The 72,089-nt window shown below is 28.6% G+C and overlaps 1 long non-coding RNA gene and 1 other non-coding gene across 3 annotated transcripts; both read left to right on the top strand.

The window, feature by feature from the left end:
* Positions 1 to 14,636: 14,636 nt before the first annotated feature.
* LOC136087244 (uncharacterized) lies at positions 14,637 to 26,572 on the top strand. 2 transcript variants are annotated; one of them, XR_010641662.1, is made up of 10 exons: positions 14,637 to 14,726; positions 14,866 to 14,918; positions 15,295 to 15,315; positions 24,770 to 24,790; positions 25,472 to 25,492; positions 25,713 to 25,736; positions 25,989 to 26,009; positions 26,152 to 26,171; positions 26,245 to 26,268; positions 26,382 to 26,572. It is a non-coding gene; the product is annotated as an uncharacterized LOC136087244 (long non-coding RNA). The 2 variants fall into 2 exon arrangements; XR_010641663.1 differs by lacking the exon at positions 15,295 to 15,315.
* A 20,305-nt stretch (positions 26,573 to 46,877) lies between these two features.
* Positions 46,878 to 46,950, top strand: trnaa-agc (transfer RNA alanine (anticodon AGC)). Its single transcript has one exon. It is a non-coding gene; the product is annotated as a tRNA-Ala (tRNA).
* The last annotated feature ends 25,139 nt before the right edge of the window (positions 46,951 to 72,089 follow it).

The raw sequence follows: 72,089 nt of genomic DNA, 5'->3' as shown, positions 1-72,089 counted from the left end.
AAAAAAACAGAAGGGCTCAAAAAATAAATAACTATTTTCTATCAAAGATGCCGGTCCAAGTAACTCTAAAATAAGCAAGATTTTTGTCAGTCAACCTGTAAAAGAAAAGCGCAACAAGAAAAACAAAGATGATAATAAAAAAGATGTCTTGCGTCTTGGTTGCTTCAAACCGTTCTCAAACAGCCTTCCAGGTGCTGTGTGGATATAGTGGTCAAGCTGTCAGTGTTGGGCCCATGTGAGTTGTGTAAAAAAAGATGCAAAGGGGTTATATTATAAATGTTTATACTGTTGTTAAATAAAATGTTATTGTTGTATTTTGTTTTTACTTCATTTTTTGCAGTTTATTGTTTTAAAGTTGTTTCAATTTTTTTTATCAAAATATAAGGTTGTTTGTTTCATCAAATTGTAAAGTTGTTTTTGCAAAATGAGCGTTTTCCCACCTCAAAGTCTGCCATAAGTTGTATATGGGCCAACCTGCCCCAATCCTTGGGTCAGCCTACCCCAATAAGGGGGTAGGTTGGCCCACCCAATATGACCTAACAAAAACAGTTTTAAATGTGTTGAAAAGCTATTATGAACATTTATTAATGTTTTTTCCGGATAGTTTAGGGACTAGTCAACCTTTTTCCAAAAAAAATAAATTAAAAAAAGCTAAAAAGTTACACATCAAGGAAAAAAAAGCGGGCCAGCGTACCCCGGTCTCCCCTACTGTCGCGAGCAATGAATTGTACGCAGCAGTACATTTTTATGTTTTTATTTCTTTGTACCTGAATTTAAATAAGTTTTAATAATTTGTATTATTTTTTGAAATATATTTTAGTATTTATGTTATGATCATGACTTATAACTATATAGATAAAAAATACAGAATACTTTACCATTGAATTACGAGACGAAAAGTTAAAAAGTAACCAAAATTACTGCTGTGTACAATTCAGTTATTACAAGAAAAATTTTAGATTTATTTAGTATAAATTATTATTTAGCCAAATTGTTTATCCATTATGAAAATTATCATTACCTTTGTTTTCTGCCCTTTTCTAATAATTATTACGTTTTTTTAGTAATAAAAATTCCAATAAAGACATAAAAAAAACTTGTTTATTTAGTGTTTTAATAAAAGCTAATACTGATTTTTCTTTGGATTTTATGAATTGTGTAATCATGGCATGGATACTTTACGAAAGTTTTTTATTCCTATGGTTTTCTGTCTTAAACATTTAATTGAAAAGGACAGAAAAATCATTTAAAGCTCTTTAATAACTTAAGAAATAATACTCTTCAAAAACAAAGGTGATGATAATTCTCATAATGGAGAAACAATTAGCTAAATAATAATTTATACTAAATAAATCTAAAATCTGGATATAGATATTCTAATTTTTTGCCTCAAATGCTTGATTATCCAAGAAAACCAAGGCTAGTTTTTATCCAATAAAACCTAAAAAAGTTTACTTGTAACACTTATTCGAAGAAGCAAAAAGAACCACTTTTCAAACTACTTTACTACCAATTGCAATAGTTTGAGAGCTACGTGGAAGGGTATTAAAACTCTTTTGAATATACGGATAAATGATATCTCATATCCATCTTGTATATCTTCAAACAATACCATTATAAATGATCCAGTTAAAATCTCGGAAATTTTTAACTCCTTTTTTATTTCAATCCCTGAAGAACTGCAAAAAAATATTCATTCATCCAATACTGACTTCCATAAGTATTTAAAAACATTAAACCCTAACTCTTTTTTCATTAAACCTACTGAAAAAAATGAAACAATATCAGTTATTCTTTCTCTAAATGACGGCAAGGCTTCTGGTCCAAACAGCGTTCTAACCTTTATTCTAAAACTTCTTGCTAGTGATATTTCTTTAGTACTTTCTACACTATTTAATCTCTCATTCGCTACTGGTATATTCTCTAATGTTTTAAAAACTGCATCTGTTAAACCAATCCATAAAAATAAGTCACAACTTGACTGCAATAACTATAGACCAATATCATTATTATCAAACATTAGCAAAGTTCTTGAAAAATTAATGTATTCTCGTATCTACCACTTTTTAATAATTCCAAGTGTCTCGACGGCCGCCAGTTCGGATTTCGTTTAAAACACTCTACTTTCCATGGACTTATTAGCATTACTGAAACAATTCGTGGTGCAATTGATAGTGGTTCTTTTTTTAATGTGGCGTCTTTATTGATCCCCAAAATGCATTTGATACAGTTGACCATAAAATTTTAATTGAAGAATTATACCGCTATGGCATACGGGGTATTGCTAATAACTGGTTTTCATTCTAACTTAAAAATTAATGGGTTTCAATCCACAAGTAAATTTATTGAGTATGGTGTCCCACAGGGTTCTGATCTAGGGCTTTTACTGTTTTTATTATATATTAACGATTTGCCTCACTCTATAAACAACTCGATTGTTCATCATTTTGCTGACGAAACTAATCTTCAATGCATAAATAAATCACTCGCGCAGCTTTGTAAAAAAGTTAATTCAGTTCTCCATCATTTGCGTCATTGGCTAAATAGTAACCGTCTTTCTCTAAATATCAATAAAAATGAATTTACTATTTTTCACTCTCCAAAAAAAAAAGATTGATAGGGTAATGTGAAAACTAGAATTGACGGTAAAAGACTTTTTCTAAATATATAAAATACTTCAGGCTATTTCTTGACAAAAACCTATCATGGTACTATCAACTAATTCAATTAAATTAAAAACTCTTACGTGCCAATAGTATGTTGTCATAAATACGACGTTATGCTCCCCAACATATTCTAATATCACTGTTCCTTGCTCTCCTCACATCTAAGTCATTGTTGCACTGTTTGGGGTCAAACAAGGAGTTTTCTATTACATCGTAATAACAGTTTACATCACACTTCTATAAGAATTATGACATTTTCTCCTTTACGATCTAATATCGAAAACAGGTTTTCTGAATTAAAAATCCTAAAATTTTAAGATCTTGTAAAGCTTTGTAATTGTCTCTTTGTGTTTGATTTTCTTCAACATAAACTATCAAATTCGTTCAATAATTTTTTTATTAAAACAAGCGATAAACACAAAGATTACACTCGAAATACTGAAAGTTTTAACTTGCGCACTTCCTTTTTCAACACTATCAAATATGGCAAGCTCTCAATAAAACATCAATGTATATCTCACTGGAACCAAATAATACCATTTATAAAAAAAAGATTTTAACTAAATACCCTTTTATTACCAACATTCTTCTTCTCAATCGAAACCAAATTAAGAAATTTTTATTTGAGTATATATTTAATGAATATTAATTTTATTTTTTATTATTATTGCCTTTTTTACTGTATTTATAAAACTATTATTACTTTTATTTTGTACTGTCTTTTTTAACTCTACTACTAATATTACCATAATTTACCCTTATTTTATAAATTTTATTAATATTATTTACAATGATAGTGATTCAATTGTAATCATAGTTCTGTAGCTATTGTCCTAATTTTTGCTAATGTTATGTTTATTATAATAATTTCTGTCATAGCTACAAACTTCACTATAATTATTTTTACCATAGTTTTTATCATTAGTTATAATTTTTAGTAAAGTTATCATGTTATAATTACTATTTATAATGTTTTTTATTCACATTATTATCTATATCATTATTATTTTTATTAAAGTATTATTGCAATAATTATTATTACCTTTCTTTCCTTTTTTTTTTTTTTTAGTTTTTTTCCTCTTTAACTTATTTCAAATTCTTTCTAAGTTTTATTTATAGTCTTTTTTTTTTTTTTTGTATTTTTTTTTTAGGTGTCACTCCATTGACTAGTTTTTAACCATATGAGTGACACCTAACCTTATTTATGTGACTATAAAATATTATTGTAAATTTTCATTTTTAATGATTAAATAAATAGATTTAAAAAAAAATTATGCAACCTCTGCTACTGCTTCTTCTACTGAAGTAAATAACAAATTTTGATTTTTTTGTTGCATTGTGTATAAAAAACATGTTTTTAATATAAATTTTTTAATTAGACGCAATTCTTCAAGCAAGTTATGATGATATTTTTTATAGTTTAAATCTTATTCAGGCTCATTAAAAGATTTTGTCTCAATACTTAGAAACATTGTTAATCAACACCTTCAAATATGCTTTGGACAAGCCTAAAATTGCATTTCAATATATAATAATTTTTAAGTTTTTTGTAATATTTTTATTTATAATAATTTTAAAGTGTCAAATGTAATTTCCATTTGTCTTTTAGTTTCTTTGTTCTAATCTTTTCTTCAAAAAACAGTTGCATAAATTCAGTATTCTTATTATACTAGTTGGAAAGACTACACCATATATTCAAGTGCCTATTATTTAACCAAAGGCTTTATTAAGTTTGCTTATTATTGCCGAACCAAAGGCTTTATTACATGAGTTTGACCTGAGAGAAATTTATTTGAATTTCACTTAACTGGCTGAATTTCAGAAATTAACTACAATCTAATAACACTTAAATATTACAAGCTACAAACCTTTTCTTTACTGAGCTTAAAAGGTTATAAGAGAATGGTAAAAAGAAGTTTTCAAAGCAAAAAAAGAAAGTCTAAATGATTTAGCTTTTCACGCAAAATTTGTCTATAGATAGTAAACAAGTTTTTAACAAGTTTTTATAAATACTTATGAGATGTGTTTTAAATAAAGTTCAAATATAGTAAAATATAATTTCAAAAAATGTCTTAGCTACCTTTTGTTAAATAGCTGTTTTCATAGCCAGACATCTTTGTAAAAACGTTATTTAGCATTATACAGTTATTACAATAAGTTTTTTTGACTCTTGGTTAGTATTTATAAACTTTATTTATAATTAAAAGTTATTTATAAAACGATATAAAAAATTTACAATGCAAAATCTTGTTTTTAAAAATATAGCCTGTATATAGATACATTACGTCAACTAAGTATTTCCAAAAAAAGAATTTAATTTGCTAAGATCATATTTTCAACTTTAGTCAGTGAGGATCCAGGATGGGGGGAAGGGTGAGGGGAAGTATAGGGTATGCATCCCCCGCCCTCCCCCACCACCACTTTCAGAATCTGAAAGTTTTAAAGTATCTGAGAAATGAAGGACCTTCTTTTTTTTAGCAGATGCAAATGTGATGTGTTTGTACAAAATACAAAAATATTTCAATATTCCACCACCACCACCAAAAACATTTCTGGATCTGTCACTGGCTTTAACAACCATTTTAGCGATGTTTTAAGACATTTAAAAAATTATTATAGCATTTTTATAAAACACACTCAATCCGGTCAAAAAATAGTGAGGGGCAGGAGTTATAGTTTTTTAAGACTTACCCCAAAAATTTCCTGTAAACGCCCCTGGGTCTAGCTTCGTAAGGCATACAAATGTTGTTTCTTATTTTAGTATTTAAAAAGTTTATGTGGGCTTTCCATGAAATATTCCCATTGATAAGTATCGCTAAAAATTTCGTTGCTTTTCGATAATTTTATTTTCTATTTTTAGAAATGGTAATATATTTGGTATAGATTTTTTTCTTTGATTGGAATGGAATAGAATGTAGTTGGCTTTTTCTGTATTCAATGATAATTTATTAGATTTAAACCAAATTAGGTTTTTCAAGTTCAATACTTGCAGTTTCAAAGAGTTCTATAATAGAAGTAGATGAATAAACTAAATTAGTATCATCCGCAAACATTATGGCATCAAGTGTGTTTGAGACTTTTAGAAGATCATTGATGTATAGCCTGAAGAGTAAGGGAGCTAGAATGGAACCTTGGTGAAATCTGTATATAATTTTAAGCAATTTTGAATGGATATTTTTATCCGTAATAAAATATTGCTGTCTGTTTATAAAAAAGCTCTCAAATCATTGTAAAACAACATTTTTAATGCCATATTTTTCCATTTTTTTGTGTAATATAGTAGGATCAACAGTATTGAATGCTTTGGATAAGTCAATAAAAATTCCTAGAAAAAAATTTGTTATTATCAAAAAAGTCATTTATTTTATTTACAAGATCTAATAATGCATGTTCGGTTGATTGTTGCTTTTGAAATCCGATTTTTTTTTATTCAAGATATTGTTATTAGTATTTATATAGTTTTATGTAAACTATTCGTTCTAGAAGTTTAGAAAAGACTGGAAGGATTGAGGTACAACTTTTGTAATTTTTTATTTGTTTGGAACAGTTTCTGTTGTAATTGATGATTTAAAAATTTCGAATATGAGTTTACGTATCACCGGGAAGCATATTTACATACTCCACAAGGCGATAGCACACATGCGCCCGCGCACGATTTTTCGTACTTTTTTATAAAGAAACATATTTTTAAATTACGTACTATATACTATACTTTATTTACCTTTGTGTTTACATTTGAAGTGTCGCTTTATAAATGTATAGTAATCAAAGAACACGTAAGTATATTAGAATAACATTTTTTTAATTAAAGTACACAACTATACAAAGATCGTGAGGGTTTATTTTAAAAGAAAAGTTGAATGTAATTAATGCCCTTCTCCATGACTTTTGGCGTTTGCTCTATCTTGGGATATATTTAAAGCCAAATTTCGTGGACGTTTTTGTGGTTTGTTCTTTTTTATACACTTAAGTGGACGACCACAGCGTTTCAAATTTTTTTTTTGTTTTAGTAATATAGTCAGAAAGAAAACAATATATAGGTACAGTAAGTACTTCTTCAAAAATTTAAAAATATGTTTCTTTATAAAAAAGTACGAAAAATCGTGCGCGGGCGCATGTGTGCTATCGCCTTGTGGAGTATGTAAATATGCCACCGGGAAGACGCTTACTATGTTGCTACAAATCTCATCGATCCCCGGTGCTTTGTTAATTTTTTGAGAGTTTTTTGAATTCATCATAACTTATACCATTGAATTTTAGTTTGCTATATAGATCTGTAAGGTACGTTTCAAAATAGGTATTTGGGTTTTGAATTATGGATGCCATGTTAGGGCCGATGTTTGCAAAGAAACTGTTGAAATGATCGGCAATAGAACTTTTATCGTTGCATTCTGTTTTATCCACAACAATTCTATCAGGTAAGGTATAATTTTTTGTATTTTTTGTCCCGGTTATTTCTTTCATGATGTTCCATGATTTTTTGATACCACCATTAGTATCTTGAAGTAGTTTTAAATAGTATATTTTTTTAGAGCTGATGATCTGAATTAATGAACTGCAGCAAAAAAGTGCAGCCATTAGATAAAATTGCTTTCGAATTGTTAAAAAGGTTCTATAACATTGAATTTGAAAATAGGATGGTTACAAATCCGAAACCTGTTACTATTAGTAATATATAACTTCAATCCAAAACAAAAGAAGTTTTACGTCTTGATTTTGTCATACATGAAAGTAATATTTGTAAAATCATGTAAGCAATATAGTTTTAACAAAATTTTATATACAATTCTTAAAGTAAAAACTTTCTATATAGAACTCGATATCTACCAGATATTAAGTATATTTGGTTATAATATAGTCAATATCTGGTTAACAAACATCATCTCTTAATATTTATTTAATGTTAATAAATAAATAACGCATAACATTTCAAACTCACTATTCAAAAGAAATTAGCATAATTTTCAGAGGTATTAAAACTGCACCTATATTCAGCCCAAAAGTTATTTTGTGGCAACTAAGTATTCAATTTGTATTAGATGACCAAAACATTCGATCACCAAAAGGTTCGAATAAAATTCTAAATCTTAAACTTAAAATGGTTTAGGAAACACTTAGAAAACAAAAATTGTTACTATTGATTTGAGAAGTGTTGCGTTACTTTTTTTGCGGTCATCCGGGTAATACTAATAGCTTTTTCTAAAACTTTTTAAAGTTTATTATTGTCAACCTAGCTTTGGTTAGGTCATGCAATTTTTCTGTGATCTTTGGTTGAAGCATCAATATCAATACTATATATAAATTTATTGCACTATTTTTTACTGATACTACTATAATTTTTATATGGAAAGGTTTAAATGAACAACGAATTTACTTTTAACAAAGTTTTTAATTTTTAATCTACATTAATTACTTATCTCTTTATTCTTGTCAGTATTTTAAAAGATTTAAAAATTTTTTTTAATGTATTTTAAAAATGATTAGTAATTAAAAAGATTTTCATCAACAGTTTCTTTAATGTATTCCGAAAATGGATGCGATTTTTTTTAGGTACTGGCACTGTGGTTTATCCTTCTCCGGCTAGTTGCCAATACAGAAACCACATTACCAAGGCCCACAAAGACGAGTTCAGCTCACTAAAGAGCATCATAACCCGCTTCGCAGATCAAGAGTAAGCGAGTTTAAGAAGAACGAAGGATAAATAGAGTGAAAGTCAGAAGAAGTCGAGTTAGAAAGATAGTACAGAGAAAGCGGACAGATATTGCTCTGATGTAAGAGTGTGCAACTAATTAATACCTTATATTATAAGGAATTAATTTTTTACAAATCTAACATTGTAATTTTATTTATATTTTACGAAATCTCAGGGTTTAGCAATAAAACAAAATGTGTCTTCTTGCAGCGATCTTTTCTATTCATTGTGGAATATCTTTTGCATTTATATTGCATCTATTATTTTGTATTATTATGTATAGCATCTATTATTTGTATCATATTGTATTTAATCTAAAAATGTAAAATCTTGTTATTTATTTGGTTGTTTTTAAAAAAATGATATTCATATCAAATCAATTTTTGCCGAACTTCATATCTAAAAAACATTGCACCAGAAGAATACTCAACAGTTTGAATACTCAGGTAAGCAATGTAACGTTAAATGAAGAAAACAGATCATTCATTAAGATAGCCAATCAAATTTAAAATCTATTAACTGCAATATTTTTTCACGCTTATGTCGTTATAGTCAGCCGTCATGATTTTCACGAATGCTATTATTTTTAAAGTCAATAAGTATATTAAATTAACAATTTTTATTATATAAATATTTATTTATCCAATAGCGATAAAAAAATAATACTGATTGCGTATTATTACTTTATTTGAAGATCTTTTTTATTGATCAAATTCCTTTCGGTGTCTGAAGAAATTACTAATACAACATCATCTATTTTTATTTGGCATTTTTTTTGATTCCATATATACCGTTTTACTGAGGAGGAAAGCTATTCTTGCATCCACCTTTCCCAGAAATGACTTATTTATACTTTTACTCGATGCTAACGTTTTTAAGGATGATATTCTATAGAGTTAACTGTTTCAGGCGTGAATTGTCCTTCAACTTTTCCAGTCAAAAAATGATTAAAAGTCAGTGGAATGTCGTCTTTTACATCCGCATTCTTATCAATTAATGGTCGAGAATTCAATAAATTCTCAGCACCTGTAAATGCAGTATAGAACCTTTCATCAGTAAGTAGAGGCGGATCTAGTGATTGAAGAGCTGATGAAAAACTCTATACGGCATTTACAATATTCTTCTTTGAAACTTTCCTGTTCAGTCTTTGCAAAAAATTCATTTTCGCTTTCTTGATATTCATCAGCTGTAATATTACCATTTTTACGCAAATCACGTGCACATTTACAAATACTTATAAATTTATGTATCCATTTTTTATATCAAGCCATTGGTTTACTTGAGTAAATAATGTGAAATTCATCAATACAAAATTTTTCTTTACTTCAACTGAAGTTTTATGAATGCAACATAATTTAGTGGCCATTTTTCTTCTGAAAAAATTCAGGAAACGGTTAGATTAGGGGCCGTCCATAAAGGACGTCACCACTTGTTAGAAATTTTTTGACAACTGCGTCAGATTTTCCAAGCCCATCTGGTTTGATTGCGATACCTGCGTAGACAGACAGGATAAGTTTGTGCTTTGCAGCAATAACCCAACCATGATCAGAAAGAGAAACTCTATATTCTATATGCATCAATATAGGAACTTGTTTGTTGGCAGTGGTGATTCCAATAGGGATCCGAGCTTTATCGTCTTGACTTATAAAGCACACATCCTTGGGGCCCAAAAAAGGGCAAACTTCTTTCACATTTTTTATAGTCACAAAAGGACCATCTTTTATAGTCACACAAAATCTTAATTAGTCACACAAAAAACTTTTTTAGTCATCACAAAAGGACCATCATTTTTATAGTCACAAAAGGACCATTTTTATAGTACAAAAAAGGACCATCCACGTGACTTGAATGGAGGTCATTTTGAGCCCGCATCAACTTGACTGGAACCGTGTGGACGTGTCTCTTTCCTATTCACTTCAGATTGTCTTTTCTCGTTGGCAGCAAGTCCATGTTCATGAATGATGACACGCAACATCTCAGACTGTTCTACCTCAATAGTAGGGCGACCGATTCCGTCACTTTAAGCGCTTTTTTACAACTATAATTACTTATATATTTATATATACTTATATATATATATATATACTTTATATATTTATATATACTTATATATTTATATATACTTATATATATATATATATATATATATATATATATATATATATATATATATATATATATATATATATATATATATATATATATATATATATATACTTTAAGCGCTTTTTTACAACTATACAAATTAGTTAATGTTCATTTTCTACAAAATTATTATTGTAAATTATTATAATATGATGCGATAAATATTACCTGATTCATGACAGTTTTCGTTTCAGGCCTTAATTTTTGTTTTGACTTTATATTGCTAATCAACTTGTTTACTCGTGAGCTCCTGGACATTGGCTTTCTTCTTTTTAATGGTTTTTTCTTCAGCATCGGTCCATAGGCCACTTCTTTTTCTGCAACTATTTCTTGATTCAAAACTAGCAACTATTTCTTGATTCAAAACAACGATCTCTGCTTTGATTGTGTCTTGAGCATGAGTCTTGGCCTTCTTTGTCTTTATTTGAACTGTGCTCAGAATATCGTGTTGAGAGGCATCTGACGTGGTATCAACGACAGATGCCTCTCGGCTCAATAAATTGGTCTGAAAAAAGCTGGAACTCTAAAGAGGAAGAACTGGCATGGGAAGAAATAGATGGCTTGGTTGTTTGATGGGCTTAAAATGACATTAAAGAACCTTTTTGTTTCATGACAATTGAGGAATTCTTTTGGATCAAAGTCTTTACTTGAACCTCCAAATCTTGCTTTTCCTTGATCTCATTCCATAGTTTATGGACTTTTTTTTGAATATCGGTTTTTTTCTCGAACGGATGAGCATTCTTGTAAAATTTTATAATCAAATTTAGAAGACTATTTTTATCCATCTTTTAATATACAGACAACAATGATCTTTGACACTTTTACCACACATTGAAAAAATAATAAAAAAATATGCTTTATGTAATGATTGCTGCACAACCAATTCCCTTTGGACAATCATTTGTAATATTCGCTTTAGACAATCATTAATAATTACTACACAAGCAATTCCTTTTGGACAAATATTTGTAAAACTCTATTTAAAAATCATAAATGATATCAACACTAAGTCCTTGGAATTGGACGAATTTTTGCAAAAAGAAAATCCCCCCCTCCTATTACAATTTCTTTGAACGATTTATAACTTGCTCAAAAATACCTTTATAGTTTTTTATAATTGAGTTTATTATCAAATTTTCTTTTTTTAAGAAATTTTTTATACAAACGTTGTTTCTTTTTCGATGATTTTAAAATTCCAGTAATTATTCATGGGTTTAAATAAATTTTAGATTTAATGCCTTTTTGTATCTTTAGAAATGCATATCAACGTCATTCACAAAATAAGTTATGTTTATTAAATATATAACACTTAAAATATTAGTAATGAATTGTATCATATTTCTTCAACGAAATAGTTCATTACATGTTTTTTTTACAAAATATGGAGGTAAAACAAAACAAGATTTTTAAACTGTCGTAGAAAGTAAAAAAAATAAATAAAAATTTTGTTTACATCTTTTTATATTAAGTGGTCTCCAGGTCTATTTTATACTTTAAATTTGATTTTCTAAGTTTGGAAAAATGTGGAGTCGAACTAAATAGTTTTAACTCCACTAATAGAACTAAATAGTTCTAACCTTGCGATCTGCTAGTTGCTTTTCATAAAAATGTCGTTAGTCGGTTGTTAGTTTAAACAATCGTAAAATACGTGGTCTGCAAGATAAACGATTAGAATGCTAAAAAAGAAATCTTTTATAATTTTTTTAAAATGTAATATGCTTATCAAGGCTTTATGTTAGATATTTTAATATAGTACAATTGAGTTATATTATGGAATCCTAACTTTAGCTTTTATTTGTTTGTTTTTTTAACTTTTGTTTTAGGTGCCCCAAGAAGACCTAACGGTCAAGTTTCACCTTGACGAAGTCAACGCCTTGTCTAAATATGCTAAACGCGACAAATGAAGAATAACGCGACAAATGAAGAATAACGCGACCAATGAAGGATAACACAATAAAACTGATTGTAAAAACGCGCGTAAATGTACGAAAGCAATCAATATTATTTTAAAAATTATTTTTCTTTTTCTTATATAAAAAAAAAATTAGTTAAAATTAACTGAATTAATTGATTTATTACGAAACTAATTATTGTCATCAAGCACAAGTGACTTGTGCTTGATGACAATACAATCAAGCGCAAGTCACTTGTGACAATACAATCAAGCACAAAATTGATTGCAAGATTTGATGCTCACAGACAAAAAAACAGACAGAGACGACGAGTTATAAAAGCATTGGTAAAAAACAACATATTTTCCGGGAAATTTATGGATTTAAACACTTTGTAAAAGTTCAAAAGAGACTTTTAAAAGCCCAATGTATATGTCAAACTCCACTCGGTATAAACATGTAATTATATTCTTTATAAAAAAGGTTCTTTAGCTGTGGGTGCAATAGTTAAAATTTGTAATGCGGTTGTGGAAGATGCAACATGGCTGCGAAAAGAAACGTTCATATAAACATGGCAGTTATGTCATGAGTTCGTCGCAGTGCTACAAGAAACAAATATGGCTTTGACGTGGAAACTGGAAAAAATGATAGTTTTTACAGACTCTGCAACAGTATTTTATTGGATTTTTGACGCCCTTACTAGAAAATTAAGGTTTTCAAAAGCAACGAGTGAAATGTTAATTCGAAGAAGAATAAGAAAATTGGGAAAGATTGGCCATGGATATTACGCATTATGGAACAGAAAAAGTTATGAGTCTAACCGAGGACTTTCGAGATACGCTTTTTGGCGACAACTGCTAGTTCACAGGGAAGTGTTGCCATATTTCGAAATCTCCGTCTCATCTTTTGCGAACGAGGAACACCATCTGAAATATTAACAGATAATGAGGCAACGTTTAAGACTGAAGAAATGAGGAGTTTCCTTGAAAGTTGGGGAGTGCGTATCACGTTTCGGGCCACTTATTATCCTGAGGGGAACGGGATTGTGGAAAGAAATCATTGTACAATAAAAAGAATAGCAGAGAGATCTAAGATATTAATACCGGAAGCAGTATATTAGTACAACGTTGCTGTTGACAAAAATGACGTACTACTAATAGAGAAAATATATAGCTATCAAATTGGTATCAAGGGATTGAGAAAAAGAAATCTTCTAGCAAAAAATGACACAAACAAAATATTTGGAACACGTGATAAAGTTTGGTTGAAACCACTCAATACAAAGTGCTATACCAAGTGGAAGCCAGCGACAGTAACCAAAGACGGGTCGGAACAAGTTGTTAAAGTGAATGGGATTCCGCGCCACGTGAAGCATATTAGATCTCGATGTGAAATTCAGCCCTTATGCTTCATTCCGGACGTGGAAAAAGATATGGGCAATAATTGCAAAGAAGTTGTTGAAAACAATGAGGACCAAGAAAGAATTGCTAACGTGAACGAAGTGGACATCGAGGTCGAGGATAGTCCCCAGGAAATAGACATGCCTTTGCTCGAGAACGATGCATGCTGAAAAAGTTTATTGATGACTGTTTATATCATCCTTACGGTTCAAGGAGGAGTGTAATTATATTAAGTTAAATGCTACAGTGTTCCGTGACGTCAAGTGGTTTGTAATTAAAGTGAGTTTATATTTGATATTTGTTGTTAATATGTTTGTACGGTTTTGTATGTAATTACTAATGTGTTTATATGGTTGATGTGAAATTGTAAATATGTTTATGTAGGTTGTAATGGTAATAAATTGTGATTATAATTTTGTAAGCGACACATTCTCATTGAGTAAAGAAAAGAAAACATCTTGACTTAATGTTACATTTCTGCGAGAAAACTACAAAACAAAAAACTTTAAAAAATTTTTAAAACACAAGCAGAAGTAGTTGTTTAAAAAAAACTTTATTTCATTTAAAACCTAAGGTAAAAGATTGTCAAAGAATTTTTTTAAAAATTTAAGTCGAGCATCACGATGTCAATTTAGAATTTATTCAATGTAAACAATGTTTTTAAAATGCAAAGAATTAAATTTTTAAGATCTAACCTACTATGTAAAAATATATACTCATTCGTCGTTGGTCAAAAATATATTGTATATTTAATTGTAATTGCATTTTTAGAAAATGTTTTTACTCAGCAAGTTTTACGTACCCGCAATGACGCATTTACCAAATTTTATATTAAGTGTCTTGGAGCCGAATCTAAGTCTCAACTTTATTTATTATTAAACTTTCTTATCTCATTTTAACTGTAAACGTCGATTACAAACTTCAAAATGAAGTAATAGTGTTTATACTTTTTAATTTATATTTAAAATAATATAATAAAGTAGAAATAATTTATAAAAGAATTTATAAAAATAATTGAACAAAACAAAAACTAAATACCTTATACTTTATATTTTTTTTCATTTGTTTAGTGTTAGGATGAGTTTACTAATTGTGGCTTTTTGGTTTGTAGCAACTTTGAAAGGTAAAGAAAAAACATTTTATTTATATATTTAAAACCGGGTTAAAATCTGAGAGAAGTTTGCGAGAACGTATGCAAATGCAAGAATGTTTTAAAATTTAAACAAGCGGCGGAAGCGCTTTAACATTTAAGTTAAAGCGCTTCCGCCGCTTGTTTAAATTTTTAAGAAACTTTTACATGTTATTACTGGACCTAATAAGAGATTTTAAACATCAAACATTTTCTCGATAGCATTATTTCGGACGGTTATTCATCAACACACAAACACACATACAAATTTATAAGATATTATATGTGTACGCGCGCGCGCGTGTATATATATATATATATATATATATATATATACACATATTGTCTGATCTGTATAACTTTTTTTTAGCAAGCGATATGCAAGATATAGGTATATTTTATTATAATTGCTTATTTGTTAACAATATTCAAGCAGAATAAACAAAGATTGAAAATAATTTTACATCTCATATATATATATATATATATATATATATATATATATATATATATATATATATATATATATATATATATATATATATATATATATATATATATATATTATTATCAGTAGAAAGAATATTATGAGTTTTAAAAACAAAAAAAGAAGTTGACGTTGTCGACAAACAAAAAGAAAGTTCAACTTCATTTTGTTTGTCGACAAACCAAAATTAGATAGAACCTTTTTATTCCATAAATAAGGTGCTTGATAGCTGATAAATAATATTTTTAAATAAAAACGGTAAAGACTTTAAACATACGGAGATTCGAACGTTTATATTGGAAATCAGTTTATCTAAGGTCCCATGCATGAGTACGTTGTATATGGTATTAAATATTATAAATACGGTAACATAAATCGAGTAGTGTTTAAAACATTTTAAAATAGGTTAAGTTACTCAACGAATTTGTTGTATCAATTCCTTTCTTATTTTCTCGTAATTTCATATTATGTTTCTTTAGTAATTTACAATTTAAAAATGTTTTTCATCATATGAAGTAAAATACGGCCTTTAAATATAATATTTTCAAATACGTACGTGATGCAGAAAGCTAAAAAAAACAAGGAACGGCAAACAAGGTTTGGTTTTGAAAAACAAGTTTTATATAGTATGAGATTTTTCTAAGACGTTATAGCAAACTCAAAATTTCCGAAGTAACAATAGATCCAGAGCCAACGAAAGAAGAAGTAGTAGTGGCAAGATTAGCAAGAGATGCACTAGAAAAGGTACAGTCAAAACCACGTTGAAGTAGTATCTAATAAAATTGCTGTAGTAGCGGTAGTAAGAGTTTAGCAAGAGATGTATTCTTAACAGAAGAGTGCTAAGAAAAGTCAACAGTTCTTGGATAGTAAGAAGTGCGATTTTTTTCTTCCCCTTCTAATCTTTTTCTTTAGTTGTTTCGCTTCCTTTCTGCACCAGACTATTTCCGTTTTAAAGTCATATCACTGAAGTAAACCAAAGATTTAAAGAAAACACTTATATGTAATAGTACTACAACTATAACAAACTTTTTTTAAATCTAGTTTTAAACTAAAAATTGCATAAATAACATTTAAGCAGCTTCAAATAATGCGAATACAATAAGGTACCGGTTTTCTTTCTTCGCGCAAATATTGGATAAAAACAAGCTATTCAGTTTTGAATAAAAAACTCTCAATAACTTTTTGAATTCTTGTTTAGTATTTAAGAATTTTTAAGAGCTGATTACAATGAAAGTTTTCAGTTAGTTTAAATTTGACATTTTAAAGCCTGATTACTCCAAGTTTTTATTTGTACAATTTTCTTTGGCAATATGTAAATTTAATGAACGAATAAATTTAATGAATCTTAATACGCTCAGGGTGGGTATATTTTCCAAAAATTAACTAGCTATCCCTCCTTCGTATTAAGCACTTGAGAGAAAATGCATAAACAAAAAGAATTTGATAAGGTCAGAAAAATATTAACCAGCTTTCTACACATTGATTGTTAAAATGATATTTTTAAAATAAAAATACAGTGAACGCTCTATATAAGCAACTCATCTGAACCAATTTCAATAAAAAAATTTCGTATTAGGAAAAGTTACTTAAAAAGAAAACAACAGGAGCATAAAATTACATAAAATTACAGACCGTCTGGAAAATGTTTTTACTTAAACAGAACAGTTGAACTAAAAAAAATGCTTATAGAGAGGTTGCTTATATAGAGTGAAAGTTGATACTTTGCTGATCCAACAAAGTCATAAAAATAAAAAATTGAGATTCATTAAAGCAATAAAATCATATTTTTTTATGTTCATATAATAAAGGACTGAATGATACAGAAAATCAACAATAAAATCATTGCTATTTCCAGTAATAAAATCAACAATGCTGAATTCTGTATTTATATCAGAGCTAATAAAGAGTTTTCAAATTTCTTCTTTATATGATCTAAACATTTAGAAAAATGCTTTTTATTCACAGCAATTGATGTTAACTGATAATAATTTTTATGTTTTTATAAACTTTATTGTTAAAAATTATGAAGTTTTTTTGAATTATTCTAATGTTACTAACAATTTTGTTTAAAGTTGGCGAAAATTTACTGGAAAAAATAATTAATACAGAAATGGTTAATTTGATCGTATATTTGAAAAAATTAAGAAAATTCAATGTTTATAAAACAAATACTTAACAAAAATAATTAAAAACAATTTAAAAAAAAAACAAGCATTTTTTTCTAAAAAAGGTTTATCAATCACTTAATATAATACTTACAAAAATTGCCTAATATTTTGTTGCATGTCCTTTTTTAACTTCGATTAGACTTTTGGGCATGCTGTTGATCAATTTATGGCATGTTGATAGCGGAATAGCGTACCATGATGTTTTCACAGCCTCAAACAGATCCTTTTTGTTCCGAGGCTTTTGTTTTGCAACCTCATCCTTTACAATATTCCTTAGATTTTCTATTAGATTTAACTCTGGCGATTGTGCTGGCGAGTCCAATTGTCTTATACCATTATTTTGGACCATCTCTTTGTGATAGAAGCTGTATGTTTTGGATCGTCATCTTGTTGAAATATCCAGAGCAGCGGCATTTTATCTTCAGCATAAGAAAGCATTATTTCTTCAAGTATATTAGTATAAATATCAGCTGTCATAGTGTCTGTTATTAAATAGATAGGACCAATACCAGATGAAGAGAAACATCCCCACATCATAATGCCTCCAACACCAAATTTAAGTGTTTTCAACTTTAGCAATGTTTTTTACTCTAATTATAATTAATTAACTGAAATGATATTAATATAATATATTAGTAAACTGTAAACATTTAACTGAACATACATAAAAAACTTACTGAACATACTATGTTTCAAAATATAAAGTAAATTTTATTCAGTAGCGTAGGAAAGTCATATCAGTTTGACGGTGTGTGACTAAAACAGCCAGGGTTGGAGATTTGAAGGAGAAGGGTGAGGGAAGTGACTCTCTTAAATAAATTTGGGAGAAAAGGCAATTACCCCCTCCAAATCCTTTTCCAAAGAGATATTAATAATAACCGGAGTCAAACACATATTTGAAAAGTAATAACAGTTAAAAAATAAAGAAAACAAAAAGATTAATCATTACCGTATTTATTTTTTCCAGTAAATTTCCGGCTACTTTAAACAAAATTATTAGTAACATGAGAAAAATTCAAAATAATTCATAATTTTTAAAAAAATATAATTTTTAACAAAAAGGTTTATCAAAGTATAAAAATTAATATCAGTTAACATCAATTGCAGTGAATAAAACGCATTTTTATAATTGTTTAGATACAGTATTTATTATTTTCTCCACCACTGTATATATATATATACATACATATATATATATATACATATATATATATATATATATATATATATATATATATATATATATATATATATATATATATATATATATATATTTAAGCAAAATGTTTACCACTTTCTTGTCAAAAAGAAAGTTAAATCTTTTGAAATTATATATAATTTTGAAAGCTTTATTTTTCTTTTAACCTTTTTTTCAAGTTTTTTATGGAATCTTTAGTTCTTTCTATTTTTTTAAATTATACCAGCTACCATTCTATTGCACTTTTATACAGATTTTCTACTGAATTGGTATTAAGTTTCTTTGCAATTTGTGTTGTTTGTCCGCATTTTGATCCCAGAAAGCATTGCAAAAAGTTTATTAAATCTATTTTTAGAATCGCAATGGTACCCTAGTGTTTTTAGAATAATCCCCTCATTGCTGATGCAAACCGATATATAGATTAACTAATAATGTATAGCTTTACTACTAATAATAATAACTAATAATGTATAGCAGTTATTGAAAGGGCACATAGAACCGGAAAAACTGGGCTAAGCAAACCTAAATCAATCGTGATAAAACTCCTGAACTATAAAGATAAAATTAGTATATTAAAGAATTGAAAAAAATTAAAAGGAACAGGAATATTTATAAATGAGGACTACTCCTTGGATACCCTAACCATACGGAAAAATCTCTTTGAAGAAATGCGAACTCACAGGAAAAACGGTAAATATTCTGTTGTTATTTATGATAAACTAGTAGTTAAAGATTTTAAAAAATCACATAAGAATGCTTAAAGTATATTTATTTATTATATTTTTATGTCTTAATAAATATTCTTAGTTTTTATTGTTAAAATGACGGAAGCCAACAGTTTTAATGTTTTTGACATATCAGAAAGGAAAAACGCACTAAACCAAATTAATGACGATGATAAAAACATGAACTTTTTTGACGAAATTGTAGTAGATACGACTTATTGCAATGTCGACGATGTTAAACATGTTCTTAATTCTTCATCATCTTATTTTTCATTATTACATATAAACATCAGAAACATAAATAAAAACTTTGAAAATTTAAAATTGATGTTAAATAATATAAGTAACAAGTTTAGTATTATCTGTCTGACAGAAACTTGGTGTCATCGAGACGCGATAAATTCTAACTTTCAATTATCAGGGTATAAACCTATTCATCAACCGAGAGAAAACGGCAATGGCGGGGGCGTATCTATTTTCGTCCAAAACTCATTGGTTTTTAAACATGTTGAAAACCTCAAAGTAAATGACGCTGATTGTGAGTCATTAACTATTGAAATAATTAATAAAACAAATAAAAATACATTTATAACTGCAATATATAAACCGCCAAACGGTAATTACAATCAATTTGAAAACCACTTAAACTATTTGCTACCAAAGCTTATTAAAAAAAATGTTTACTTATTAGGTGATTTTAATTTGAATTTATTGAATAATAAAGCTAATAACCAAGTCGTGAATTTTATAAATACACTTTTGCAATACAGCGTTTTTTCCCATGATTAATAAGCCAACACGTGTGACTAAAACAACTGCATCTATTATCGATAATATTATTACTAATAATTACACAAGGACTAAAATCCAAAGTGGTATTATTAAAACAGATTTAACTGATCACTTTCCAGTTTTTCTGATAATAAATTCTGCAACCCTTGAGAATAAAATAAAAACAAAAACGGTATACGTAAGGAAAAAAAATAATGAATCAATCGCCACGTTTCGTGATCTCTTACATGAAGTAAACTGGGAACTTTTAACTGATTGCAATGACGTTAATGATATCTACAATTTTTTTTATTCGCATGTTTACAAGACAATACGAAAAGGCCTTTCCAAAAATAAAAAAAATTGTTAATTCTAAAAATTTGTTAAGTCCGTGGATGACGAGAGGGCTCATAAAGTCGTCAAAAAGGAAACAAAAGCTTTACCAAAAATATTTTGAAAAAAAGAACTCCAAAAATGAAATCAAATACAAAAAATATAAAAAAAATTTTGAAAGATTAAAAAAGCAATCCAAAAAAAAAATTACTACTCTTCGTTACTTAATAAACATTTGGAAATGCAAGGAAAACATGGAATGTAATTAAAGAAATAACAGGAGTGGGAATTGTGAAAAGTGATAATTTTCCAAAAAGATTGCAAAGAGATGATAATAGAGGAGATGCTTTTGTTAATAAAGAAATTGCTGAAACATTTAATAGCTTTTTTATAAATATAGGAAAAAAGCTTGCCGGTGAAATTCCTGAGGGAAAAAAAATCATTTAAATTTTTTTTGAAAAAATCTGATTTCTTCATGGAGGAGTCGGAGCTTTTAATTGATGAACTTCGACTAGCAATTAATATGCTGAAAACAAATAAAAGTGCGGGTCTGGATGAAGTTAACCCTGATGTTATAAAATCGGTCTCAGATATTATAGAGAAACCTCTTTTTAAAAATTTTAATCTTTCCCTAAAAAACGGCATTTTTCCTGACCAACCAAAATTAGCAAAAATAATTCCGATATACAAAGGCGGTGATGACTCAATAAAATCTAACTACAGAGCAATTTCCATACTTTCTTGTTTTTCCAAAATACTAGAGCGTATTATGCACAACAGACTGTACAATTATCTTGAAAAAACAACATTCTTTATCATAAACAGTTTGGATTTCGCAACAACCATTCCACGGAACATGCAGTAATTGATCTTGCCAACCAAATCTTAAATGGTTTTGATAACGACAGTTACACACTCGGAATTTTTCTAGATCTATTAAAAGCATTTGATACTGTCAACCACAAGATTTTAATTTATAAACTACACAATTATGGAGTAGTTCACTCCAATTTAAAATGGCTGCAATGTTATTTACAAAATCGTAAACAAGGAGTACCATATGACTTAACATGTTCCCCATTTGAATCAATAAATTGCGGAGTTCCCCAAGAATCAATACTTGGACCCCTGCTATTTTTAATTTATATTAATGATATTTATTTGTTTTCAAAAATACTTAATTATATTATTTTTGCTGATGACACATATGTTTTCTTTTCTGACTCAAATTTAAAAAATATTTTTATATTGTAAACACAGAATTAATATATCTTAATGAGTGGTTTGAAGCAAATAAACTTTCATTAAATATTGAAAAAACGAAATATATTTTGTTTGCTAAGTCATCTAAATCCGAAAACCTTCCACTCAAATTACCTGAACTAACAATTAACAATATTAAAATAATAAGAGTTTTTTCAATGAAAATACTAGGAATAATTTTCGATGAGAATTTAAATTGGAAAAGCCAAATAAAGCTAGTCGAGAACAAAGTTTCAAAGACCCTGGGGATTATGTACAAGACAAAACAACTTTTAAATAATTTATGTTTAAAAAATTTATTCTTTTCATTTATACATAGTCATATTAACTATTGTAATATTGCCTGGGCAAACAATCATTTATCTTTCTTAAAAATTATTTATACAAAACAAAAGCAAGCAAGTAGATTAGTTTTGGGCGCAAGTCGATACGAAAGTGCCGAGCCGTTACTCAAGGAAATAAATGCTCTAAATAAATACAAACTAAATATATACCATAACTTGTTATTTATGTTTAAACTTCAAAATGAAATGATTCCAAAATATTTTTTTAAAAGTTTCACTCGAATTAATCATAAATATGAAACAAGACATTCAATGAGTAATTACTACATCCCACTAACATCACTCAAAAAATCTGACTTCTCGACTATATGCCGGGGACCAGGCTTGTGGAATTCGGTTCTTGACGAAAATATGAAAAAAATAAAATCAATTGCTACATTTAAAAGAACTATAAAAAAACACTTACTAAATTTAAACATTACGTACATTCTCTCATTTTTTTAAAAAAAAATCGAAATAATTTTGTATTTTTAATTTTTTATGTACTTTATTTAATTTTAATATTGTATTGAATATGTATATGCATATGAAGCAAATTAAATTTTTTTTTGTTTTTTTTGTTTATTGTCTTTAATATGTATACAAATATATACAGATTTGTAATTGTTTGTTTGTTATTTTATATTTTAACTTTATCTTAAATTTCTTCTTTTTTTAACTTTAAGTTCTTTTTTTAACTTTAAGTTCTTTTTTAACCTTCTAAAATTTCTAACCAAATTTTTATTTTTTTTTATTTTAAACTTATTAATTTCACTCTTTTATGTAATATTGGATGATGTAAAATTTAATTGTATTTTTTTTTTGTATTTTACAAAGGGGCTTGATGATAAGTCATTTTGACTTCTACTTGCCCCAGTCATCTTGTAATTATATATATTTGTTTAAATTTATAGATAACATTGTAAAATGTGTAAAATGACGAAATAAATAGAAATTCTTCTATTCTTTAATTATTAAATTCTTGAAAGATTTTTCAAGTAAAAGGTAACTTGAAATAAACCTTAAAAACAAAGAAACAAAAACATATATATATATAAAGGGGCACCCAAAGCAGTTTTTGGTCTTTGAGATAGCAAACTTCTAGACATGGAGCAAGCTCCAAACATTTATATGTTTATACTTATGTCAAATAAGGATGCTTTGCAAAACTTGCGATGATTGGAGCTTGGGAACAAAAAAGCCCCAAAAATTTAGCCCCCCCCTGCCCCAAACACACACACACACACATATATATATATATATATATATATATATATATATATATATATATATATACATATATAGCATTCATATTAAATAAAAAGATGAAACGGTAACAAAAAATTAAGTAAAATGGTATAAAAATTATCAAAATTGTTTCAAGACCTATTGTTTAAATAAGAATGATACTACTTGTTTTTGCTTTTTACTTTAGCTTCTTTTTTATATAACTGTATAACTGTATAACTGTATATAACTATATAACTGTATATAATTATATAACTGTATATAATTATATAACTGTATATAATTATATAACTGTATATAATTATATAACTGTATATAATTATATAACTGTATATAATTATATAACTGTATATAATTATATAACTGTATATAATTATATAACTGTATATAATTATATAACTGTATATAATTATATAACTGTATATAATTATATAACTGTATATAATTATATAACTGTATATAATTATATAACTGTATATAATTATATAACTGTATACAATTATATAACTGTATATAATTATATAACTGTATATAATTATATAACTGTATATAATTATATAACTGTATATAATTATATAACTGTATATAATTATATAACTGTATATAATTATATAACTGTATACAGTTATATAACTGTATATAATTATATAACTGTATATAATTATATAACTGTATATAATTATATAACTGTATACAATTATATAACTGTATATAATTATATAACTGTATATAATTATATAACTGTATATAATTATATAACTGTATATAATTATATAACTGTATACAATTATATAACTGTATATAATTATATAACTGTATATAATTATATAACTGTATATAATTATATAACTGTATATAATTATATAACTGTATACAATTATATAACTGTATATAATTATATAACTGTATATAATTATATAACTGTATATAATTATATAACTGTATATAATTATATAACTGTATATAATTATATAACTGTATATAATTATATAACTGTATATAATTATATAACTGTATACAATTATATAACTGTATATAATTATATAACTGTATATAATTATATAACTGTATATAATTATATAACTGTATATAATTATATAACTGTATATAATTATATAACTGTATACAATTATATAACTGTATATAATTATATAACTGTATATAATTATATAAGCAAATATATGAGGAAATATATTTGCTTAGAAAAAGACATTTAAAATAAGTAATTTAATAATTTGTAAATTTATAATTTGCCAAAATTTGCGTGTTTTTAATAATAAAATATGTGTATTATAATAAATCTATGTGTGTAATGTAATTTATTTTTAGATGAAAAGTTTAAAGCAGGAGGTATGTAACTATTAATATTAAAATCATGCAGAATTTGTTACTGTTAAGAAGGTCTTCAATGAGTATTTTTTTTTAATTTAACTTTAGTATTCCTTTTTTAACAGATTGGGTGGGCCGGGACTAGTTTTTGAAAAATCTAACAGATCTCTTAAATGATGCGGCGAATTAACATTATTTTTTCATCTGGAAAGTCGGTTAAATTTCATTGGAAAGTTGGCATAACGTATTTTTTTTATTATTGAAAAGATATTTTAACCTGCTAAAAATTGGTTAAGAAAAATTCATAAATAAAACCATTGTTAGCAGTCTACAATTAATAAACTTTTTATTTTAAAAACTTTAATGACTTTAGTAAGAGAGAAAATTTTAAATTTTATTAAGAAAGTGTCATAAAATATAATAATATTATTTTATACAATTATCTTGAAATTTTAAGTCCTTTTTAAAAATTACTCAACGTCAATCAAGCTTATGTTGTCCAATGTATTACCATTTTAATTCCCTAAAATCCATTTATTAGATGTTTTGTTGTGCGATTTTTTTTTTGGAGATATTTTAAATGCCAAACTAGTCCCTATGCTATACTAACCCCACTATACCCTACTTAAAACAATTTGTAAAGGAAAAAAATATTTAATAAAGTAAGTTAACGTTATATACCTAAAACTTATTTATTTTTAGCTACAAAAATAAAAGATGGAGGTATGTGTTTTTAATATGTTATGCTAAATCTAGATAAGTAATTTATAAGAAATAGCACATGTTAACATATTTAAGAGTTTTTTAATTTAGACATAATAAAATATTGGTTTTTACATATTTGTGATGACGTATTTGCGATGACGCGCTAACGATCAAAACTATAGAGTCTTTGAAAGGTTTTGTTTCTGTGTATTAAACATTTTTTTAAATTATATTTTAGCTGTCGATTTAGGCAACCTTGCAGGTACGTAATAATATTATTGTTAAATAATAGTAACTTAGACGTATCGGTTCACAATGATGCATTTACGTTGGGCCTTTTTATGTTGTCTGAATAATATATTGTAGATTTTTAAATCTTATTCTATATTCTATAGTTTATTATATATGTATATAGAAAATTATATAGGATTATAACTGTTTTGTGCATATTTCGTATTAGCTAATGTTTGTATTAACTAATGTACTTGTAACAAAAATATCATCTTTTTTTCAGGGGGAAAAATAAACGAAGCAGGTATGTGCTAAATGAATAAATAATATCGTACAATTTTTAAACTGACAAACTATTTCCTATATTTATAAAGTAATGTCAAAATATTAAACTAAATATCTAATCAAATACATTTTATCAAAACATCAAGGTTTTTTTGTTTTAGCAAAACAATCAAAAGAAAATGTAAGTTTATCAATTTATTTATTTTTAATTTTCTTCTTACCACACATCTAATTAAGATATATTTTTTTTTTAGTTAACAAAATGGGCAAACAGCTAAGTACGTTTTTTTTTTTCAGTTAACAATATGATCACTCAGCTCCTGTTTACTTGAAACTAACATCCTAATCTTGATTAAAATAGTTTTGAAATACTTTCCTTTTTTATTATTAGAGAACGAATACTTTTTATGCTTGGAAAGCTTTTCAAAGCTTGGAAAAAAGGTCTTTACGTTGGAAACAACTTTTCAAAGCTTGGAAAAAAGGTCTTGACGTTGGAACTTTTGTCGAAAACTCCTTTTATTTGTAACAGATTTTGCAATTTGTTTTTACGTTTATTAAATATTAGATTCTTATGTATTAAAATGTATTAAATTCTTAAAAAATAATTTCTTAATTTATATGTATGTATATATATATATATATATATATATATATATATATATATATATATATATATATATATATATATATATATATATATATATATATATATATGTATGTATGTATGTATGTATGTATGTATGTATGTATGTATGTATGTATGTATGTATGTATGTATGTATGTATGTATGTATGTATGTATGTATGTATGTATGTATTTATGTATTTATGTATGTATGTATGTATGTATGTATGTATGTATGTATGTATGTATGTATGTATGTATGTATGTATGTATGTATGTATGTATGTATGTATGTATGTATGTATGTATGTATGTATGTATGTATGTATGTATGTATGTATGTATGTATGTATGTATGTATGTATGTATGTATGTATGTATGTATGTATGTATGTATGTATGTATGTATGTATGTATGTATGTATGTATGTATGTATGTATGTATGTACGTATGTATGTATGTATGTGTGTATGTATGTATGTACGTGTGTATAGAGGAAAGTCGGGTAGCCCCGGCTACTTATGAATAAAATAGATTTTAGACACATACTAACAGAAAACGAAGCATGTACTAACAGAAAAGTGTCAAAAGTCTTTTTTTAAAAGTGTAAACATTTATCTATCGAATTAGAAACATAAAAAACAATTATTGGTTACCTCATAATATAAAAAACATAAAAGAAAAAATGTTAGAAAAAAGGAATGTTTCAAAATTGGAGGGTAGCCCCGGTACCCTCCAATTTTGAAACATTCCTTTTTTCATATATAACACATAGTTTAACCATGATTTTACCCTCTTTTTTTACCAGTGTGACACAAATATAATATATAATTATTTAGCATAGGACTGTTCTCAAAACATTAAAAGCAAAAATCGCCTTTAAAATTTGCCTCTCATATATATGGAATGGGAATAAAAATGTCATCATTTAGAAATATAAATATTAGATTTTTACTAATGAAAATAACCACTTTAAAAAGACTTTTTTCAAATCGAAGGTCTTTTTTTTAGAATTTTTAATATGTAAACGGATTAAGTTGTCCGGAACCACCTTCCAAACATGTGTCCGATAGCACCCAATCATACCTCATTCACAAATACTATTTTTAAAACCAGTGAAATAAAGTATTAAACGAATTTTTTTTAATAACTTTTGTAAATAAAAAAAGAGTCTTTTAATTAATAAAAACTTATTAGTTTATATAAAAATTTTGTATATTAATATGTGAATTAAATATACATCGTCCTTCTGATGGTGGAAAACAATATCTTGCACTCCCAGCTAATTGCTTAGGCATATTATGATAGATATTTTGTGAATAATGTTTTTATAGTATTCCTCCCAAACTATCAACAAAACTTCTTAGTTCTTCAATTTTAAATATCTTATTATTATTTGCTATCTTTTCAGAAGGTGCTCTTTGATCACAAATGATAAGGCAAAGTATTCTAATTTTAGCAAGACTTCCATATGAGCTTGACAGTTATTGTCATAAAGAGCGCTTTAAAGGTTCACAACTGATGAAAATCAAAATAAACAGATTTTCTAAAAAAAATTTATATTATCTATGATTGAATAGGCATAGTGATTTACCCACATTAAATAAAAAACTAAGTAAATGAGGTAGATGCCGACTGAATCTGAAAAAGAGACATTTTAACTTGTAACCTTTAGTTTAGTAACTTTTTCTAAAGACTTTTTTTTTTTCTGATTTTGGATTTGGTTTCGCAAAGGTGAACTTGTGGTTTCCATTTTTTAAGTGACGACTGAGGGTTAAGATGGATGGAACATCAGTTATGACATCTTCTCGTCAAACCTGCCTCTTCTTCAAACGGTTTAAAAATGTGAATAACTGCTTTGAATAATATTACTCTCGTACTCGTTGTACTGGATCAAATCTATCGGGGAGTATTTGTATCAAATCTATGTGGGAGTAAAAAGCATGCCTGTTTTGACAGATATGCTTTAATTCCCGAATTTTTTTTTATGTTTATTAAGGTGCTCTAAGAAGTCTTTTACATTATTATCACAGATGCCAGAGTCAGCATCTGTGACACCTCGGACCTCTTGGATCATAAGTAACTCAAACCATCTTGGATCAACTTGATTCATAAGTAACTCTAACCAGATTGCCAAGGCTGTTTTCAATCTCAAAGGCTTCATTTCATGTTGTGTTTGTATACAGTAGTTAAATTCTCTTTTAAAACTTGAAATAAAACTTAGAAAAAAATATCACTTTGTTCCGTTTAATCCAATACCTATGATAACGATTGCAAACGCTGTTTTTTTGTTGTAACAGAATCCACTGTTTGCTGGATTTTCATCGCTGAGTCATTCCTACCTAGAATTCTAAGTCATTAAGGTAATCATGGTTTAGTACAGCATCTTCTTTTTTAAAAGGAATACAAACAATGAAAACTTTTTTCATGTTGGCACTTGTTACTATTGGTATAACTTAAATTTAATGTGGCCGCATATTTTCTACCTGAGGTTTAACCGGCAACTTTGTTGTTGACTTTTGGCCAACGCCAGCAACTTTGTTTTTGACTTTAGACAAGTTTGTCTTACTTACAGTATGCTGTTTAATTTTATACATTTCCAAATTAAGGGAAAATATTTTTAATTTAATTAAAAGAACTATTTTTTGGAAAGTTACATTTTAGAAGTAGAAATGAGAAAAAGTTGAGCCGAATAGCATTCAAAGTTAGTCAAAAATCTTTGTTTTTGAATAAGTTTTTTTTTTGTAAAAAGTTTTATGTGGGTTTTTTTTATTACTACTTTTTATGTAATACAAATATAAAATAATCTTTAAAATGTTTGATTTAGATGAGTATAAATTTATTCAAAAAAAAAAGAGTACAGTGAAGTACAGTAAATTAATTAATGATATGTCTTAAAGAAAAGTTTATTAAAGTTTATTTTGTTACTAGAAAACCAGTTGTTACTAATACGACACTTGTCGTTACTGGGAAGCTAACTTATGTTTCGTAAAAAATTTTTTACTGGGAAAGCCAATAACTTTATGGCAATAAAATCTAAAAATGAGCTTTATTATATTAATAGAAAATAAAATTTATTATTTTTGATTAACAGATTGGTTTACCTTCATACTTTTATCGTTAACTATAATTAGTATTAGGTAATTTCATTGCTGGAATTTACTTTTTTTAATCATCATTAAAAAAAACGCTTTTGACAATAAATACATTTTGTTTCTATTTTTTATATGACTTTTTATATCGAGTAATGTTAATAGTTTGTTCCTTGAAGATTTAACAGATTTAAAACCATTGTAAAAAGGATTGTAAAGTAAGTTTTTATCTGTTTAGTATTTAAACATTTTTGATTTTAACTTGTTTTTTATCACCTTTTTGTTAAATTGGAAAAAAAATACGGAGAAAAATATATAAATTATGTACAATTATTAGCAACATGCCCACTATAACTACACGGCCGGGTTTGTTGGTTTTTACGGCAAAAAACTAGGAGGCCAGTTTTATTTGTTGTAATAAGCGTTATCTTTAAACAGAACACTTTGATTTTCTTGTTGTATATAATATTTTTTATCTATTTATGAATTTTGTTATTAAATTTATTTTTGAGTTTAATTATGAGAAACTTATTAATTTTGATGCTTTAAATAAGATTTTAATTAAGTAATAACATAAATACAATATTAAAATTAGATACATTTATAACTCGTTTATGGTCTTGAGATATAATTATTTTTATTGTACATCAAAAAATAAGAAATACTTTTATTTTCATACCTAGAATTCTTAATACAATGCCAAACAAGAGTGCAGTGATATACTGTTGCCGTGGATACAAAAGTAAGTCATCAAATACAAATGTGAATTCTCTAAAATTGACTTCAGAACCAACTATTTATAACAAAGAAAATAATGTTTTTGCGTTTCCTGATGCTGTAAAAAAACATGAATTAAGAAAAATGGATTAAGTTCATTAATAGAAAAATTGGTTTCCTACAGAGCATTCAGGTGTTTGTAGTCCATACTTTGATCCAAAATTACTAAAGCACGGTGTTAGAATGACTTTTATTTATGATCTTAATCCAATACCGACTATTTATTGAAATGATGCAATCAAAAGATTTCACATTCTCTGTTATTATCTATTCCAGGTTCATCAAAAAAATCTCCCACTAAGTGTGTCACAAACTTTCAAGATGAATCAGATACTTTTATGAAAAAAAATTCTATCAAAGATCTAAACATGTTAGATTCATTTTTAAGTCCTGTTGGCTTTATTTTCCAAAAATTTGATTCCCATGTTTTATATTATCGTATTTTTAATGTGGCATCTATTGATAATGCTCCCTGTATTTAATCAATACAAGTTGATTCTACTTTGCATGTAAAGTTGCATCACAATGGATGTCAAGTTCTGTATAAAAAAATGCTATATTAATTAATAATATAATTATAAAGATATACTTTAACAACAAGCAAATGATTATTAATGGTGGAATAAGAAAAGACGATATTGTTGCTTTTAAATTCAAAAGAACCAAAAGAAAGCATAATGGTTAATCTATTTGTTGTTGTTAATTTCACAGTATTTTAAAATTTTATTGTGATTTTATGAATGTTTATATTACTTTGAATTATAGTAGGCCATGTCAGCAACTATAAAAACAAATATTCCTTATAAATGTTATTTGGTTTTTCTTTTATTTAGTATTTCTCTTATAGACTGTGCTTTGTTCACTATCCCAAAATCTATGTTGTTGTAACTGATTTTGAAAAATCATAACAGACCTTATGATGTTTTTAGCTTTAATTGAATCTTCAACGAATAAGCACGTGATTTTTAGTGATTTGTAAAAATAGCTCAGGTGTTACTCATGTGTTGTTTTTGCAGACCACTTGTAAACTTTTTTTTACATATTATTATAAATTTTTTTTTATTTTTGCAGCAACATTCAGTGCTTATTAATTTAAATTTTTTATTTTTTCAAAAAAATGGAATTTAAATTGTTGTTGAAGAAAGTACAAATCATGTTACAGTGTGAAGTTTAAAAGTCCAACGGTAGTGATATAATCAATATTGACAGAGGAAAAAAAAGTGATTACATTAAACGTGTTTAAATCAGAGTGCTTCACCTAAAAACCACGTCAATAAAAATGTTCGAGAACGATCTATTGGTCTTGACTGTAAATGAAAATTGCGCTATTACAAATTGTCGTTTCTAGCGCGTATCAAAATAGTTTGAAAAATAAATGCGTTTGACTCTAAAATTAAATAAAATTTATGTAGACACCAATAATTTTGCAGTTGCAAAATTAATGGTGCACACATGAAAATTAAGTTCAGATGATTCATTTGCTGTGTCGTCTTTTGAATGCATGCAAAGTTTTCCGCTTCCAAACATTCCTTTTCTAGAAATATTTTACATGAGACAGCTCTTAGTTTTTATTTTTTGCATCCATAATAATAAAAAAAGAGCGAAGTTCTACATACACCTTGAGAGACACGTCAAAATGTTGAAAGAAAGTCTCTTGACAATATTTGCAAATTTTTGTTTGATTATATGACAAACAATGTCGTCGGTTAATTATCAATTGAAATTTTTCTTTTTTTATGTCATTAAATAGAGCACAAAATTTTCCATAATATAGAAATAAAATGATTTTTGTTTAAATCGAATTTAATCAAAATTAAAAACATTTTCATAAGTTCAGCTTTCCCCGCTGTTCAGTTTTACCCCTTTTACTCTAATATTTAAAACAAAAATTTATTTTTAAAAATTTTAACTTTTTATTTCACAAATAAATATATGCAAGTAAAACAGCAAAAAATAATTTACATGTAACTTAACTAGGATTTAGATTTGACAAAAGTTTTACAATTTATAAATTAATAAAAAAAATTAATACTTTTTTTTATTATTCTGAATCACTCCGAACAAGGCTGAAAGCAACCACTATTATGTTTGGAGTTACTTGGAAAAAAAAAAAATACTTATACAACCTTCAACTCCTCGAGTCTTCTGTCAACTGTTTCCTTGTTCTTCAACTATATTCTTTTTTTTTAATATTCGTGTCAAACTTAAAAGTTTGAGCATAAGTATTAATTTTTTTAAATTTTATTATAATAACAACGACGTTGTTCGTCATATAATCAAACAAAAATGTGCAAACATTGTCACTCCCAACAAGGCTGAAAGCAACGACTATTATATTGGGAGTTACTTGCAGGGGCGGGTTTTATCATTCACCATGGTTGGGGGGGGGGATCTGATTGAAGTTTAAAAACTTACTTCGGCGTAATTTATCTATAACATTTTAATTCACATAAAGGGTCGTCTTTAAATTACGTTTCACTTTTAGGGGGAGGGGGGGAGAGTTGTTAGTGGTTTTGTAAAGACTTGTACGAAATTTTTTACAAAAGCGTACAATGGGGGTAAAAAATGGTCAAAACTGTTATTTATGGACGAACCTTAAAATGGTTTTACGCATTCTATTGCGTGCTTGTACACCTTAAATACTTTTGGGAAAATTTACCTGCCCACACCTAGGTTATTAAGACCGCCTGTTTATGAACTTTTATTTGTTACCAACAAAATTGTTTTTCCCAAAACCATCTTTATAATAGTAACATAAGAAATTTCGTGAAGTGAGATTGATTTAAGTATCGTTTTACTTCTTTGCTTTTGTTAATATGTGTTGAAAAAATGAAATCAGATCCAGGAAAAATCTAGATCATGTATTCTGATTTAAAGACTTTGAGTTTAAATAGCATAAAATATCCTTAATAAAAAATAAAGGTTCTAAAGTATATTTTTCTATACTGCAAGCACTATTTTTTTCATTTTTAGATAGTTGAGAAGTGCGCGGTATCGACATGAAAAGTTTTCTATTTTATTAACCTGTTCTGATAATATGTTTCTTTATAAAGTTTGTAGAAATATTGACTCGTTTTTCTTTTTACAGTAGTTAATTTTTTACCATCTTCATTGGCATTGCTCATTTGTCAGCTGTGTAAAACTTGTAAAAAATAGCCCTCGACAACTGTGTAAAAATAGCACTCGACATAAAAATTTAAATATCACTTAAAATTTTAAAAAATAAATTTAGGATTAAAAAATGAAAATAAAATAAATACAGTTAATTCCCGGTAAGTCAAACAACCCGTTAACTCGAACTTTTGTTATCTCGAACTATTTTAGTCCCTTGAAAGCAATTGTTTTACTTCGCTTAAGTCGAATATTCGCTTAGCCGAACCGTTTTCCTCGGTCTCTTGAAGGTTTGAGTAAACGGGAATTTGCTGTTTTTGATTATAAATGACCGATTATATTAGATAAACAAATACAAAAGAATAAACTACAGTGCAAACTTTACGACCATCCACTTTATAACACATTAAGTTACAATGCATTATGGTTTAAAAACTTTTTTTAAAAACGCACGAAGCATTCGTGCGTTTTTAAAATAAAACTAACTATAACTAAGTTATACTGCATAACTTATGCATATGCATATTTGCATAACTTATGCATATAAAGATTATTGATATATTTTCTTACTATATTTTCTCACTTACAAGAATATATAACATAGTCCCAAGGAAGGGGGAGGGCTACTACCTCTTTAACCCGCCACTGGTTACTTGAAAAAAAAAGAATAGAGTTAAAGAGCAAGGAAACAGTTGACAGAGACTTGAAAAATTGTAGGTTGTATAAGTCAAGAAAACATGAAGATGGGAGAGAATTCCAAAGTGTTAAAGTGCGTGGAAAAAAACTAGACCAATAAAAGTTTTTAGAACATACAGAGAGAGATACATTAAAAAAATGAAACTTTGCTGAATTCAAGTGAGAATGAGTTTTGGTTGATGGAACTAAAGATGATACCTTTGAGCAGCAAAGGTTTTTTGGTTAAACCTAAACATTCAATGCTAATGCATGCATTGTCATACTCTAGCTGCCAAATTTATACAAAAAAAATTATTTTTTTTCTTTTCACATAACAAAACGCTTTTTCTTATGGCTAAATATTTAAATGTTAGAATGTAATAAACCTGTTTTCAAGTTTGGATTTGATTTTTTGACAATAAGGATACAAAGCTGAACTTTTAATTTTTTCATCAGAATTTATTTTCTCTACAAGCAAAGCATTACAGTTATTTTGTAAAAAAAGGTATGACTTAAATGATCTAAATATTAATTCCATTTGTAAAAAGAATGCAAATATTTTTTTATAAGCAAAAATAAAATTCCAACTTTGTGCGCTTTGTATGTAACAAATTTAGTATAATAAGCATTTACTCTATTTTTAGAACCTAAGATTCAAAACAAATTGTACTAATATTTTCAACTTTTAATGTTCAGGTAATGTAACAGCTCAGGTAGGTGTATTATAGTCAGCACTCAGTTATTGACATTTCATCAAGAATTAAAACATTCTTTTTCATGAGATTTACTTTAGTTTTCATAAACTCAAAGACTTCTGTTAAAATATCACTTTGGACTTTAGATTTTTTAATATTTTTCGCAGGGAACGTAGTGATGGGTATGGTAAATTTAAACGAATTTAGTTTTTATAACAACTTTGACCACCGTGCGGTTCACATGTAAAGAAGTGCAAAGCGATTCAGACACTCCATTGTCATTTACTTGAATTAAAATATTTCTTACAACTACTTTACTTTCCATAATTTTTTTTTGGTATTAGAAAGAGCTCAACTGGATTTTTTTGGTTATAATTTGGTGTAACATGATTAAAGATTGTATGAAGTGGATTAAGTTTACATTTTTTTGAGTTGTTTTTCCCACCGATCAGCATGAAAGTGTACCAAAATAAAAGAAAAGATCAATAACTATGTGTACTTAAGGATTCTACGACGAATCATTTCTTGAATGAATTACATAAAGTTATATTTTTTTATGTTTACTTCACAAAAAAAGCTTGTGTTTGTAGCTGTTCAGTTCAGTCGTTTAACTTAAATATCCAAACTTTTGATTTAGAAAGCTTATCATAAAAGTTCTTTTTGGGGACTGTTATGATAGCGTACTACAGCACAGCTTAAAGAATAAAATTAAACTTTTAAAATTTTTAAAATTAAAAAAAAGCGGTTATAAAACATAACTGAAGGGCACAGGGAAAAAAGCAGACAAGTCACATTTTGCAAGTTTTGAGAAGACCCATTTTAAAAGTTCAAACACTCTTCAATGGTCTTAGCTACAGAATATAAAGTTGAGATTAAGCATGCAGCAAGGCGAACCAATATCATTGCTATAAATGATAAAGTTTGTATGTATTTTTAATGACCGATGGGATTTAAACTAAAAAAATCACATAAGAGGTGGTTTTGTGATATGTCTGTTTTTTTCCCTGAAACCAAGACATTCCAAAATTGGTTTTATTCTACATATATACTTATAATGCTATGGGATGCTTAAACAATGACTTAGAAGCCATATAAATCAATCTTTATAAATAAAAAAAATTCCATATAAATCAACCAAAGCGAGACACTTTTTGTGATTTACAGAAAGCTTAATTTTATGACATCTGCATAACATACACAAACGGCACACAAGAATAAAGTAGGAAAAATAAAACAAGTTACAATTGCAATGTTTTAATGAAACAAGGGATTCAACATAACCAATTCAATCCTCATTCACCGAAGAATCACTGAGTTCATGACCTGGGTTTGCTCTATCAGTGTCTGATCAACTATGAGGATGCTCATCGAAGAACTGATAATTTGTAGGGCTGCAAAACTTTTTCAATACTTGAAGGTCTTTATATTTTTCTGAACTGATGGGCAGAGGACCATTTTCATACAACTTGGTAAGGACAGACATCTGTAGCTGCTTCTTCCCGCGCTGAGTCCCTGTTATTTTTAGTACAGCAGACACAAACGCACCATTCCACGAATCCCTGTAGAGAACAAGCAATGAACGGGAGTCCAAAAAGTGGATTTCCTAACTAGGCGTGTTTTTACTGGACATGCGGCTTAAGACAGTCTTAAGTACATTGTGTAGGCGAAGAACATGTCCTGTGTAGCCCTGATGACCGTGAAAGGTGTTGGACGTGATCGGGCAGTTGCAAATTCTGCTAACCAATCCTCTGGCAAGTCTACATTCTTTGCTAAAGATTGACATTGCTAAAGTCTCTATCGCACTCCATGTACTAGTGGCATCTCTTGCGCTCATGTACCTGATTGTATAAGAACCTTATCACTGTGTAGTTTTTATTTTGTCCACTGCACCCGTCGCAGAAGAAACTGATTTCGTCCACAGCTATAGAAATGTAGCTGCGGATGAAGTCAGCAAGAAGTGAACAAACGTCGTCAGCACCCTTTTTTGCTACTGTTTCATCATATGTATACATATACAAAGCAGATTACTTCAAACTTGTCACATTTTCTTGCCCTTTCCTTAGCTGCAGCTTTCCTGTCGTAGAATGTACGGGCCTTGTGTTTATACAGCCCGTGGTTCGTTAATATTTCAGTTTTTTTGCTATTCAGACCAGCAACATCTCTGCCATTGCTCTTGGCGTTGGCGATGTCGCCATCCACATGCTGCAACTTTACGATGAATTCGTCACATGTAGAACAAGTGTCCTTTCGTGGGTAACCAATTCCAATGTTGAATTTTGTGTTAAACAGTGTCTTGTAGGATTCATAGCTAACCTGCGGGAAAAAAAAAAGGAAATAAGGGGGAAAAAAAAAATATCACATTATCAGGGCATAAAATTAGTCAAGAACTATCGATCACTTTTATTTTAAAAAAAGAATAGCTTAAGTTAAAACGCTTAGCCTAATGCAGAGCAATTAAAACATCATCTTCCATCACCACATGAATTTCCATCTATGTGGTGCATGACCTGCGAGGAAAAACCCACACAATCAACAATCAAATCAACATCAAATTAAAAGCACTAATTCTAATTCCAACTCAGCTGTTAATGATATTGCTTTGCGAACTGTTTCTACACGGTTTTTTGTGATGCCGAAGAGCGAGCAAAAGGCTTTCACGCACACTACCACTAGTTCCACTGATGTTCTTTTGGATACTTTTACGACATACTTTACGCTCATCTCTTTAGGTTTGTAGGAATCTTCGTCTGCACCTTTTCTATGCTGGTGGCGACCCTGTTTATGACCATCTGATAGCTCATAGAAAGAGCTTTGTTTCAACCATCTCAACAACCAAATATACGAAAACTCATAGGGAAGACCGGGGCACGTTGGCCTACGGGGTAGATTGGCCCATTCAAGTTTATTCAAAGGCTAGACGTTTTAACAAGCTGGGAATCTAAGTGAAGGTTGCTAGTAATTCAATCCTTTTTTTTTCAAAAAAACATCTTGTAAATTTTGAAAAACTAGTTTAACTCACTGACGTTTGACAGTACAGCATTATTTAAGTGCCATATTTAAAGCTTATAGTGTAAGGATTATTTTAGTATATAATGTTCCACAAAATTTGTTGATGGTTTAAGGAGAAAGTTGCTCATACTCTAAACGTGACAATGGGGCAGATTGGCCCGATGCAACCGGGGCACGTTGGCCATGTGGCCAACTTGCCCCGTAGATTTTAAAAATAATTCGGGTAAATTTGTGACGGAAAAACTGTTTTTGTTATAAAAGTATTAAAACTTGTAACGCATATTAGATCAGAAATAAGCGTCATAAACAAATTGGCATTTGTTTTTATACGTTTTTGCGGGTTTTATACGTCGATAATACGAAAATATCACTCGTATACATAATATTTAAATTTGGATAAATAGTCTTATTATAAAAAGTAATTTTAACTTAGATTTACATATGTCTAAACTTAAATATTGTATATATTTATATATTATGATATATATCATTTAACTTATAATATAACTTATATATGTAAATTTAATTAATATTTAAACTTTTTCATTCTAGTTATACTTACATATATAAATTTAATACTTTACACACTTAACTTTTCATGCTTAACTTTTAAATTTATATATGATGTATAAATTTAATATGGCATGAGTTTAGGTATATGACAATTGCGTTTTACGAAACCAAATTTTGTGCTAAAATTTTGTGCCACGATTTTCGTAGTCTCTTCAAAGTTAGCGTGTTTAAGGAAGGCTTTCCGGAATAACTTTTTAGTATTCGTTATTAACGTAGATTATTTTTAGAAAGTAGAATAGTTGAAGCTCATTTTCGATTTGGTTATAATTATACTTAATTGATATATTAACAAGTTTATTGATATCAATGTTTTGGTCGTACTTCTGTGGTGAAATTAATGTCCAGCATATAGTTTTTTTTCTATTCAATTTTTATTTTTAAGTTATTCATTTATCTATGCACTTGCCAAATTTCGTTGAAAAATATTATGTAGCAGTTACCCTATTTCTTGCTGCACTTTTGTTACCTAATTTACATTTACTGATGTTAGCGCGGGAGACAGAGAGGTTCATTGATTATTTTTGTATATAGCATTCATATTACTAATATTATTAGCAATACTTGACTAATGTCATAAATTGATATTATAAACCTAGACACTTTATAGTGAAAATATGATTAAAATATCTGTAAATTTAAAAGAAATTGTTTTATTAAAACGATTTTCAGGAAATAATAAAATAAGACTTAAATTTTATATTTCATTTAGAAACAAAAATTTTGTCAAAATGGAGAAAAAAAATAAAGGTTTCACATAGTATTTCATATCATTTTCATAATATAAATTAGATATGAATCAAATTAGTTATGAATCATCTAATTTGAAGTTTGAACGTTGTCTTTATTTAACAAGGAATGCCTTTAGATTATATATAACTAATAAATAAGTTATTTTTATATAAATTTATTTAACTGTTTTTAAATTACTATTTGGCCACTATCTAAACCTTTATGTATAACTTAAATATTTCTTTCGGTGTTTTAGATGCTAAAAGTTGTAAAATGGCGTCATCCAACAACATCAGTTAGTTACTTTCTTTTTTCAATAGCTCAGTAGTTAATTTTCTTTGTAAAAATAAAGTTAATTTAATTTTTGTTTAGATGAACTTGCTTTAGAGAGGATCAGTCAATTATATCCCTATTATATGAATTAATTTAGTATTTAGTCATTTACTATTAGTTTTCAAATACAGTTCTTTATTATGCCTATGTAGATTGTTGTTAGTTGTATTTTTGTATACCTAATACTTACATTTTATTAAGTCATTCTTTTTTTTTCTGTAGACAAATTAGAACAAACAATCAGTAAAACTGGTTTAAATTGTTTTAGTTACTATATCATTAATAAGTATTTGTATGCTGTGTTAGTATTCCTTGTTAGCTTTGAATAAACGTTTTGATTTAAAATTGGCATTTAGGTGAGTATGGCCAGCAGATACGTAAGTTTCATAGGTTTCTATATGTTTCAAAATATAACTAATTGATGCGTCATTACAAATATAAACTTCAAGTAAATGTTTTAATTTAAAATTAGCATTTAGGTGAATATGGCAAACAAATATGAAAGTTTTGTAGGTTTCAATATTTCAAAGTGTATAGGGGAGACCGGGGCTAGTTGGCCGCAGGGGTAAGCTGACGAACTGCGTTTATCTTCAGAGCCTTTCATCAGAAAATGACAAAAATAACACAGAAACTTCCTTATTGACCATTTCATCATTCACTAAAGTATTGTCAAAACTTGCGCATGCGCATGGGAAATATTGAGATTTATGCGTTTTTTGGACAAAATCGTAACTTTTAGAACATCGCTTCCTTTTTACTTTATAAAGAAAATAGTTAGTTGTATGAAAAAAAAAGTTATTGTAAAAGTTCCAGTCACAATTGGTTTACTATATCTAGTTAGACTTTTTTTTCAAAGCTGCCGTTTTTCAGGATCTATAGACTGTTTATTAAAAAAAAAGCTTTCGGGGTAAGTTGAGAAATTTTTCACGGGGTAAGTTGGCTCATAGCATTTACTATGGAAAAAAACATGTATTTTTATAAAATTATTATTTTTTTTTTTTTTAATTTTTAACAATATTAAAAAAAATTATTCTTACAAAAAAATTAAAAAAAAAAATTATTTCGTTTTTGTTATCACGGATAAAATGTGGGCTACTGTTTGGCTTTTATACGGAGTAATATTTGGTACCAGCTAAAAGTAATATTAAATTTTGGGATAAAATTGTTGCAAAACTTAATAGTAAAAATATTTCTAATAATTTTGCACTTAATAGTGCATTAATAATCATTTTTAAAGTTTGTGCCAACTTACCCCGTGGTGGGGTAAGTTAGCGCAAATTTTTTTTTTTTTTTTGAGGGCCCGAAAAGGCCCCAAGAATTTTTTTTTGTAAATGAATGCAAATTTTATAAGTTACCCTAATCCATACTCTTTAAGACTACACTATATTTAAAAAAAAATGTATTGTTAGGGCTACAGAGCTCATAGAATAAAAACCGAGCCAACTAGCCCCGGTCTCCCCTAATTTGTTAATACACCGTTGTAAAGATGTTATAACTCGAAGCAAGTGTATTTTAAAGTTTAAAAATATTCTATTCACATTCCAACAATTTTAATTTATTTTCTTTATCTTTAGCAAACCTTACTTCGATAATTGGTGAGAGAATTTTTATATATATAAAATTGTTATATATATATAAACTATATATATATATATAAACTATATATATATATATATATATATATATATATATATATAAACTATATATATATATATATATATATATATATATATATATATATATATATATATATATACATATATATATATATATATATATATATATATATATATATATATATATATATATATATATATATATATATATATATATATATTTATATATATATATATTTATGGAGGGAGACTTGTATTATGCCATTTAATTCATATTTAGTGTCACTGTCGTCTATTCCTGCTGGTAAGATTTATATATTCTTACTTTTCAAAATGATTATAATTGCTAAATAATCGTGAGGTTATGTTGTGTATTGTTTTTTTATTTTTTAGTATCATCATCATCCATTACTGTTGGTAAGGTTTATATATTATTTTTCAGTATGGTTTTAATTATAAAATAATTGTAAGATTGTTTTGTGTATTGTCTTTTTATTTTTTAGTATCATCTTCATCCGTTACTGTTGGTAAGGTTTATATATATATATATATATATATATATATATATATATATATATATATATATATATATATATATATATATATATATATATATATATATATGTACAGGCTACTAATGCAAAAGTACGGGCGACTAATGCAACAACTTGCTATATCTCTTGCAAACTAAGATCAAAAAAGAATAGGACTGTCGACTATCTAGACACTCTAGTATTAAGTTTAAGAGAAAAGATTGTTAAATGGTCAATTAATGTAGCACGTAAAAACAGATTTACAAATCGACTGCATCGATGCAAAGTAGGAAATGAGATTTGCAAAAGACAAAAAATCAAGCGCCAAAAAATGGATAAAAAAAGAAGTTAGAGCGTGACCTATCTAAATTGATTTTTGACGAAATTATTAATTCATATAAGCACTTGTACTATGACCAACTATTTGATATAGAAAATGTCAGATAGAATTGTTGGGAAGACTCTAGAACATGAATGGTACGATCCAAAGACATGCAAAAGTTTTTCATATAGCGGCAGAGTAAAAAAATCAAAGAAAAAACAACTTTATTTACACCATTTCTTACTGGAAAGATGATGAAACTGATACTGAAGCTGATGACTATTGCATGAAAAAGATCCAGCTTGCTGCTGATGTTGTTTCCGGTGAGTTACAATTTAATTAATTTAACACACAGCAAGTGTTGTGACTTGCCTAAATAATACAGCAAGTGTTGTGACTTGCATAAAGTATATAGCAAGTGTTGTGACTTCCCTAAATAATGGAGCAAGTGTTGTGACTTGCCTAAGTAATACAGCAAGTGTTGTGACTTGCCTAAATAATACAGCAAGTGTTGTGACTTGCATAAATTACATAGCAAGTGTTGTGACTTGCCTAAATAATACAGCAAGCGTTGTGACTTGCCTAAGTAATACAGCAAGTGTTGTGACTTGCCTAAATAATATAGCAAGTGTTGTGAGTTGCCTAAATAATACAGCAAGCGTTGTGACTTGCCTAAGTAATACAGCAAGTGTTGTGACTTGCCTAAATAATACAGCAAGTGTTATGACTTGCATAAATTACATAGCAAGTGTTGTGACTTGCCTAAATTACATAGCAAGTGTTGTGACTTGCCTAAATTACATAGCAAGTGTTGTGACTTGCCTAAATTATATAGCAAGTGTTGTGACTTGCCTAAATATTACAGCAAGTGTTGTGACTTGTTAAATTTTTTGATAGACGGCTCTGGCTTACCTTCACGTGGTGAAGGAAAGCCAGAGCATAGTTAAGGTAAGCAATGAATATAGGTAAGCAATGAACATAGTTTCATTTCTGGAATTAATCATTTTAATCACTCACTAAAAGCCAAGACAAAAACATAATATATTATTTTTAAAATAGTTATACTTTATTTTTTTTTTTTGTTAAGCAAACAAAATGGCTAGCTTGTTAACTATACTGTATGGTCCTTACTTCTGTTAATGTAATAATTACATGAAAGACTTTATTATAGGTTTTTGCTATACTTGGTTAGAAAGATGACATATTTTTTAAAGCCAATTGACTTATAGCTCCACAATAGTAGTTGTATGACTTTTTTAGTAATATATATCCAATTAAATAATAATTTTTGGTTAGAAGTGGAAAGGGCATTAAAATTCCACTCTCTTATGACCATGGATGCACCACTAATGTATCTTTTAATCTAGTGGAATATGTTTTTTTACTTCTTTGTTGTTGTACTTTAAATATTCAATCAGATATTTCAAGAATTGAAACATTTTTTGATATTATAATACTAAAACATCATCATTATATCTACTGTGAGTTTTACATTCATCTCCCATATTTGATGGTTGTCTGGCATGAATTTATTTTTTAATTCTAATTTATTTCCAATTTCATAATTTATTTTTTAAATTTATTGTTCAAATTTTGAAAATAATAATTTATTTTTTTAAGGTTGGGGGAGAGGTGGGAGTGGGTAGGTGGTGGGCATACGCTCCTTCCGTAATAGAAACACCACTTTTATACGTAAGATTGTATAACATAATTTTATATTGTGTACTAATTTTACTCATTTTAGTAAAGATATGAATAATTATAAAATCAAGTCGTTTTTTATCGTAGGGTGTATTAAACCATCGCCACCACACCCACCTCTACTCATAAAATTGTAGCCCACTCTTACACCTATCTTTTGACATCAAGATATTAGTATTTCGATAAGAATTGGCAAAGTTATGACAATTTAAGTGAAGAAAAACATTATTTTAACCATAGTTTCTTCAACAAATCCATATATAGAAAAATCGGTACTTAAACCGTCATAACTTTTGAACCAATAGTTTGATTTTGATAATTTTTTCACCTTTAAAATACTGTAATAATTCTCTTTCTAATGATATATAACATTATAGTATTCAATCAATTTAAAATTTTGTACTCACGTACCTACATGAGTTTTGTAAATTATTAATGATTAAAAGTAAATAAGTATTTAGTATTTTAAAATAGAAAAATATAAAATGTATTTTTTTCAATATATAAGTATGCAGGTATATAAATAATTAAATAAAAAAGAAATGGTTAAATATAAAACGTCTAATAAAGTAATGTACTTTTGGTTTTTGCATTTTATTTTTAAACCTACCTAAAAATGGTACAAAATTATATTTGCAAGTTACAACGTGGAAAAGTGCCAGAAGAAACAATGTTATTGGCAGTGATACAAGTTACAAAATATAAAAGATCAACTAGAGCAGTTAGTAGAGAACTTAATATACCACGTAAAACTGTAGGAAGGTATTGCATATTTAAAAGGTTGCCATCTACATCTAATGCTTCGGTTCAAACTGAAGTAGAACTTGATTGCCAAGTGATTCTTTCAAATTCTAACAATGATAACACACTTGAGTTTGATGTTACTGCAACAGTAAATAAGCCTAATGCAGAACATACGCCTGATAACGCAGCTATAGGGAGAGATTTAGTATCATCTGAATTAGATAAAAAAAAACCTGGCAACAAAACCAAAAGATTTCAGATATTTCTATTTTCTCTAACTAATTTAGTACTGTAACTTATTTAGACATTTAATAAGATACTTCAATATAAAACACTGCTTTGATATATTTAAAATTTTGAATTTTTTAAGAGACTGGGACAGATACCAAATATGATTTTAATGTTTATGTCTAATGGTAATATATAATTTATATTTCTTTAGGTATTTGAACCTGAGCAGGAAGTTTTGCTTGAAGAATACCTAATGAAAGCAAGTGATATTTACATATGCATATGTATAAGCAAACCATCAAACTTCTTTAGGAGAAAGACCAAAGTCTTTCTCCTAAAGAAGTTTGTTGGTTTGCTTATACATATGCTGTTGCTTGTAGCAGAAAAATTCCTCACTCATGGATAGAGCTACAATCTGCTGGTAGTGATTGGTTCTCCGGATTCTTAAAAAAGCATCCAAAGCTTTCTATTCGCTCTCCTCAAGCAACAAGTTTAGCTTGGTGCTCTAGTTTTAATAAACATAATGTAAATTTATTTTTTGACAACTTAAGCAATGTTTTGACTAGGTTAAAATTAAGTGCTTCAGACATTTGGAACATTGATGAGACTGGAATCACAATAGTGCATCGGCCTGATTTTGTTGTTGCACGTAGAGGCTTTTGCCAGATAGGTTGAGTAACATCAGTAGAAAGATTAGCATTAGTGACTATTGCTTTGGCGGTTAGTGCAATTGGCAATAGCATACCTTCATATTTTATCTTTCGCAGAGTTAATTTTAAATCTCACTTTATTTGTGTTGGACCAATAGGATGTGATGGATCAGCACATTCTTCAGGATGGATGACAGAGACAAATTTTCTTAAATATATCAAAAATTTTTCTATGCATCCACGTTGTTTCAATGATCGCCCTTGTCTGGTATTGATTGACAACCTCAGCTCTCATCTTGATGCTGCAGTACTTGATTTTTGTAAAGAAAATGGTATCACACTTTTATCTTTTCCAGCACACTGTAGTCATAAATTACAACCATTAAATAGAAGTGTTTATAATGGGGTTATATTATAAATGTTTACACTGTTGTTAAATAAAATGTTATTGTTGTATTTTGTTTTTCCTTCATTTTTTTGTAGTTTATTTTTTTAAAGTTGTTTCAATTTTTTTTATCAAGTTATGAAGTTGTTTTTGCTCAATGAACGTTTTCCCACCTCAAAGTCTGCCACTCAAAGTCTGCCATAAGTTGTATGTGGGCTAATCTGCCCCAATCCTTGGGCCAACCTACCCCGATAACGGGGTAGGTTGGCGCACCCGATATGACCTAACAAAAACAGTTTTAAATGTGTTGAAAAGCTATTATGAACTTTTTTTAATGTTTTTTCCGGATAGTCTAGGGACTAGTCAAACTTTTTCCCAAAAAAAATTGAAAAACAAAAAGCTAAAAAGTTACACAAAAAAAGCGGGCCAACGTGCCCCGGTCTCCCTTAACGCTTGTAAGAGTTTTACCTTTGTTTCAAGATTTCCGTAAAAACGGGGGGTAACTTAAGATGGTAATAATAACAATAGAAATTTATTATAAATAAACACTAGTTTTATATTTGTACTTTATATATTAAACCATTATATTTCATGATTACATATTTTTGTGAAGTAAGCAAAAATAAGTTTTTAACATGTTAAGAAAAACGCATTGTTTACGCTATCAAATTAATTTTAGGAAGTTGGACCATTTATTATATTTTATATATTTTTATATATTTTTAATTTTTTTACCATTACTCGAAAAAATATGTTACGCGAAATTGTTTGGCAAACTCAGAGTTAGCGAAATAGTGCATTAAGAAATAAAAGGGTTTTTCTTTAACTCGTCAAGGACATTAATTTTGTAGTATGTGTGGTTTTTGCAGCTCACGATTACAATTGGTAACAAGTAGCGAAAGCTTGTTATTGAACATTCCTGAATCATAAGCAATAAAACAATAATCTATTGTTTATTGTTTAATGTTTAAAAAAAATTGTTATTGAATAACAATTTTTTTATTGTAAAAATAAATAATCATTAGCAATAAAACAATGATGTTAATGTTTTAATATAATTAAACAAATTTTTAAGCCATCGTTGTGGGGAACTAGCTCAGATGGTAGAGCGCTCGCTTAGCATGCGAGAGGTACGGGGATCGATGCCCCGGTTCTCCAAATTTTATTTTACATTTTAGCATTTTAAATGCAATCAAATTGAACATTTCAGGGTGTGGATTCACAACATTTGCGTAACTCTTGCGTAGCTGAGCAAAAGTTACGAAAAACTTACGCAAAATATTTTTTGCGTAACTATTTGGTATTCACAACTTTTTCGCAGCATTTGCGTAAAGTTAAGGTTGCGCATGAGTTACGCAAAACTTAGGCAAAAACTTACGCAATAACTTACCCAAAATTTAAGGCAAATATTTTATAACTATTTGTATAAAGGAATTAGTTAGTATCACTAATTTTTTTTTTAATTAAGACACACAAGGAAATGTGACCAAACAGTAAATATTTCTTTTTAAAAGACAGGGCTTAAATTTACTTACAATTATTATTTTTGTTGTTGTTGTTGCTATATTTAAAAATGTAGCAAAACCATATAGGGGCTATTCAAATAATACGTGACATTCTTATATGGGTTGGAGGTGTTTGAAAGTGTCACCAAATATCACATGGGAGAGGGGGTGTTTAGCCACAGTGTAACATGACAAAATTTTTTAAATTTAAATTCTAATCACAGCGGAATAGTAAACCATTAGCATAAAAGTACAAACTCAAAGATAGTTTTGTTTAAAAATAATGTTACGTCACAAATAGGGCATGGATAGATTGGTTAAAATGTTACATAAACAAAGAAGAGAGTCTAAAAACAGCAAAAAAGTGTTTCGTTGTACTTGAATAGCCCCATATAGCATATACGTGCAATTACTTTTGAAAGTAATAGCATATATAGCATAAACATTCTTTCAATCTATTTTGAGTATATATTAGCAAAATAATCAAAATAATTAATAATTGGATTAAAAATGGAACAAATAGGAGTCGGTTGGTTTTTTAAATGAGATATCGACTATTAAAAAAGTGCTACACATCTATTATTTTAAATATAAACATTACAAGCACTCATTAAGAAATAATTTGGGCATATTTATTCAAATCCAAATGGGTAATATAAATTGTATTATCCTGGGCTTATATAAGATAATTATTCGGGTTCCTGTATGATGCCATCAGTGAATGCCCATTAGTTGTAACCTTAACCTTAGCCAGTAACCTTATTTGTAAACGTTACTGGCTAAATAAACTAGCTAAATTATACAGAAAACTAGCATTTAAAAGTACTTTTTTTTCTATTTTTAATATAAAAAGAAAAAGAAAAATAACATAAAATTAATATTTTGAGGCATTTTTTTGGCGCCCATAGCGGTCCTATAGTACTAAAAAAGGTATGGGTTCACCCCTGATCAGATCATGCAACTTGTCTTGCATTGCTTCAGGAAGTTAAAACAAAATACTTTAGTTTAGCATAAAATTTCACGTTCATAAAATAATGAAAGTGTTTTTTTTAACTTCTTGTTTTCATTCTTACTTCTCATACCCTAAGGTATAAGAAAACATCATGATAATTGTTAAAATTTCTTTTTAGAGGTCTTGTTTTATCATATAATTGACTTGATTCAAAAACACCTTTATTTGCAATAGGGAATGACAGTTTCATTTCAAATAAAGAAATTGCTTCAATAAGTTCAAGAAATACATTTAATTGCATTCTAGCATATTTGAAACTATTTATAAATAAAATTTCTATTGTCAGAAATATAAGAAACATTTTGAAAACATAAGCAAAAGTTCAACAACTTTTCCGTAACATACTATGAAAAATACATTGTATTTTTCATAATATGTTATGGAAAATGTTTCAATTGTATTAATTAATAAAAGTTGAGTTTGAATTAAAACCCACTTGTTTTTTGTAATTTTTTTTTCAGTGATATTTTAGATTGAGAATTTATGGTACCATATTTGCACGAATAAAAACATGATTTTTATATTTGATGGATAGCGTAAAGTTAATTTTGTGAATCAGGTACATGCAGTATAAAAAAGTTTGACTCTTTGACAAAGCAAGTATTGATTAAATCACAACAACAAGTCTTGTAGTAGGTTTTCAAGACACCAAATACAGTACAATCTAATAGCTACAACCAGTGTGAGCAATATGCTGTCATCTCAAGAGTTGTAATGCTATTTTCAACAGCAACAGATAATAATTCTACTGAATTGTGAAAAGCAATATCACTCCATTTGGACTAACTGGTGGATCAAGGAACTTTTTATGGAACTTCTGCTCTTTGCAATTACAAACTACAACAATGAGATTTCATTTAGATATACGAAAATAAAAAAGATCTACCAAAACAATTTAAACTATTACAGAATATGTTTATCATTTGCAAATAACAATATTATTTATCAAGAAATTAGGCTTTAAAAAACAATGCTCTTTTTTTTAATAATTTAAATTATCCATAGATATTAATAATATCTCCTGATAATTGAAATAATTAAAAACAGAGCATTATTATTCAAAATAATCTTAATATTGTTATACCTTTGAATAATTGAAATTATCGAAAAACATAGCGTCATTATTTAAAGTAAGTTTAATATTTAGGTTATAATACTTTTTTATTTCAATAGCCTGATTACTCAGATATAATTTTTGCATTATTGTATTTTGATAGTCTTATTCTCATTTATAAATTTAAAAAAAACAGATATTTGAAAAACTAATGAATTGATTACATATTTTTGTGAATATTTTCTCTCTCGCACAGAGAGAGAAAATATATTTTTTTTAATTTATAAAGTGAGAGAGAGACTCTCTCTCTTTATGCTAGTTATGCAAGTTAAAGTAAATACTTCAATAATATTATTGTATATATTTTTGTATAATATAGTATAGATAGTATAGTATAGATACAACCATAAGTTAATATAGTATGGATACATCATATAGTTTTGATGTATGACAATAACTAGTTATTAAGTTAACATATTTAATAAGTTATTGGTATACTACAAAGCTATCTAATATATATCCCTACTATGGTCGCTCTCCTTGTTTTAGCTAGGCTATGAGAGAGTGAACTATCGATTATATAGATTGTGTGTATATTTTTTTAACCTTAAATTTAAGGTGAAAACAAGTTTTATAAAACAAGTTTATGTAGTACATCTAAAGTTTTGGTAAATATGCTGCTATTGTTGCTGTTGTTAAAAAAAAAACTATAGTTGTATTATTTAAATAAATAACTTAACGTATAGGAGTATAAAATTAAGATAAAATTATATTTTATTGGCAATAACAAACAAAATCTGAAATCTTTTATAATAATAAAAACGCCATTTTTAAATATTTTTAGATGATTCAAAGTTACGCCAAACTCAAGTCAGAAAATAGCAGACGTAACTTTTCTTGCGTAAAGTTTGCTGAGCACTTTTTAGGAAAATGTTGTGAATATCGTTTTTTAGACTTTTTGCGTAAGTAATAACTTAAGTAAAAACTTAAGAATTTCGTAAGTTTTTGTTTACGCAAGGTTTGTGAATACCACTTAGCGTAACTTTGAACTTAAGTAAAACTTACGCAAACTTTACGCAAACTTTGGACTTACGAAAGTGTTGTGAATCCGCACCCAGAAACCTTATCACTAATCATTAAAGATAAACTAAAATTAGTTTTTTCTGGTTAGAACAGAATTCCGACTATAAAATTTTAGAATTTAATAATAATTTTTGATAATTTATAATTAATTCTTGATATTGATCAATTTTGTATATTGTTTTAACTTTTATTGTCCAAACGAAAAGCAATCTCGGTATTTTCAACTCCAAGCCTGAGTTCGACAATTTAAACGTGCTTGTTTGTCGGTAGAGAGATTTAAACAGTTCCATTAATAATTTTCTCTCTAGCTTAACAGAAAAAAAGTTACTAAGTAATGTTTGGAGAGTCACAAGGCACTACTCCAACAAGCTTTTCAAGTTTGCGGTTATAAACGACTCCTCATTGATATCTTTTCTGGAAACAGAAATAAAAATTAAAGGAATTGTTATAAAATTTCAACAAAAATATGTACGAAAGGTTCACGTCTTGGTTCAAAACATTCCAATCGGTACCCTAAGGAATGGCTGCCAAAACGCTATTATCCTGCTTGGAAAACACCTAGCTGCAGGACGAGGCGAGTTTGATTCCTTTTATCTACAAAAATACAAGATCCACGGAGAAGATATTTTCACTGGTAACGGGATAATAATTATCAAGAACTGGCACAGCCTCAGTCTAAATCCGTTACCCCCTTATCAAAACGTTGACGGTCTTAACTTACAATATAAACATCCTGCCAGCCCGAACCTAACCCAAAATTAACAAACCCAACCATTCCACCCTCAAATTCAACACAATCTACTGCATTGCAGATCAACAGTGAAATTGTAGAAACCGAAGTTAACAACGTCAGTGTCAAGATTGATGTTGACACTAATTCTGGGAAGGAAAGCATCAACGAGAAAGAAAATATTTTAAAAACCGAAAAGACACGATCCACCCAACCAATGAGAAAAAGTTTAGGGCAGTTGGAATGCGGAACCCCCAAAAAACTAATAAACACTATGGATTTAAAAGTCTTTGGAGGAAGTTTTATTTTCAGAAAAAAATGAGGGAATGTCTTATGAAGACGAAACTGATTCGCTAGTAATAGATGAACAATACGATAGCCAAGTTAGTGCGGAAAAGAAATCGTAAGATTATTACTCTTTCTTATTTTTTCTTTTTCTTTTCCTTGTTTTAGCTTTGTTCTCAACTTTTATTTTGAACTTTTTTGTTCTAAACTTTTTTTTTTTTTCCTTTCTACAAAAAATATTTTTCTATTTTGTAACTTCTTTTTCTATTTTGTAACGTTCTATTTTGATACAGGAAAGTGCGAAAAACAAAAAAAACATCAAAAGGATTGAAAACGAAATCCAACGGGAGCGACAAAACGCTAACCCGAATTTAGATAGCATCAAAAAAAACGTGATGCTCTTTTCTTGCTCCAGTTTCTCGGAGCGTTTATTCGCATGAAACAAAAACTAATCGAAGATGGAGAAAAATCTTCAAAATTTTTGTATAGTTTGGAAATAGTTCAACAGCGGAACAAGTCAATTACCGAAATTCGCAAGAATGGCGGCACATTGACGAGTAAACCTGGTGACTTTTTGGCACACTTTAGAAAAAGATTTTAAAGAACTTGACTACGAAATTCTTTTCGTAGAAAAAAATACCAGCCACTCTATGAAAAAATCAATTATTTTGTTGATTCCCAAACAGGGAGATCTTACCGAATGCAAAAACTGGAGGCCTATATCCTTAATCGGCGCTGATTACAAAATAATAACAAAAGCGCTGGCCCTAAGACTTGCAAAAGTAATGGGGAAAATTATAGAACCAAATCACACTTGCGGAATCCCAGGTAGAACAAAATTCTCAAATTTACATTTAGCCCGTGATCTTATAGATTACGCAGAATTTAAAAATCTACCTAGTTTCGTTTTGTCAATAGATCAAGAAAAGGCTTTTGATAAAGTCAATCGTGCGTTTCTGCTTCAGATTCTCCAAAAATCTCGGAGAAAATTTTGTATCTTTTATTAACACCTTATATTCAGAAGTTTCGGCATCTGTTCTGAGTTGCGGCTTCCTGTCAGTCTCCTTTCCCACGGAAAGGGGAGTTAGGCAGGGTGACCCCCTCTTTCTCTTGCTGTACATTTTTGTCGCCGAGGCCTTTGCTTTGGTGTTCAGAGCAGACATCAGAATAGAGGGTTTCCCTTACCAGGTATACCGAAACCAATAAAATCACAGCAGTACGCAGACGATTTGAACTTTTTTGCCAGGGACGTAAAATCACTCCGCTTTTTTTTCAAAAAAGTAAAACTGTTTGAAAAAGCAAGTGGTTCAGTGATTAACGCCTCAAAAACCAAGGGTCTAGCTCTTGTAGGTTTTGATCCTAAAATGTACCCAGAATTGGACGACATAGAGTGAAACAATAACACTGGTTTCAAAATATTAGGTATTACTTTTTACACTCGACTGCGCGATACTACCAATTTCAACTGGCTAGAAACTCTAAACAAAGTAGAGAAAAAACTCAAGTTTCTGGGACTACGTACTTTGTCACTTAGGGGAAAGTCTATGTTGATAAATACGTTAGCAATGTCAAAAGTGTGGTTTCTGGCAAACGTTCTGCCCGTTCCGAATGGGTAATAAGAAGTCTGCACAAAGCCATTTTCGAAAATCTGTGGCAAAAGACCAATTTCAATCCGGTCAAGAGAGAAACACTTTTTTTACCCGTCAAAAGCGGAGGTCTCGGAATTTTATCACCGAAGGAGCAAAGTCTTGCACTTTGCCTCAAACCACTCTTTCAACTGAAAGAATGTGAAGAGGAAAAAGCTCACAATTATTACTACTTTTTAAAGTATTGATTGGCGAGTTCACTTATAAAATTTACGAACCAAAACCAAAGCTAGAACTTTTTAAAGCAGAACAATTATCCGAAACACTGGGACAACTAAAAGTATCAGTACTACAAAACAACAATAGAAACATTAGGAAAAAAAGGGTCCCTCTTTAACTTCCCCCTAAAAACAACAAAAAACTTTTACTTTTAAGTGGCAAAAAACAAAAAGACAGTCGTGCCAGCAGAACTTTTCTGGAACAGTTTAGCATAGAATAACAATGCCGTGGACCCAAACTTAGAAAAAAAACTTCACCTCACACGCATCCGGACCGACTCAAATCATCCTCTTTCGTTTTTTGCACAATAGTTTACCTTCTGCGGCTTGCTAACCAAAAGCACAAGGCAACAGATTTTCAAAAATAACAAATGCAAAACATGTGGTAAAATCGAGGACAACATCCACATCTTTGCCTACTGTCCTCCTTCTGTTGAAATTTGGGAGTATTATAAACATGTATATAACTCCTTGACACACCAAAACAATTTCTCTCCGATAAATTCGATTTTTTCGATTGAAACAGCGAAAAACCCCACTTCGCAGCTGCTGTTGGCACTCACTCAAACCATCATGAGTGCAATATGGAACAGTAGATGCCACCACATGTATAGTAACATAATCAGGAACATCAGGAATATTATTACGTTAAAATATAATTATCATGTCCGTAGAAACAACGGCGGACATATTCTGTCAATATTTTTGTATTAAAAACGTTTTCTGTCAAGTAGAGAATGGAAATCTGAAGCTAAACATATGAGCTAAAATAAAACAACGGCTCTTTGTATGTTTAGTAAAGATTTCCTTTTCTCTGGAATTTTTTTATGTTATACAACAAAGTTATTGTTAAATATGATTAGAAAATCACTGCCAGCCCTTATATTATGAAATATTATTTTAACATATAAGTGTTTATCCTTAGTGTTCGTAACGTAAAGTTTGTGTAAAAGTCCTGTAATTCTTTATGTTTTTAATTAAAAAAAAAATTTAATCTAAAAATTTAATTTTTTTATTTAAAAAACTTTCTTTAACCTATGTTGAATATTCTCCTCTCATAATTTTATCTAAACTCTCGATTTCTATTCGCAACACGGCCGTATTTTTTTGTTTTTTATTTTCCAGCCGTGCTCAGCTGTAAAATAAAAAACAAAAAAATATAAAATCAAAAAACACAAAAAAATATAAACTCAAAAACACACAAAAAAATATATATATAATAAAATAAATAAAAAATAGAAAAAGTATATATATATAAACATTTGTAGAAGCTATATATTGTACAAAACGATATATAACCTGAGTTAATCTAATTGTAAATATTTATTAAAAATTTGTAAATATTTATTATTTTGTAATAAAAAAATAAAAAAAAAGTAATTTATCTTTTATTATTATAGTTATATAGCTTTTTTATAGTTAACTTATTTAGTTTTCATGTCTTGTTTCTTCTTTTTTTTTTTTCTAGTTATAATTAAAATTATCAAAAAAATAGAACTTTGATTATACCTTTTTGTTATTTATTAAACTTTTTTCTTTAGAGTTATAAAAATATTGAATAATAAAAAAATATTTGAGTTATGTAACAGGAAAGTCTGGCACCATTTCCAAAAGATATCTAAGTTTGTAAAACCACTGTTTAGTTAGATTTAGTTTCAACAGTTATTAATTTTAGTTCAACTAGATGTCTTACGATTTTAGAAAGCTGTTGCAGGGTTTTATGCAAGCAAGTTTTGAGTCATAAATAATGACCGATGAGTAATTGACATCAAATCGCTTATTTTTATGCAGCAAAGAAAGCATATTTGAGGAGTGCATAAATGTTATACAAGTACTAATAAATTAAAAGAAGATCTGAAGTATAGCTATAGTTTATATAAGATAATTTTTTATTATGTTATATTGCTGATGGTAAACTAAAAAACACAGTCACAGTAAAAGGATGAGACTTAACTGAATGACGAGTGACACGAGAATGAATTTTAGTAGATGGCCCAAAAAACACTAGCTCCTTAGAGCAGCGCCCATTAAAGTATTTATAGAAAAGAGAAAGAAAACCACATTACGACGATGTGATAATGGTTGGAGGTTGGATGCTAAAGCAGGTTTATCAAAAGCTTTAGAAATGTCAAGAGCAATAGCCTTAACCTCTCCGCATCTATCTAATTCACGATAAAACCTATCGGTTATTACTGTTAGAAAATCAGCTGTAGAACGAGAAGATCAAAATTCATATGATCAGAAAGTAAATTATTAGATTCAAGATGAGAGATTATATGTTAATTATAGACTCAAAAATCTTGCTTATGTTAGGAAGAAGACTAATGGGACGTTAGTTAGTGGAGTCAGATTGCTCTACAGCGTTTTTGAAAATAGGGATAACAAATGCCGCTTTCCAGCAGGCTGGAAAATAAGACTCTGATAAGCACTAGCTAAATAGTTTTGAAAGTATAGACGACAGCTCTGGAGAACACTTCTTCAAAACTATAACAGGTATGTTGTCCAAACCACAAGCTGATAAGTGTTTAATTAGGAAATCACTTTAGATACAGAAGCTAGAGTGATACAGATGTTCGGCAATGGACCAACCTGTTTTTTGGTTATATCAGGTAGAACACAACAAGTGGAATCAAGAGATGATATTGATGAAAAGTTCTTCGCGAACAATTCAGCTTTGTTTTTAGGTGAGTTGACAAAGTCTGAACCATACAAGAGAGGTGGAATTACAGATTTGCCCTTTTTATTAATACTATTAAAAATTATCCAGAAGTCACGAGAGCCTAATTTCTGTGATGAAATACGAGATTTCATAACCTGAAAATAGCGGGTTTTGGCGTTAGACAAAAACTTTTTACAATAGTTTCTAGCAGTAATAAGCAGATGTCTGTTTTCTGGAGAATTGTTTTGCTGATAGATATGGAAGTAACGGTTTTGATGGGAAATTGCAGCAGCATAATACGAGGAAAAACACGGAGAAGAGTGAGGATTGACCTGGAATTGTCAGGAGGGAATAAAAGACTCCATGCCAGCCTGAATCCACGAAGTTATGTAAGAAGCACATTTGTCAACAGGAAGACGAAAGATTTCTACTTAAGGGCTAGAGTCCCAGTCAGCTTTAAGTTATTTGTAAAAGGTACGATGATAGGGGATTCTGATGATGAAGAAGAATGAGATAATAGTTTTAGAGAGATCAAACTGGGATTAGAAGCACCTAAGAGTGAATGTGGAGAAACTGAGCACTGACGAGGATCAGAAACAAGACATAAATTAAGTAGAGAAGGTAAGTGATTCGACTTGAAAGCGTGTTTAAAAGTTAACCATTTGAGCTAGAGATTGAGAAAGGCAAAAGTTGTGGGCTTTAATGCCTGGAGAGTCACTGACACTAGAGCCAAGCCATTCAGTTTAATGAGCATTAAAGTCACCAATAACAACGATATTAGCTGAAGAATAAAAGGAGATTGATAATAATATATAATAGCGAGGAAAAGTTATCCTGACAAATTATAAGTAATGTGTAAAAGTTTCAGTGGGATTGTGATAGATCTTGAGGGTCCTCTGTAAGCTTTGAGTTAGGAGGTCGGCACGTAAAATTTGCATGTTTCCATTTTGTGCGATGTTTCAGCGGGTGTACTGTTGGATGTATATGAGACATCCAAATAATAATTTAGGAAATGGTAGAATTGATCCTGGAGGTTCTACAATTACATTCTAAAAGCTATTGCAATGAAAATTGCCCGAGGCCTAATTCATCAAAGTTGGCATAAAATCCATAAAAATAAACCGATTTTGCTAAATTTGCATTTAGTAATACAATTTGTTGTTCAAATGTTTTGTTGTTTAATCTTATTTTTTTCTCAAAGAACTAAATCTTCTGTTTAACATCAACTCTTTACATTATTATTTGGAAGAAAATTAATGAAATAATATTTAATTTTTATTCCTAGCCAAAATAGTATTCTGGATATTTTGAATATCCAGAATACTATTTTTCCAATAATATAATTAGTTTTGCAATAAGTTAATTAATTTAGTTAATTTTAATTAAGTTTATTTTTTATATGAAAAGAAAAATATTAATTTTAAAAATAAGTATATTAATTATTTTCCAACTAGTTCACGTGTTTAGCTTATTTGGATAAGGCGTTGACTTCGTAAACGGAATGTCTAAGGTTTGAGTGCCGTCTTTTCCTGTATTTTTTTTTTTTTTTTCACACACGCATACGAATGTTAATAAAATAAGATAAATAAAATAAAATAGTAAAATAAACGAAACGTTAATAAAATAGAATAGCAATATCAGGAAAAATTTACTGCAAAGTTTGTGTTTAAAAACATATAAAAGCATTTGGTTTTAAAAATTCGTTTTTAATTTTACTTGTTACTGATTTATTAATCACTCACAAATAGTTTTTATAAAATAGAGTTATAGCTTGTATCAATGTGACTAATGTTGTGTTTGGTTTTGGATTTGAATTACATGTAAGTGAAATAAAAGCTTGACCTGCATTATAGTGTAATGTTTGTGCATTGTAGACTGTAGTGTATAAAAGAGTATCAGAATATTGCCTGTTATAAACAGTTCAAAATGGCGAGAGTGCAGAATAATAGAAAAATAGTAGCTTGTAGTGTATTTGGTATGCCAAAGGATATGTCTGACATTGTTCCTCCAACATATGAACATGTTATGCTATATATTACGCTCTGATCAAACATCAGATGAAACAGCAGCTACAATTGAGCTAAATGTCTCGGATATATCGGAGAAGATTGCCCAAAGCGTTGAACGAATTCGGTTAAAAGTCTCAATAACGTTTGTCTCGCATACTCGGATTTTACAGATGATTTGCTTGTATCACCACAAATTCATGAAGCCCATTAAAAACATAAAGCGTAAGAACTGTGAAATGGCAATCGATACTTTCAGAAACAATGCAAGAAGTAGACTTTTTGATATTTCGGCCTGTAAATGCATTTTTGAAGTATGTTCCTGTGACAAATTGCAATTTGCCTTCAGCAATTTCTGCATGATCAAAAAACTCTGCAATTAATGGCTATTGGTGGCGTTGATAAACTTGCTACAAACAAGATTGCCATAAAGTTACTTTGAAAAGCCAAAGAAATGCATACTGTAGGACTGCAAATGCGTAAGCCAGGTAGACCCCCATGTACCGTTAATATTCAGAACTTACGTGATTGTGGTGGTGGTGAGATCCAGTGTTAAAGACCCCAGAAAAATACGCCGCGAACGTAAAAGGAAGCGTATCAAAAAGAAACCATCTCAAGAATCAAAAATAGTTATTGATATTTACATTGATGGTAAAAAAGACAAAATTATGAACAACAATAAAGAAGGTTCAAAGTTTTACCGTCGCATTGTTACCGAGTAACACATATCTTTAATTTAAGAACCGGGATTATCGTCTCTTGGTCATGTTACACCGAAGGAATCTACAGCAAAGGATATAAAAAATTATATTGCTAGTTTCATCGCAGATAGTAACATTGACGTTAAACACTTTGTTGCTATTGGTTGCGATGGGACAAACGTGAATACCGGCTAAGCAGGTGATGCTATATCGTTACTCGAAAAAGATTACGGAAAGCCGCTGCAGCGGCTAACTTGCATGTTACATGCAAATGAACTGCCTCTACGGCATCTGATACATTATTTAGACGGATCGACGTCGGATAGGGTGTTACGTCTGTATGTCGCTAGTGAAGATCCTTCGATCAATCTGAAACATTTGGTCACATATATCGTAAAGGTTTATGATCCACTTTGGTTCATCATTAAAATGCATCCGTCATGCAAAGATAGTGCGAGACATCTTTTTCGCGCAATTCAGTTGGCGCGTAATCTAACTCAAGAGTTGCTAGGCATTGTAGATCCTTTACTGCAACCTAATGGGTACTTCAGACACCCCAAAAATGAAATGTTGTCAATGATCAGCGATGAAAGAAAAAACATCCGCGTCTACTCTCCACTAGTTCAGGGTTCCGAAGCTGAACTTTGATGCTGTTGAATATTTCGATCTCATTGACTGGAAAAATACAGCATTAACAGAACCAACCCTGTCTATAAACGTAATAGAAGCTATTATTCGACTATTTGTAGCTACTCATGGAGACTCCACTGTTGAGTTTGATAGATATCAGTGTCACACTCAATCAGTTGAACGGTGCGTAAAGGTTGTTACGGAGGCATCGCTGGCTCTCTGTGGACGGTTCGCAATGGTTTTATACAATCCCATTTAAAGGCTCGCAGCATAATGCCAGTTTTAACACAAAATTGGATTTATATGAGTCAACACGAGGCTAATTTTAAATTAACTAAATATTGTTAAAATAAAAATATTATTTCTTGAAATCATTAGCATTCATTTCTGCTAAAATATCGTTCCAAAAATTCATTTTGACTGGTATGAGACACAACCTAAACAAATAAGATTACGCAATTAGCAATAAACAAACATGGTACCGTACTAAATGCGAATTTAGTAAATTTAGTAATGGCTTACTATATGTATTTATAGACTCTTCAGGATCAATTCTACCATATCCTCGATTATTATTTGGATGTCTCATGTACTTTCAACAGTACATCCGCTCAAACTTCTCCCAAAACGTAAACATGCGAATTTTACGTCCCGACACCCCCTCCCCCTCCTCCAACTCAAAGCTTACTGAGGACCCTCAAGATCTATCACAATCCAACGAAAATTTTTACACATAACATATAATATGTCAGGACAACTTCCCCTCACTATTATATATTTTTAATAAAACCTTTTTTTTTCTTCATTGCAAAACACTGCACCCTAATAAGTAGGTCTGGTAAACTTTGCAAGAGATAAGACTCAGCAGAAGTAAAGTTACTCCAAAGACTAGAAATATTAGTGAATGATAGATTTAAAGAACTTGGTGAGGACGATGGTTTTTTGAGTTTTATAGGTTTTGGTACTTTTGTCATTTTTAAATTTCAAAGAACTTGACTCAAAGCACATATAGTTCTCAGTACACTATTTAATGTCCCAAGCATTTGCCTCAATAATATTAATAAACCCTAAGCAGTAACAAAAGGCTCCAAATTTAACCTCGACAATGTAAACTAAAAGAACGAACAGGGACTTTTAGTGTACATTGTCGAGGACTTTTTCCTACGAGGTCTTCTACAAGAAAGTAGCCGGATTCATTTAAAGTTTGCCCAAGATGAGTATTTATATCGAGACACCATCTCTTGCTTTTACTTGACCAAGAGCCCCAAGGCAGGAGGTATTTTAAATTGGAGTTGGTTTCTCCTAGCTTTTGCCTAAAAAAGTGTATGCTATAAGGCAGCAGGACATGAATCAGGTAGAAATATATGATGATATTTAATTTATAATAAAAATACATAATATAATAATAAATAATATAAATATAATTAATAATATAAAAATAAATAACATAATAAAAATATATAATGCATAATAAAAATATAGAAATTAAATTAGATTGATTTATTATTTTAAAATCATAAGGGTCAATATAAGGTGTATTCAGTAAATGCATTTGAGTTTTGAGAAAAATATTTTAATTTTCATCAGAGTTATTTATTATATTTAGAAAATATTTTAATTTTCATCAAGTTATTCTGAAAAGGATCAAACGACAGTTTTTCAAAATCTTTATTTTTAAAGCATCCGTGAAAAATTAGATAAATATTGGAAAAAAATACATGATATAAAAAAATAGCTTCAAACATTAAAATACTCAAATATAAAATGACATCGAATTCTTAATTATCTCGATAATCTGTTTTAGCTCCTCCAACAGAGTTGTTCTCTTCATTTTCGTGCATTTTTTTCCAATCGCGAATAATTAATTTATTATAAGAGATGTATGCAAATTTCTCAGATTGCCGGGCTACTTTCATTTTCTCTTTTAAACTGTTTCTTATTTGATTTGTTTTGGCACAAAAGTCCTCATTAATAAATATATTTTGACCTTTTAACATAATAGATTTTTTTAACTTCAACTTTATCTTTATAATCCAAAAGCTTCAAAACTATTGTTCTTGGTTTATAGTTATATCTAACTCCATTTTGGTGCACTCGTTCAATTTTTATATTTTTTAAACCTAAACACTCTTCGAATAAATTCGATTAAATCTGAATGAATACTTAACCAGATATTCAAATAACACCGATATACAAAAGCTAACTTAATTTTTATTCATCAATTGGCAATTTAACTTTCAATTTCAATTAGAGGATCAAAGTAAAGGAATAAAACACTTACAAATGAACTTAAAGCATTAAAATTGGAACAAATATTACTAAACAATGATATGCTGCTAAGCTATCTCTGTATTGTGTGAAATAATTTTATGATTATTCAATCATGTTGATAAATTGTTTAAACAAGTTTGGGCTATATTGAATTATGAATGTTGAAATGTCGATCTCTGCACCCTCTACCGTCTACCAAATTATAGGGATAGATATTTAAAGAATTAATTAATTAGACAATTATGATATGTTTTTAAATATTTGAATTTGTATACGAGTTTAAACTATTTAAATTGTTTTTCTCACAACTGTCTAAAATGGACATACATTATTTTAGAATTAACCCATCGATATATAAAACGTATTTTTTTTTATTAAACTTGTTTCCTTGAAATTGCTTTAATAAATAAATTTATGATTTCTTAATCATAAGCGAAAAATATTTCACACTTCGCCATTTATTTAGCAAATAAAATTTTTTCTTCTTTATACTTATGGAAAATATCTTAGGGCTTGGCAATAAGGCATACTAAGCCTTCTTCTAGCCCTTTCTATTAGTATATACTTTTAAAATCTTGCGGAATGAATATATTTACACAGTAAAAAAGATGAACTTCCAGTACCAATTCATTCAGCATTATTCATATTCAGTATTCAGCATTACCCTTGCTTTTTTGCCATTTACTTTTGCAGTCACCGTTTAATGAATAGTTATATATGCATTTACCACCGTTCCAAAGTTTCTTTTTTGTTTTCAAATTTACCATTTATTGTAGCATTCCTTTTCCTAAAAATTGACGTGCGATGTTTTTTATTACACTTTCCACATTCTATCGATCGACAAAACTTGCCATGGAGTGTAACACTCTTCCTTGTTAAAATCTTCTTATGTCTAGCGACGTTTAGCACTTTTATACTTAATGTTTTATTTTGTAACCCACAGTAGATACATTCATGTTTACTGATACTTGTCATCTTGCTTTATCATAACTACCGCCATTGTATTGTTTGAATGTGCTTCAATGTTCATAAGACGGTGACTGTACGTTTACGTTCTTTTTATCGTATTTTATTCTTTCCTCATTTGGGTTGAAATATAAGTTCAAAAGATTTCTTTAAAGGTATTTTTGCAACTTTTCAACATGTTGCTCCAGTCTCTATACTTCCTACCCATCATTTTGTGCAAACATTTCACAAACTGGTCTAAGTTTATCTATTTATGAATGCACAAATGATTGAGTGGTTTATATTTTGTGCAGTTTGATATAAAAGTCTTAAACTTTCTTGATTCTAATACAAACTTTTGTTATTCCTTTAATATATTTAATCAAATCTTCGTGAACCAAAATTTCTTTTTCATAAGTGTCTTATAATACAGCTTCCATAGGTGTTGCATCATACATTTTACTTCATCCAATTAATGTGGTAAACCAAGTATGTTGTCTCTGGATTTTTCTTCGACTAGTTCCAGTAAGTTGCTAAATTTGGTAACGCTTGATATGTTTGATTTGTCGACCTCTAACTTGAATTGGTTCAAAAATTATAACTAGTCCTTATAAGAGTCATTAAATTTTATTTTATTTATTTAAGTTTCATCTTTTGTTATACTATTTCTTATATCCAAAGATATTGTTGAATTAGCATAGGAGCAGCCACCAGTGCCGTGCTAGGCAGCTGGTGGACCCCTCCCCTCTTAAAATTGGTTTTGATCCCCACGCTATGCATTAAAAGGTTAAGATAGAAGACAGAACGTGTCGGTATTACTTATTACACATTCATGATTAGATGATATATAAAGTTGATTTGTTTTAACTGTCTGCTAATAAACCTTATGTATAAAGATGCATCAAAAAGAAACACTTTGGTATTACACCAATACCAAAAAGTTAAACTGTTATTCAATGAGATTCAACCAAATATTTTCCATAATCTTTTGAGTTTGCAAAGACCTTTATCGTCCGGGCACAGGCACTTTCTATTTCTAGCATGGCTAGAGAAGACAGCCGGTCTTGCATCATTGATGAGCGATGGAAATTTTTAATAAGTTTTAATTTAATGAAGTTTTTTTAGCAGTTGCTGTTGTCTCAGGGCAAGTCAAGAAAACACAGAGTGCGTTAGCGACATTGGGATACACCTCATGGAGACATGTGCTGTTGATAAAATTCAAAAAATGTATAGTATTTTCGAGCTTTTTGTCGTTTTCCAAAACTAAATAAATAAATTGCTTTGACTCCATTTTCATTTCAAATGGATCTATATCCCCCATCTTATTGTGGAAATTTGGCATAAGGGTGTTGTCTTTGTATGCTAAAAAGAGACTTTTCTGATTGAACAGAAATAAAAACAATGCAACCACATCACGTGTTTGTTAAAAACGCTCCCGTACAAATCGTAAAGCTAGGTGTTTTTATCGAACTGATGCAAAATTCTTGGAGTGTTCAGTACTTTTACAAATTCACGGGCTGTGGTCACCAGCACTTGAGAATCCATTTTAACAATGTTTTTTTGAATATGTCTCAGTTGCTCTGATTTCATTTTCCAGGACATCTTGAGAGATACCAAAGTATTGGATCCTCTTGTCTGTTTTTTAACTTACTTAGAAAAAAAATATCATACCAGATAACAAGAAATAAAAAAATGCACTGTCTAAAATATATATTATCAATAACCGAGCCTTCATTGCTATTTTAATACAGCATACTCCTCCAGTTTTTTCAGTGCAATCAAAACATTTCCAAAATAATATTTTAGAGGTTTAATACAGTTGATCCGACTTTCTCAAGTGTTTAACTGATCTTTAACAACAATCTCCAGGTATTCTTTCAAAACAAACTGTACAATCTGGACAGAACACTATAGAATGGACAGAACACTAATATAACTAAGCTCAAGGAGTGATTTTCAAGCAAATTTAAATCTAATGTAACATAATATATTCCATTAGGTCTCAATCTACTTGAAAATTATTTTGCGTTTAATAACAAAACTTTTGATAAATTACGTACATTTTTTTTGTTAATAGCCGGTATTTTTTTAGTAATAAGGTGGCGTTGCAGTTTAGTTCAATCGTAAGTTTAAATGTTTCAAAATAACCAATTGCGCTTCGATAAGCTTGGCATATTCATGGCTTTAAAAATTAATTATGCTTAAATTAATTTTGGGTCACTTTAAAATAATGTTGCTTTCGCAAAGTATACATAAGACTTTAATATTCAGTTGAAATATAAACTGAAATAATAACAGTTTTAATGTCTAAAATAACAAAATATTCTTGTCTTGACTCTTTAAATAACTCTGAATATGAAAATGAAACATTAGCTTGCATTGGAAAATGAAAATTGGAAAAGAAATTAAAACCCGTTAAGCATATAATATAAGTGCTCAATTGAGAAGGACTTCTGTACATATAAAACTATAGGATATTGTTTATTCGGTGTAAGATAAAACTCCTATAAGGTTTTGGAACAGGATTGAATAGGATTCCTGTATGTCCATACCTATAAGACTTTTTTATTCGGTGTCTTTGAGACTCCTATAAGATTTTGGAACAGAATTGTATAGTAATCTTTAAAAACTCCTATACGATGTATTTATTTGCACTATCTTATAGAAAAACCTGTTCCAATATCTTATAGGAATATCCTATATCATTATTATTGGATAAAAGACTTTTTGACTAGGGTTATTCGGAAAAAATGTGTGTTTCATAATAAAATTCATTTAAACAATATGTAGAATACATTGAGTTAAATATTCAATAACAATATGCACACAAAGAAACTTTTTTTTTATTATTATTATTAAAAATATAAGGAAGACTTTTGTATATTCTTATTCAGAGCCTACAACACTATGGAAAGGGGGTGTTTGGCCAGGGGGACGCTAACCCCTCCACTTTTTTTCTAAAGGATTTTTTTTTTAAAGAAATTTCTAGATACTGAGGACTTTTTTTTAGAAATTGACGAATGTGCCCCTCCACTTTGAAAACCGTCGGCCCTGTCATTAATGTCATGATAAGGTAATGAACAAATAAAAAAAATCATCCTTTGCTGATAATAGATAAAATATAGGAAAAAAAAAAATCTAAAATGTAACCTATATATTATCTATAATCTCTATTAAAAAAAATTTCTGCTTACTTAAAAGGGCTTTTATGTAGACAAATGGAATGCTTCCTCGCAACAAAATACAATTACAAAAACGAGAAAAACTAGTGTTTGAAAAATAAAATAAAATAGTAATTTATATTTTAACTAAATTTAAAATCTTATTAATTCAAAGCATTACAATTACATGATTTTCTATAGGCTAAGCGTCAACAAAACTAAACGTTCAAAACAAAAGTTTAACTAAAATAACACGTCCATTAACTTAGCAAAACAATAGCATCATTTTTGTTTGGTTAAGCTAATTAAAAAAAAAAATTAGCAAACGGTAATACGACGTTTTAAGATTATAAACAAACAAAAACACCTATATCATAATTTTATTTTATCATCGTATTAAAATATTTTATTGTATACTGCATAGAAGAGCCCCTTCAAGTTTATCCTCCTTCCCCCTACCGGGGGTTTGGGAGGCTCTAGGCACGGCACTGACAGCCACAAATAGTCATAAAGACAAATCCATAGTGGCGTCCGTAATGACCAACATTTTAACGTACCGATGTACTACTCAAACGCTAAGTTGGCGGTGGTGAGATTTGTGTATCCATTGCACAACAATCTAGGTTTTAACATTGTGTTCGACGCTCTAACCAACTCAACTTTCTAACCACAAGGTACCATTAGGTACCATCCTAATTTGTTTTGAGTTTTGCTCCGCTTTTGAATAGTTAACTTCTGCTTCCTAATTTGTTTTCAATATTTATAATTTTTGATGCATGAACCTTTTTTTAATAAAAAGTTTCAATTTTATAAATATATGATTCACAACGCGTCACAGTCGTTTTTCTATATAACATAGGCAATAGCCCAGTGGGTACAAGAACGTTTTGCGAACGTTTTTTAATGGTCCTATATAAACGCTTTTTAATGGTTTTTTAAACGTCCATATATAACGGTGACCAGACGTTTTTTTAAAAACATTTTGTGAACGTTTTTTAGGGGCCCTATATAAACGTTTTGTATTAGTTTTTTGAACGTCCACATGAAGCGGTGAAGGGACGTTTTTCTGAAAACGTTATTTATTAATTTTTATTAAGTCTAAATGAAACGTTATATTGTTTTTACCGTTTTCCTAAAAACCTTTATTTTTTTTAAGCATAACAAAGTTTGTTTCAAAATTTTAGAGTCTTCAAGTTCTAAAATTCAAGAAATAATTTTTTGTTTTATATTTAGTTCACATATACGCAAATTTTTGGAAATTTTTATAAATGTCTGTGTATGTTTGAGGGTGTGTATATATATATATATATATATATATATATATATATATATATATATATATATATATATATATATATATATATATATATATATATATATATATATATATATATATATATATATATATATATATATATATATATATATATATATATATATATATATATATATCTGTGTGTGTGTGTGTGTGTGTTTTGTTTATGTAAAAAATTTTTTAAATATACTGAAAAAGTTAAATTACCATTCTCAATTTTGAGTAACAAAGATGCGAGTATAGTTACTATGAAATGATCATAACCTTAAGCAAAGTAAGTTTAGAAACGTTTCATAACTAAATCTTTTAATGAATGTATAAAGCTATTTCTATCTAGATTATTTCTATTCCAACTAGCAATTGCCATACCATATTTATACAAGTAGAACTTCTAGTAGAAATAAATTTGTATACATAATATTGATGAATGATTTTTTTATAGCTTAAGCGAATGACTTTTAAAAAGCTTAAGCGAATGATTATAAAAAAATTAAGAAAGTACGTAGGTAAAAAAATATAAAAATATTTATTTGACCTTATAAAGAATGGCAATTACAAATATTGAGAAACCAAATTCTTGACTAAAGAACTAAAGAAATGTAAAATGCACACATAAAGTGATTCAGAGACTTCAAGTCCTAGACTTAAAGAATCAGGTTGTTTTTTAGACTTAGCTCATGTAAGCAAACTTTTTCATAAATTTTCAAAATTGGTTTTATATCTAATATTCTTAACTATATACTTTAATCCAAGTCTATATAAAACATTGGAGTGTGCAATTTTTTTTTTTTTTTTTTTTACTATTAATTTTAGAATGTAAAGTGCAACGTATCACAATTGTTTGTACATTAGAGAAGCTAGCCCTTATAGTACACTGCAAAAAGTTGACTAATGCAACTTCATCTGTTTTTATTTAACATTTTATTCTAAATAAAACCAGATAATTATTTTTCAAAAAGTTAAAAAATGTGTATTATTAACAAGGTAATAAATAATACATGAAACATTTTATCAACAAGTTTTTTTGTTTTAGGTGCCCCAAGAAGTCCTTACAGTCTTAGTCACAGAGCACTTAATTGGAAGTTCAGGTTTCCTTCTTAACCGATGTCGCCCAGAGATGGGGTTTGAACCACGGATTATTTTTTTCTGAGGCAAGTGCGCTACCACTGCACCACGGCTGCTAAAAAAGACTTCCAGAGAAGTATTGCTGCACTTTATTATTACGATGAACTGCCATCAAGTTTTAAGCCTATAAGTGGAACACGTATGTTAATAAATGTTGACTTTTCATTTTTCAAAAGATGCTATGATATTTAATTCAATTTTCAATTTTCTACAGCAGTTTTTCATTAATACTTTATTCTGTTATAATTTTGTTTTTTCTTTTATAATAGGTTTTCAAAATGCAGTATTTATGGATACCATGATACCAGATATACCATGCCTAATGTCTGAAATAAAAAAGTCTTTATCTGCAGTGAATATCCTGGAGGAAAAAACTAAGTTTGAAGATTCATTATTTTTTTATGATAAAATAAATGGTATAACAAGGTTTAATGAAAGTGATATAATTTTAAGTATAAACTAAAGTTTTATTTGTTGTTATATTCTTGTTTACATTTATGTATAAAGTTTTATGTATAAAGTAAAATGTGATCAAACTAAATATATTTTATGTTTTTTTAATGTCTAATTTAGTATCTGCTATTAATGTTTTGGATAAAATTATTTCAAAATGTGTTATAGCATTGTTTAAGAATGCTGACACTTATGGAAATAGATCATTTAAAAAAAAAACTATTGTATAGAATAGTTATAGGCAATTTTTTAATAAGTATGGTGTGTATATCGTTTATATTGTTCCATTTATATACTGAGTAAAATTTTACATTTTTTATATGTTAGTGAAATGCCTGAAAGATTTCTATAGTTTTTTTTCTTTTTAGGAACACTAATTGCAAAATTTAATTTGGTTGATAAGTTGGTATGCGATCGTTTGAATAGAGCTCTTAATAGAATAGCATAAAAATTACTTTATTAATAATAATTAATAATAAAGTAATTTTTATGCTATTAACATAATAAGATCATGTTTTTGTTTGTTTAAATTTTAAATAAACACAAAATATTTAAACTTTTAGTTATTTATCCGGATCGAGGCTGTTAGACCGAAGTTTTCATTCGTAAAAAGGTTTTTTTTCTGTATAACATAAGTTATTTACTTAAATAACTTATTCTTAAAAAAAAAGGTTTTTAGGAAAACGGTAAAAACAATATAACGTTTCATTTAGACTTAATAAAAATTAATAAATAACGTTTTCAGAAAAACGTTCGCAAAACGTTCTTGTGAACGTTCGAAAAACGTTCGCAAAACGTTCTTGTGCCTACTGGGTTCATGCGACCATTAAACGTTTTAAAAACGTACTTGTGCCCACTGGGAGGCCTGTGTGTTTTGCATTTTTTTGTTTTTGTTTATCTAATTTGATTAGTTACACATTGGTTAAGTATTTGTAATGAACTAGTATTGAGTGATAAACAAAATAGGTTAATGAAGGATGTATATAATATTATTGAAAAAAAAACTAAAAAGAAAAACTGTTTAAAAAAGGTGAAAGTCGCGTAGTCTTCGTGATGTGACGTAATCTATGCGTATGAGTTTTTAAAATGACAAAATTTTTAACGTCACTTAAATTTTAGTATAGATTAAACTGCAAGAGCATTTTTTTTTTATGTCGAAAACTTTATATCAACATTGTGAAATATGCTGTACGTTTTTATAAATTTTTATCTAATTGTAGTGAGTTTGAGTTTAAAAATTTTTATATTAAATGAGGAATACCTATTACTGCCGATATTAAATGAGGAATATCTATTACTCCCGATATTAAATGAGAAATACCTATTACTGCCGATATTAAATGAGGAATACCTATTACTGCCGATATTAAATGAGGAATACCTATTACTGCCGATATTAAATGAGGAATACCTATTACTGCCGATATTAAATGAGGAATACCTATTACTGCCGATATTAAATGAGGAATACCTATTACTGCCGATATTAAATGCATTTAAAATGTTTTTTTATTTTATTTGTAGTATAAACTAATAAATAGGGAAATGCAAAACAAGCGAAACAAAATTATATTTAAACAAAAATCCTTATCACTAATCACATTTTGATAAATTTAATACATTAATAATTTATAATTTCAGATCATTATTTAATCAAAACTATGACAAAAGTTTTGTCAAATTTTAAAAATTATTGTTGAAAATTTCTTTAATATTTTATATTTACTTTTTATCAGAGCTCATTTTTATCAGACACAACACGCAGGAGGGAGGGGGAAGTCAGGGGGTTACCCTTGTAACCCCTGACTCCCCCCTCCCTTTTGTACATATATATTTATTATATTTGTTATCAGACGGCGGAATATATTTTTAAAGAATTTTAATTTTTAAAACATATTTTTCGTTTCTTTCAACTTCCAACAAAATTTAAAGTAAACACATACAAAGTTATTCTTAAAAATCTCATGCAGTGTCAGTCTTAAAAAAATTTTCTTAACATATTGGTATACTTTGTTCAACTAATTCTCATACATTCTAAATAATGTATATAATAATTTTTAAAAAACAAGCTTTTTATTTCTGCCTTTATTTTGATGATTAAAAAAACTTCAGAAAGAAAGAAAGCAAATCTAATCGTAACTTTTTAATTTCTCAAAGCCAAATCCGAATAATTCAGATCAGATTAAATCAGATAGGAGCTTTATTTTAATACCTCAAAAGTTATGAAATAATGTTTCTTATTAAATTGTTGGCTATATGTTGTCAAATATGTTGTCAAATAGAACGAAGAAAAATTTTTAGTTTAACGTCTCACTTGTCACTTGCTCGTATGTATGTCAAAATAGACATATATACGAGCATTTTTCATATAAATGCATGATTGTAATGTAGAAAAAACAAATTTATTTTAAAAAAGCATTACATTAAAGTAGATATATAATGATGGTGTTTTTTTTTTTTAACTATTAATTGTTTGTTATTTATTTAAGATTTTAATAAAAATGTTTGAAAGTCAAAGCGAAGATTTTGTTTTAAAATGTCTACTTCTAGTGATATCTTCTATCAGTCTTTTAGTAAATTTTCTTCTGGCGTGCTTCCTTTTGCGTAACAAGAAGCACATTTTAAAAAGAAAGTCAAACAAGTTTTTGTTTAATATGGTTTTATCTGATACATGCGTTTCTATAACAACTGTTTGTTTTGCTGCATCCATTATTTCGGACAAGAGACTCAGCACCGATGCCATGTTCCATACTCAGCAGCAACATTGGCTTATTTTGATTGCAGCGTTTGCTCCAATATCAATCTCAAATTTAATGCTTCTGACAATAGATAGAGTCATAGCAGTGACGAAACCGTTTTTTTACACAGATAAGTTTTTAAACAAGTACGTGTATTACTTCATATCAATATCTTGGCTTTTTGCAGTTCTAGATATATTAACCTTTGAATTACTTGCAACTTATGTTGAGGTCTTCCATGAAATTTTTTATACTATTTTACATTCTTGTCTTGTGTTTTTCATATCTTTAGGGTTAATAACTTTAACTTTGTCTAATTTTTTTATATTTGTTGAGGCCAGACGCCAGCTCCACAAGATAAACGCTCTATCTGCAAATCAACTAAACCACAAAACTTTAGGTCACGCAAAAGAATGTCGATTAATAAGGATAACCATTGGATTGGTAATGGTTTATTTTATTTGTTGGATACCCTGTTTTGTACTTTCACTCCGTTTTCTTTTGACGCAAAATTTAAACTTTCGATTCTTGATGTCAGTCTGGATTATTGCAGTTGTAAATTACTTACTTAATCCTTTTATATATCTTTGTTTAAGTCACGATGCTAAAATAGAATTTAGGATAATGTTTTTTAGATTGAAAAAATTTGTATCATCATCTTCTTTCAATAATAATGGATCAATGTCAATTTCCGGAAGATACCAAACTTGAATTTAATTGAAGGGACAGATACCAGGATCAAAGTGCAAACAAAAAGTTT

The sequence above is a fragment of the Hydra vulgaris genome, chromosome 11 (genome assembly GCF_038396675.1).
Source record: "Hydra vulgaris chromosome 11, alternate assembly HydraT2T_AEP".
In the NCBI taxonomy this organism is placed as follows: Eukaryota; Metazoa; Cnidaria; class Hydrozoa; order Anthoathecata; family Hydridae; genus Hydra; species Hydra vulgaris.
Note: the sequence above shows the minus strand (reverse complement) of the source record. Positions and strands in the feature narration are given on the sequence as shown.